Source organism: Lissotriton helveticus, chromosome 7 (assembly GCF_964261635.1).
Source record: "Lissotriton helveticus chromosome 7, aLisHel1.1, whole genome shotgun sequence".
NCBI lineage: Eukaryota > Metazoa > Chordata > Amphibia > Caudata > Salamandridae > Lissotriton > Lissotriton helveticus.
In genome coordinates this window covers 41,882,306-41,954,394 of record NC_136068.1, presented here as the reverse complement: position 1 = coordinate 41,954,394, position 72,089 = coordinate 41,882,306, and the positions used below count along the sequence as shown (strand labels likewise).

Below are 72,089 nucleotides of genomic sequence, written 5' to 3'. Positions count from 1 at the left end.
CGATTATGGAAATCTGCTATATCTGGGTGCCACGGGAAAAGTCATCAAACGCCTACAGGTGCTGCAGAATGCAGCAGCCCGCTTAGTATTGAGGCTCCCCAGGAGGTCTCCTTCCAAAACAGCGCTCCACGCACTTCATTGGCTCCCAGTTGCCAGCAGGGTGGAATTTAAATCTCTCTCCACATGCCATCGTATTCTGAATGGCAAAGCTCCTGCTTTGCTCAGAAGTCTGGTGACTGAGTACGAGCCAATACGCAACCTTCGCTCTTCTTGCACGGGTCTTCTGACGGTCCCAAGAGTAAGGAAAGCACGTATGGGAGGCAGATCTTTCAGATACTTGGCAGTCAAGCACTGGAATGCTCTACCCCTATATCTGCGCTTGGAACCGTCTGAATCCATTTTTAGGAAAAAACTGAAGACTCTTTTATTTAGCAGGTAGACGACTGGGAGGGTGGGCGGACTGTTTGCTCTCACTTATCACTGCGCGGGGACACGCCGGTGGGCGTACTTCCAGGCGCTTTACAAATGTCCAAAATGAAAATGAAATGAAATTTACAACTTAACGCCACTGTAGCGTCAATTTTTTGTATGTTATAGCGTTTTTTTTTTTGGTATTGCCCTATTTACAAGTTGCCGCTCACGGCAGTTAGCATCACTTTTCCAGCTTAAATGGGAATTTTCCAGACCGCAATTTCTGTTAACAGGACCTAACGAAAATGAGATGCAAGGTAGGCTTTCCCATGAAATACCTGCCGCTAACCACACTTTGTGATATTTACAATGAAATTCCCGTACGTCGATAACCCCCCAAAACTGCTGCTGAGTCCAGTTAGAGGCAGTTTTTTTAAGACCACAAAATAGCTGGTCTTAAGATTGGTGCAAACACTTGGGTCCACATATAAGATGTTTGAGTGCTGGACAGCCCTGCAAGGATTATTGCTGCACTGTCCTGCGCCAAACAAAAGGTCAGGGATGCACCCTATCAATAAGAGAGGGCACATTCCTGGGCCTCATTCATGAAGTGTTGAATCACTGCCACAAAAAAGTGTTGCAACAATTTTCACTGCGCCCTCCTTGTGACACCATGGATGCGCTGTATTTACTGTACAGCGCTACACACGTCCAAGTCTCTTCACCCCTCTCTTACACAACACACGTCCATGTCTCACTCTTCTCATTCACAACACTTTCCGGGCCTCTGCACCCCTCTCACGACACACGTCCATGTCTGCACCCCTCTCACGACACACGGTCATGTCTGCACCCCTCTCACGACACACGTCCATGTCTGCACCCCTCTCACGACACACGTCCATGTCTCTTCACCCCTCTCACGACACACGTCCATGTCTGCACCCCTCTCACGACACACGTCCATGTCTCTTCACCCCTCTCTTACACAACACACGTCCATGTCTAACTCTTCTCAGTCACAACACTTCCCGGGCCTCTGCACCCCTCTCACGACACACGTCCATGTCTCTTCACCCCTCTCTTACACAACACACATCCATGTCTGCGCCCCTCTCACGACACACGTCCAAGTCTCTTCACCCCTCTCTTATGTGGAAAAGTACATTTTGCCATGTTCTGTGTCCCTACGTGTTCCCCATGTTATGTCATATGTGCATGATCGATATGCATGTATTCCCTATGATCGATTAAAGACGCAATTACAGTTGTGTCCATCTCTAGTATGCCAGTTTCCAGTTTTCGTGAATACAACGAATATCAGGCCTATGTAAAGCTACGTTGCCACGTTTCACAGTGTGCACGTTAATTCATTGAAATATCCCCGTTTCTAGGCCTCAAAAGGGCCCGGACTCAGATTCAGCTCCTGTTTCCTGAACCCTCTCTGAGGAGCGATACAGCCCCCACCTGTATCCCTGACCCTTAGCTTACTTTCATGCCTCACAGTGCCCGGCTCGGCCTGGCTCTGCCTCCAGTCTGCCAAGAGTATGTTATGTTTCTAGTTATCAGTCCAGCCCTCCTTCTCTGCATTCCTAAGCTACTGAATCGCATCAATAGTTTCCGTCATGGTCTAGCCTTTATGTCTCCATGTAAGAGAAATACTGTATTAATATTCATAGAATATTCCCTGCACACGCACTACATATAGGATTATGTATGCACCAGTCTTAATGTCTGTTAGCCTTTGCTCTGCTAACTTTTGGATTCTATCAACATGTTCTCTAAACACTAGATACTAGATATGCTTAGGTACGTGTCGCTCTGACACTCCAGACTTTAGTCTCCTCTTCTAGCGCAGAAGCCATAGCCCCCCAGTTCTCCCTAGTAACACGTCATTGTCAGTTTGCGCGCACCACTAGGTTAGAGGTCCCAGCTGCTTAGGTAGCCCCCTCCATGTTTCCGCCCCGTTTATGACATATTCTGTTACGTTTACATCACATGTCTATGTATACGCCCTGTTTACGCCTTCTTGTTGCATCAGTCATGCCTTATCTTTCGCGACTGCTACAAATCCCGCCTACTGTTACGCCTACTGTATTGAATACCATGTATTTTGTTTAACTATATATATTAATGTTCTGTTATTAAAAGTTGTCGCCTGTCCCAGATCCTGCCCCCGGCAGCTGCCATCCCTGTTCCCGTACAGGCTGTCCTGTTCCTGTCCCTTTATGCTTATTAAAGCCTGTAAAACTTCAGCTACCTCGTATCTTGACTCTTATTTATTGAGCTAACCGTTTATTGTTTATTGTCAAAAATAGCACAGGTAATTAATTATTTATTTACCACATAATGGCGCCCGAATAGGGACTTGCCCTTTCCCCACGCGCCGGAGAAGCCACGCAGGCCCCCTGATCCTCTGCAGCCGTGACGGAACCATACCGTGCACGTGCAGATATTTCTGCTTCAAAGTATCCCTCAGGCCCACGGAGGAGACGGAGGTTGCGGTCCAGCATCCAGACGAGGCGGTGGAGGAACGCGGCGAGTCCCGACCAGAGCCCAAGCCGAGAGTCCAAGGTCCGAGGTATCCGGAGGCCCACCTGTAACTAAAGTCCGAAGTTCGTCCGTCCGTCGTCGTAGCAGGCCAGTCCAGTCCGAGGCTTTCCGTTCTTGCTGCCCGGTGAGTACCGTTGCTGGGGTAGTATCTAGACAGGGTCAATTGAATTGTCTCTGGTCCGTGGGTTTGGGTACGCAGATCCAACACGAAGTGTCCACTTAGGTGGATGCGGGTCCTGACGCGTCTCTTTAAGAGACCGGTAAGTTCGTACTGTTTCAGCAGTGCATCTAGTCCTTCTAGTCAGTTCGGTTCTCGAGAAAATTCATGTATTCTGTTTTCAGTATTTCAGGTAGTATTCTGTCCGAACCGTTATTCTTAAATGTTATTCCATGTGTTTTCAATGTCGTGGTATGAATGAATTGTTCTTTCAAGTTATTATTGTGTTCATTGTGTATTGTATTGTGTCCAGACTCCAGTCCAGTCATGCCTCTGTTCTCCAAGTTACGTCAGTTAAAAACTAGAAAAGGTCTGCTCGAAGAAGCAGTTCCTGTCCCGCCTAGGGACAGTCCAGGTCATTTTATGTATCAGAAGCATGGCATAAGTGCCATATTATATTTAGATTTATGGGTGGAATACACCAAACAATTAGAGGAAAAGTATAGATGGCCCGTATCAGGTACGTGGGATGCCGAGTGCATCATGCGAGTAGAAGAAGTATTATGGAAAAAGAAAGCCAGACAGTCCCAGAAAGATGCCATCGAGTTATGGCGCAAAGAATCTCATAAAAGAATAGAAAAAGAAATCAGAAAGTCAGAATTAAGTAGAGAATCCTTAGAAAGAGCCCAAGAAAGGGAATTAATCGAAGTAGGTGAACGAGTTAAAATCGAACAGTCAGACAGACAGAGAAATGCCCTCATTAAGGGTATGTATCCTCTTCTTGCCGAGGACTTGCCAAAAGCAACCCCGGAAGCACCATGTAATTTTCCGCCGCCATTAGTTCCGATTAAGCTACGTCACAAACCGACCGCAGCTGATATTTTCCTCTCGTCCTATTTGGACGACACAGTCCCAGAATATGCAAATCCTGCTCCGCCAGCTCCTGTAAATAATGTCATTCTTGCTCTTCCAGCCACCGGGGCACCTGTTACAGTACCTGTTACGGTACCCCCGGTCCAGCCCATAGTACAAGTTCCCGCTACATCAGTCACTCTACCAGCACGAAGAGTATCAGTCGACGATTCCAGTTTAGGGGCCGCGGGAGGAGGTCCTCCAGGTACCCCGCCGCCAAATAAACGTTTAGCGTTAGTCGAGTTACATGAACATGCGTTACAGCGTACGCCCAAACATCAGACCGTCGCAGACATCAGGCGAGCTCTTACCGAGTGCTGTTATGATCCAGTCCCTGGCGAGGATAGTATGGTTTTATATTCATTGCGTGTAAGACGGGTGACCGAGTATCTGGCCACCCTACCGAATATGAAAGAAGATTTAGACAGAATGTATCGTTTCATCCGTACAGGAGAAGATCCAGAAAGTGTCGGTGAAATTATGTCTTTAAGGAAAGCCGAGACCCAGCTCATGCTATTAAAGTTTCTAATTAATTGTTTAATAAGGGAACAAGATTATCCGACCAAAGACTCGACCGAAATGAAAGTTCTAACAAGGTGGAGTGATAATATAGCCGAGGGTAAACACAAGACAATCAGTAGTATAGAGAGTATGTACAAGAAAATACGTAAAGAAATAATAAGGTTACACGAACAACGCAAAGAAGCACTAGTAAGCGAGAAAGAAAGTAACTCTGATACTGAAGAAGTAGAAGACGAGAATACCGCCAGAATAGCGTATGTAGGTAAATCTAGATTTCCAGACCGACATTTACGCCTAGAACACAAGAAAGTCGTTCATCTTCCAGCACCAGAACAAGGTTCTCTAGAACAAGTATTTCAAGCTACCGATCACATTCTGAAATCACGAATCGGTTATAGTGAACTTAGTACCATGCATGAACAAGAACTAGCCCGATCAGCAGTCCGATGGATTACTGATTCTACCACTTTTCCAGACGAAATAGTGGCACAAATGTTTCTGAAACTGCCCCCAGCCGAGCAGCGACTGGTGGGTATGTATATGATCCAGCACCTCATTACATTGTATGAGGGTCAACATTCTGATCCAGGCCCGTTACATGATATCCTGAACGAGTTACTCCAGTATAAATGGAAAGGTTTAGGTACCGATTTAATTAGTGTCATTCTAGAACAGCGCCACAAATATAGAACGTTTCTGAACCCACATTTTGTTCACGTCTCACCTCCGGAAAGTAAACCGTTTTACATAGATAGACAGCATCCGTTACGAGAAGTACATCCAGTTAGGACAGCGGATGGTGAAATGCAACGAGTATTTGTTTACACTCCAGTCACAAAGATGGAACTCTTAGAGATGAAGAAGTTAATTCCCTGTCACGACAAAGATCCAGCAGGGTTCCATCGAGAATTAAAAGACATGCTCCGTATGGGAGAATACACGTATCCAGATATTATTAAAATGTTAAAGGTCCTGTTGCCCGCAGGGGTATATGAGAAACTCAAGGAAAAAGAATGGGAGGTGGGAGAGAAAAAGATCGATTGGGCAGTTCTAGAAGCTGAAGATAAGATACGAGTACCAGGTACCGGTCTTGGAGAGAAATGTAAAGAATTACCAGAGTTATTGATTCAGGTTTTGCCTAGGTTATTAGCCACGAAAAAGGAAGACTGGGATGCAATCTCTGCATGCAAACAGAAACAGGATGAAGATACTAGTGATTTTTATTCTAGATTCGAGAAATGCTTTATCATCAACAGTGGTTTGAAGACAGGTAGCGAGTCATACCCTCATCTTTTTGTTACTAAACTAGTCGAGAATTCAAGTCCACAAGTTAAAAATCGAGTTTTGAAAGTCGAAAGTACTTGGCAAGCTAGTACCCCGTCACAGATGCTCCAGATGCTCCAGTATCACCAGAATAGAATCAGGGAAGAGCAAGAACACGAGAGAAGACGTATGAAAGACACGAAAATGAAAGTACTAGTTGCACAATCTGTTCCACAAGACAGTCAGAAGAGGGGTCCGAATCAAGCCAGTCATCCTGCAGCTCCCGTTAAAGGGACATGCAATTATTGTAAACAGCCAGGTCATTTTATAAACGAGTGTGCAGTTCTGAAACACAACATAGCCACTGGTAAAACTAAAGAAAGACCACGCCCGCCTAGACAAGAACAAGTTTCACAGACTTCTCAGCCACAGAATGCACAACAGACAGTTCCAGCACCGCAGCCTATTGCTGCAACACAGCATGTTACACAGCAGATGTACCAGTATGCCCAGACAGAGTATCCAGAGTATCAACCGTATTCATGAAACAGCCTAGAGAGGGAGGTAGGCTTGCCTCTCATCGAGATACCTGTAGATCAAGAGGGTCCCTATGTACATAGTCAAGTATTAGGGAAAGACAGAAAGTTTCTGATTGATACAGGGGCAAGTAGGACTACTATCAGTCATGACGAGGTTCCAGGGGCTCCGCTCTCAGGCTCTAGAAATGTTTCCCTTGGATTTTCAGGAAAGCCTATTGTAAACGAGATATCAAAGCCAGTTACTCTAGAAGTTGGTCCATTGTCCCGAACTACTGATTTGTTACTTACGAAGTCATGTCCAGAAAATTTGTTAGGTATTAAAACATTGAAAGAATTAGGTGCAGTTATTTGCTGCTCTCCAAAAGGAATACGCTTGTTTTTGAGGGATTTCAAGGGTCACTATGTTTTACGTGATTTTGATCCGAGATTGTCCAATGTACCACCGCATTTATGGGCGCAAGGTCCAACTGATGTAGGTTTCATGCGAATCACACCCCATCGTGTGACCCTCAAGCAAGGTATAGTCTTGCCACGAATCAGACAGTACAGATTGCCACCTGAGGCTGTAGCAGCCTTATCCAAAATTATTAACGAGCTCATAGCTCAAGGAGTAGTTGTAGAAACTGACTCCAATGTATGTAATTCTCCTATCATTCCAGTCATGAAACGTACTGATCCAAATGCACCCCCAGTATATCGATTAGTGATTGACCTTCGAGAACTCAATAAATGTATCATACCCCAGTACCCAGTAGTCCCAGATATTTCATCTCTATTGACAGCTATTGATTCTGAAGCTATATTTTTTACAGTAATAGACCTCAAGAATGCATTTTTCAGTGTTCCGATTCACCCAGATAGCCAGTACCTTTTCGGTTTTTGTTTAAATGGAAGGAGCTATAAATTCACACGAGCTCCTCAAGGTTTCACAGAAAGTCCTAGCATTTACAGTCAAGCACTCAAAAGACAACTAGACAATATTCACATGCCAACTGGCACTGCCCTGCTCCAGTATGTCGATGATCTACTGATCACAGCCCGTTCTGAACGTGATTGCGAGCGAGCGTCACTTACAGTTCTGTATTTCCTAGCCGAGATGGGGCACAAGGTGTCCCCTTCAAAGCTCCAGTTCTGTGTCCAGCAAGTGATCTACTTAGGCCACTTGCTGTCCAAGTGGGGTAGGCAGTTGACACCCGATCGTATCCAGTTAATAGCGAGTCTTCCACAGCCCAAGACACAGAAGGAGGTACGTGCTTTTATCGGCCTTACTTCTTACTGCAGACAATGGATTCCTCAGTACGCATTTCTAGCAAAGCCACTGATACAGTTAACGACACAGGAGGCAGCCGGATCGACTGTTCTCCCTTGGACATCTGAACATACACTTAGTTTTAATGAATTAAAGAAAGCTTTATGCCAAGCACCTGTTCTAGCTATACCGAACTACAGTAAGCCTTTTACACTTTTTGTCACAGAACGTGATGGTACTGCATTATCTGTTCTTACACAAGATCAAGCCGGACAATACAAGCCTTGTGCTTATTTTTCGAGCACATTAGATCCAGTAGCCCAGGCTCTGCCTGCGTGCCTCAAGTCAGTTGCAGCCACAGCTCTAGCGATCAGACAAAGTGATTCCATAGTATTAGGACACTCCCTGACAGTACAAGTTCCACACTCCGTGGAAGTTCTTTTAAACCGAACACAGACTCAGCACTTGACAATTGCACGTTTAACAGGTTATGAACTGACACTGTTCCAGCCACACATAGAAATCAGACGCTGCAACGTTCTAAATCCTGCTACACTGTTACCGTCAGTTACTTCAAACCCTGCCACACATGACTGTGTGGAAGTCATTAACACTATGACTAAGCCAAGACAAGATCTGACAGACATTGCCTTACCTGATCCCGACCTGACACTTTATGTGGATGGTTCATGTATGAGAACTAGTACAGGGGAACTAGTAGCCGCGTATGCAGTGACTACTGACACTGAAGTTATTGAAACACACCGTATTGACACCCTGTCTGCTCAAGCAGCAGAGCTAGTTGCTCTGACCCAAGCCTGCATACGTGCCAAGAACCTGAAAGTAAACATATATACAGATTCACGTTACGCATTCGGAGTTGTACACGACTTCGGAGTGCTCTGGCAGGAGAGAGGTTTCATGACTTCTCATGGAACCAAGATTCAGCATGGTCTCCTCATTCAAGCTCTGTTAGATGCAATACATTTACCGACAGCTATCGCTATCATGAAGTGCAAAGCACATACGAAAGTTACTGACATTATTTCTCAAGGTAATGATCTAGCAGACCGAACAGCCAAGCTTACAGCTCAGACACCAGACATTCCAGTTAACAAGACACAGACATCCACTCCAGATCCGACTACTTGTATGACAGTTAAGGACCCTACACAAGATGTCATAGACATACAGTTACATGCTACTCCTGAAGAAATGAAGAAATGGTCCGAACAAGGAGGGGTCCAGACAGATCAGGGATGGTTGACGAAGGGAAAAGCCACATGGTTTCTCCCCGACTCTATGGTTCAAGTCATTATCAATACCGCACATAGTCCAGCACACCTAGGAGAAAAAGCTATGTTAGACAGTATCCAGAACCTTTGGTTCAACAAGCACTTACGAGCTGCAGCCAAGCAGAAAGTCCGTACTTGTATGATATGTTGCCAGTTCAATCCAGGCAAAAGTGTCCCGGTGGAACAAGGTGGATTCCAGCCCCACTGACCACCCTTTTGAAGTCCTCCAGATGGATTATATTCAGATGGAGCGATGTCGAGGTTTCAAGTATGTCCTTGTAGTTGTATGCGCTTTGTCCAGGTGGACAGAAGCATATCCAGTTCCAGATTACACCGCAGCGACCACTGCCAAGCAGTTGGTTCGTGAATTCTTCCCTCGTTATGGACTCCCTAGGGTCGTGTATTCTGATAACGGCCAGCCATTCTCATCTGAGTTAATGAAGCATGTTTCCCTCTTGTTAGGGTACCAGTGGAAGTTCCATTGTGTACGCCATCCAGAAGCAGCCGGTCTCGTAGAGAGACATAATCAAACCTTGAAAATCCGTATTGCCAAAACATGTCAAGAGAAAGGTGTAGACTGGTTAGTTGCCCTGCCAGTTGCATTGTTCTACATGCGCATGGTCGCACATTCCAGATCAGGTCTGTCCCCTTACGAGGTCGTATTCGGCCGCCCCCCGAACATGTGGGGTACACCTAGACCCCGCAGTATTACAGATGTTTCAAGTAATATGCTGACAGATTACCTAGCTTCCTTGATGTCTGCCCTACACTCTTGTCGTTCACAGGTTGCCGCTGCATTTCCAGACAATACTGAAGTCAAACCGCATGAGGTCCTTCCCAGGGATTTGGTTTTAATACGGAACTTTGATCGTTCAAGTCCGCTGGAGCCTCGCTGGAAAGAACCGAAACTAGTCCTTCTGACCACCCGTACGGCCGTGAAGTTGGAGGGCCGTAAGGGTTGGGTCCACCTGTCTCACGTCAAGAAATTTCATGGACTCCGTAATAAAACTTTTGCCAAGAACATTTCCAAGGATTGTTCCTTTTCTAAAGACTGCCTGAAACCAGACTCTAAATCAGACATTCATTCAAATCCAGAACTGAAAGTTCCTCTGTTAGAGAAAACTCCGCAGCAGGAGTATAAATCGAAACTCCGGTCTAGTAAAATAAGTCAGCCAGTTTAATTGTCTAAGTCCCCCTCGGGTGAAACGGTTAGACAGGTATCTGACATGTATGAGATAGACCCCCATAGTGAGAGAGTTAGTCAAAACTCTATTCGATGTATCGTTTTTCTAAGTTTTCTATTGTTTCTAAGTTTGATGGTTACTTGCACAAGTTATGCATTTCATTTATGTTTTCCGATTTCTCATGTAAATAAGTTTTCTAATGCTACAGTAGAGCACACGTTTAGTGATCTGCCTCCTCACGAGTTATCCTATCGTCTGGCTATGCGCAATAACACGTTTATACGAATGTTACATTATTCACACCAGACCAGCAATGCTACCAATTGTTGGGTGTGTGGTCGACTCCCCCCTTTTCAGACACCGAAGGGAGTTCTGCCACTCTTTCCTTATCCGTTTTCACATAATGGTTCGTGTGGAGCATGGTCCATGTTAACGTCATCCTCGAATGATATGTCCCTTCTGAATAGAACATGTTTTCCAGACAAGCAAGGTCTCTCCCATAGAACGGGGTTAGATCTAGAAAATGAAGTTTATAATTTGGGTAATTATTCTTCGAATTTTATGGTGCTGAATATTCAGTCTGATCCTATTCCAGACTTACCTGCTATTTCAGTACTACCAGTCAAAGGCGAATTATGTGTCAGAAATAATGGTTCCGTACATGTAGGACATAGTGATTGTACTACTACTGTCGAGTATAGTGACAGTGGGAAATCTATTTTCAAAGCTTCACGTCATTCTTATTTTGTTTGTGGTCAGACAGCATATGTTCGTCTGCCCCTCGATTGGGATGGAACATGTTACATTGCCTTCCTACTGCCACCAGTTTTCCTAGCCCCATCTGATTATCACAGAAACACACATCTGGTACACGTTAGACATAGAAGGGAGATCGAGTCCCCAATTGTCGATCAAACTGAAACTGCTCTAGAACAGTATACAGATTTCAATAGAGGTTTCTTTTTCTTTATAGGCCCTGTCCAGAATAGTAAGTCAATCCGTAGATTAACCAGAACCCTTGAAGCAGTAGTGAATGAGACTACTTCTGCTCTAGGTAACTTAACCGAAGAGCAATCTGCTATGAGATTTGTCGTGCTCCAGAATCGTCTCGTTCTTGACGTCATACTGGCCGATAGAGGAGGAGCATGTAGAGTCATCGGATCTAGCTGCTGCATTTTCATTCCTAATAACGCGCCGTCTGTTTATTCAGCTATAACCAGACTTCATAAAATTGCCCATCAGTTACACCAGAATCCAGGCACCTGGACATGGTCCGGTTGGTTTTGGAGTATCATATCTGCCTGGGGATGGAAAGTATTGTCATTTCTAGGTATTGCAGTAGCGATCATATTCAGTTGCTGCCTCTGTATACAATGTGGCCCTGCGATTTGCGGCATTTGTGCTACCTCTTGTATTCCTAGTCCCAAGTCCCGCTCTAAATCCCGTTCCAAGGCAATTCGAGACGAGCAAATGATGCTGTATGAAATGATAGATGGTATCATGAATATAGATGTTTCCTGATGGAAACGTAGTGACAAGGAGGGAATGTGGAAAAGTAAATTTTGCCATGTTCTGTGTCCCTACGTGTTCCCCATGTTATGTCATATGTGCATGATCGATATGCATGTATTCCCTATGATCGATTAAAGACGCAATTACAGTTGTGTCCATCTCTAGTATGCCAGTTTCCAGTTTTCGTGAATACAACGAATATCAGGCCTATGTAAAGCTACGTTGCCACGTTTCACAGTGTGCACGTTAATTCATTGAAATATCCCCGTTTCTAGGCCTCAAAAGGGCCCGGACTCAGATTCAGCTCCTGTTTCCTGAACCCTCTCTGAGGAGCGATACAGCCCCCACCTGTATCCCTGACCCTTAGCTTACTTTTATGCCTCACAGTGCCCGGCTCGGCCTGGCTCTGCCTCCAGTCTGCCAAGAGTATGTTATGTTTCTAGTTATCAGTCCAGCCCTCCTTCTCTGCATTCCTAAGCTACTGAATCGCATCAATAGTTTCCGTCATGGTCTAGCCTTTATGTCTCCATGTAAGAGAAATACTGTATTAATAATCATAGAATATTCCCTGCACACGCACTACATATAGGATTATGTATGCACCAGTCTTAATGTCTGTTAGCCTTTGCTCTGCTAACTTTTGGATTCTATCAACATGTTCTCTAAACACTAGATACTAGATATGCTTAGGTACGTGTCGCTCTGACACTCCAGACTTTAGTCTCCTCTTCTAGCGCAGAAGCCATAGCCCCCCAGTTCTCCCTAGTAACACGTCATTGTCAGTTTGCGCGCACCACTAGGTTAGAGGTCCCAGCTGCTTAGGTAGCCCCCTCCATGTTTCCGCCCCGTTTATGACATATTCTGTTACGTTTACATCACATGTCTATGTATACGCCCTGTTTACGCCTTCTTGTTGCATCAGTCATGCCTTATCTTTCGCGACTGCTACAAATCCCGCCTACTGTTACGCCTACTGTATTGAATACCATGTATTTTGTTTAACTATATATATTAATGTTCTGTTATTAAAAGTTGTCGCCTGTCCCAGATCCTGCCCCCGGCAGCTGCCATCCCTGTTCCCGTACAGGCTGTCCTGTTCCTGTCCCTTTATGCTTATTAAAGCCTGTAAAACTTCAGCTACCTCGTATCTTGACTCTTATTTATTGAGCTAACCGTTTATTGTTTATTGTCAAAAATAGCACAGGTAATTAATTATTTATTTACCACACTTACACAACACACATCCATGTCTGCACCCCTCTCACGACACACGTCCAAGTCTCTTCACCCCTCTCTTAGACAACACACGTCCATGTCTGCACCCATCTCATGACACACGTCCATGTCTGCACCCCTCTCACGACACACGTCCATGTCTGCACCCCTCTCACGACACACGTCCAAGTCTCTTCACCCCTCTCTTACACAACACACGTCCATGTCTGCACCCATCTCACGACACACGTCCATGTCTGCACCCATCTCATGACACACGTCCATGTCTGCACCCCTCTCACGACACACGTCCATGTCTGCACCCCTCTCACGACACACGTCCAAGTCTCTTCACCCCTCTCTTACACAACACACGTCCATGTCTGCACCCATCTCACGACACACGTCCATGTCTGCACCCATCTCATGACACACGTCCATGTCTGCACCCCTCTCATGACACACGTCCATGTCTCTGCACCCCTCTCACGACACACGTCCATGTCTCTTCACCCCTCTCTTACACAACACACGTCCATGTCTGCACCCATCTCACGACACACGTCCATGTCTGCACCCCTCTCACGACACACGTCCATGTCTGCACCCCTCTCACGACACACGTCCAAGTCTCTTCACCCCTCTCTTACACAACACACGTCCATGTCTGCACCCATCTCACGACACACGTCCATGTCTGCACCCATCTCATGACACACGTCCATGTCTGCACCCCTCTCATGACACACGTCCATGTCTCTGCACCCCTCTCATGACACACGTCCATGTCTCTTCACCCCTCTCTTACACAACACACGTCCATGTCTGCACCCATCTCATGACACACGTCCATGTCTGCACCCCTCTCATGACACACGTCCATGTCTGCACCCCTCTCATGACACACGTCCATGTCTGCACCCCTCTCACGACACACGTCCAAGTCTCTTCACCCCTCTCTTACACAACACACATCCATGTCTGCACCCCTCTCACGACACACGTCCAAGTCTCTTCACCCCTCTCTTACACAACACACGTCCATGTCTGCACCCATCTCACGACAAACGTCCATGTCTGCACCCCTCTCACGACACACGTCCATGTCTGCACCCCTCTCACGACACACGTCCAAGTCTCTTCACCCCTCTCTTACACAACACACGTCCATGTCTGCACCCATCTCACGACACACGTCCATGTCTGCACCCATCTCATGACACACGTCCATGTCTGCACCCCTCTCATGACACACGTCCATGTCTGCACCCCTCTCACGACACACGTCCAAGTCTCTTCACCCCTCTCTTACACAACACACGTCCATGTCTGCACCCATCTCACGACACATGTCCATGTCTGCACCCATCTCATGACACACGTCCATGTCTGCACCCCTCTCATGACACACGTCCATGTCTGCACCCCTCTCACGACACACATCCATGCCTGCACCCCTCTCACGACACACGTCCAAGTCTCTTCACCCCTCCCTTACACAACACACGTCCATGTCTGCACCCATCTCACGACACACGTCCATGTCTGCACCCCTCTCACGACACACGTCCATGTCTGCACCCCTCTCATGACACACATCCATGTCTGCACCCCTCTCACGACACATGTCCATGTCTGCACCCCTCTCACGACACATGTCCATGTCTGCACCCATCTCACGACACACGTCCATGTCTGCACCCCTCTCACGACACACGTCCATGTCTGCACCCCTCTCACGACACACGTCCATGTCTCTTCACCCCTCTCTTACACAACACACGTCCATGTCTCACTCTACTCAGTCACAACACTTCCCGGGCCTCTGCACCCCTCTCACGACACACGTCCATGTCTGCACCCCTCTCATGACACACGTCCAAGTCTCTTCACCCCTCTCTTACACAACACACGACCATGTCTGCACCCATCTCACGACACATGTCCATGTCTGCACCCCTCTCACGACACACGTCCAAGTCTCTTCACCCCTCTCTTACACAACACACGTCCATGTCTGCACCCATCTCACGACACACGTCCATGTCTGCACCCCTCTCACGACACACATCCATGTCTGCACCCCTCTCACGACACACGTCCAAGTCTCTTCACCCCTCTCTTACACAACACACGTCCATGTCTGCACCCATCTCACGACACACGTCCATGTCTGCACCCCTCTCACGACACACGTCCATGTCTGCACCCCTCTCACGACATACGTCCATGTCTGCACCCCTCTCACGACACATGTCCATGTCTGCACCCCTCTCACGACACATGTCCATGTCTGCACCCATCTCACGACACACGTCCATGTCTGCACCCCTCTCACGACACACGTCCATGTCTGCACCCCTCTCACGACACATGTCCATGTCTGCACCCCTCTCACGACACATGTCCATGTCTGCACCCATCTCACGACACACGTCCATGTCTGCACCCCTCTCACGACACACGTCCATGTCTGCACCCCTCTCACGACACACGTCCAAGTCTCTTCACCCCTCTCTTACACAACATACGTCCATGTCTCACTCTTCTCACTCACAACACTTTCCGGGCCTCTGCACCCCTCTCACGACACACGTCCATGTCTCACTCTTCTCAGTCACGACACGTTTCCATGCCACCGCACCCCTCTCATGACACACGTCGCGTCCATGTCTGCACCCCTCTCATGACACACGTCCATGTCTGCACCCCTCTCCTGACACACGTCCATGTCTGCACCCCTCTCACGACACACGTCCATGTCTCTTCACCCCTCTCACGACACACGTCCATGTCTGCACCCCTCTCATGACACACGTCCATGTCTGCACCCCTCTCATGACACACGTCCATGTCTGCACCCCTCTCACGACACACGTCCATGTCTCTTCACCCCTCTCACGACACACGTCCATGTCTGCACCCCTCTCATGACACACGTCCATGTCTGCACCCCTCTCATGACACACGTCCATGTCTGCACCCCTTTCACGACACACGTCCACATCTCTGCACCCCTCTCATGACACACGTCCATGTCTGCACCCCTCTCATGACACACGTCCATGTCTGCACCCCTCTCATGACACACGTCCATGTCTCTGCACCCCTCTCACGACACACGTCCATGTCTCTGCACCCCTCTCACGACACACGTCCATGTCTCTTCACCCCTCTCACGACACACATCCATGTCTGCACCCCTCTCACGACACATGTCCATGTCTGCACCCCTCTCATGACACACGTCCATGTCTGCATCCCTCTCATGACACACGTCCATGTCTGCACCACTCTCAAGACACACGTCCATGTCTGCACCCCTCTCACGACACACGTCCATGTCTGCAGCCCTCTCACGACACACGTCCATGTCTGCACCCCTCTCATGACACACGTCCATGTCTGCACCACTCTCTTGACACACGTAATGTCTGCACCACTCTCAAGACACACGTCCATGTCTGCACCCCTCTCACGACACACATCCATGTCTGCACCCCTCTCATGACACACGTCCATGTCTGCAACCCTCTCACGACAAACGTCCATGTCTCTGCACGCCACTCATGACACACGTCCATGTCTGCACCACTCTCAAGACACACGTCCATGTCTGCACCCCTCTCACGACACACGTCCATGTCTGCACCCCTCTCACGACACACGTCCATGTCTGCACCCCTCTCTTACACAACATACGTCCATGTCTCTTCACCCCTCTCTTACACAACACACGTCCATGTCTGCACCCATCTCACGACACACGTCCATGTCTGCACCCCTCTCATGACACACGTCCATGTCTGCACCCCTCTCATGACACACGTCCATGTCTCTTCACCCCTCTCATGACACACGTCCATGTCTGCACCCCTCTCATGACACACGTCCATGTCTCTTCACCCCTCTCATGACACACGTCCATGTCTGCACCCCTCTCATGACACCCGTCCATGTCTCTTCACCCCTCTCATGACACACGTCCATGTCTGCACCCCTCTCATGACACACGTCCATGTCTGCACCCCTTTCATGACACACGTCCATGTCTCTTCACCCCTCTCACGACACACGTCCATGTCTGCACCCCTCTCACGACACACGTCCATGTCTCTGCACACCTCTCATGACACACGTCCACGTCTGCACCACTCTCAAGACACACGTCCATGTCTGCCCCCCTCTCATGACACACGTCCATGTCTCTGCACCCCTCTCACGACACACGTCCATGTCGCTGCACCCCTCTCATGACACACGTCCATGTCTGCCCCACTCTCATGACACACGTCCATGTCTCTGCACCCCTCTCACGACACATGTCCATGTCTGCACCCCTCTCACGACACATGTCCATGTCTGCACCCCTCTCACGACACACGTCCAAGTCTCTGCACCCCTCTCATGACACACGTCCATGTCTCTTTACCCCTCTCACGACACACGTCCATGTCTCTGCACCCCTCTCACGACACACGTCCATGTCTGCACCCCTCTCACGACACATGTCCATGTCTGCACCCCTCTCACGACACATGTCCATGTCCGCACCTCTCTCACGACACACGTCCATGTCTGCACCCCTCTCACGACACACGTCCATGTCTGCACCCCTCTCACGACACATGTCCATGTCTGCACCCATCTCACGACACACGTCCAAGTCTGCACCCCTCTCATGACACACGTCCATGTCTGCACCCCTCTCACGACACACGTCCATGTCTGCACCACTCTCACGACACACGTCCATGTCTGCACCACTCTCAAGACACACGTCCATGTCTGCACCCCTCTCACGACACACGTCCATGTCTGCACCACTCTCAAGACACACGTCCATGTCTGCACCACTCTCACGACACACGTCCATGTCTGCACCCCTCTCACGACACACGTCCATGTCTGCACCCCTCTCACGACACATGTCCATGTCTGCACCCCTCTCATGACACACGTCCATGTCTGCACCCCTCTCACGACACATGTCCATGTCAGCACCCCTCTCATGACACACGTCCATGTCTGCACCCCTCTCACGACACATGTCCATGTCTGCACCCCTCTCACGACACATGTCCATGTCTGCACCCCTCTCATGACACACGTCCATGTCTGCACCCCTCTCACGACACATGTCCATGTCTGCACCCCTCTCACGACACACGGCCATGTCAGCACCCCTCTCATGACACACGTCCATGTCTGCACCCCTCTCACGACACATGTCCATGTCCGCACCTCTCTCACGACACACGTCCATGTCTGCACCCCTCTCACGACACACGTCCATGTCTGCACCCCTCTCACGACACATGTCCATGTCTCTGCACCTCTCTCACGACACACATCCATGTCTGCACCCCTCTCATGACACACGTCCATGTCTGCACCCCTCTCACGACACATGTCCATGTCCGCACCTCTCTCACGACACACGTCCATGTCTGCACCTCTCTCACGACACATGTCCATGTCTCTGCACCCCTCTCATGACACACGTCCATGTCGCTGCACCCCTCTCATGACACACGTCCATGTCTGCCCCACTCTCATGACACACGTCCATGTCTCTGCACCCCTCTCATGACACACGTCCATGTCTCTGCACCCCTCTCATGACACACGTCCATGTCGCTGCACCCCTCTCATGACACACGTCCATGTCTGCACCCCTCTCATGACACACGTCCATATCTGCACCCCTCTCACGACACACGGCCATGTCTGCACCCCTCTCATGACACACGTCCATATCTGCACCCCTCTCACGACACACGTCCATATCTGCACCCCTCTCACGACACACGTCCATGTCTGCACCACTCTCAAGACACACGTCCATGTCTGCACCCCTCTCACGACACACATCCATGTCTGCACCCCTCTCACGACACACGTCCATGTCTGCACCACTCTCAAGACACACATCCATGTCTGCACCCCTCTCACGACACATGTCCATGTCTGCACCCCTCTCACGACACACATCCATGTCTGCACCCCTCTCACGACACACATCCATGTCTGCACCCCTCTCACGACACATGTCCATGTCTGCACCCCTCTCATGACACACGTCCATGTCTGCACCCCTCTCACGACACACATCCATGTCTGCACCCCTCTCACGACACATGTCCATGTCTGCACCCCTCTCATGACACACATCCATGTCTGCACCCCTCTCACGACACACATCCATGTCTGCACCCCTCTCACGACACATGTCCATGTCTGCACCCCTCTCATGACACACGTCCATGTCTGCACCCCTCTCATGACACACGTCCATGTCTGCACCTCTCTCACGACACACGTCCATATCTGCACCCCTCTCATGACACACGTCCATGTCTGCACCCCTCTCACGACACACGTCCATGTCTGCACCTCTCTCACGACACATGTCCATGTCTGCACCCCTCTCACGACACATGTCCATGTCTGCACCCCTCTCACGACACACGTCCATGTCTGCACCCCTCTCATGACACACGTCCATATCTGCACCCCTCTCTGTGACGTCGATGTCTCACTGCGCACTGCTCAGTCACGACACAAGTTCTCAAAAACTCTTACGCGGCTCCTCCGCCTCCTCGAAGTCCATCAGATCTCCTCTTTAGTTGTGAGAATCCCCCCCCGGGCTCTCCCTCGCGACAGGGGCAGCACCCCACGAACTCATATCAGTGCCCCTCTCCCCCCTTCCCTTCCTGGAAGATATATCCCGCCGGCACCCAAAGTAGTTCCAGGAAACAGACGTAGGGCGAGTCCAGACCCGCCCTACACTAGCACCCCCCCCCCCCCACCCCCTGCAAGCTGCATGCCTCGGTGCAACACTCAGGGCGACCCGAGGCCCAGGCGACTGCAAAGCACCGGAAGTCTCACAACCAGGAACCAGGGAGTCCTGGGAACCCGCCCCTGAACTCTGGGTACGCTGGATGGGGTCAAAGGCAGCAGCAAAGGTCAAGGTGCAAGCCTGCATCCAGGAGTCATCCTCAAAGTCTCAGTGCCAATGGGGTTCAAACGTTCAACCTTCTCTGCTCTAGGTTCGCTTCGGGGGACACTGATTCTGCCTCGTCACGGCCCCTTTCCCCCTTCCAGTCCATGCTGAGTCATGTCCCCATATTTTGTCTTCCACTTTATTCATTGTCCATCATAAATTCCACTATATTTACTCGAAGTTATGGGCCCGATTCACAGAGCTAACTTAAGACAAAATCCTAAACTTACTACTTTTAGTATTCACAGAAGTTAGGATTTTGTCTTAAGTCTGTCTTAAGACAGACTTAAGACAAACTTAAGACAAGATCCTAACTTCTGTGAATACCAAAAGTAGTAAGTTTAGGATTTTGTCGTAAGTTAGTTTTGTGAATCGGGCCCAGAGTCTTTACACTAAGAGCCCATAAAAATAATTATTTTTGTGATGGCATTGTTGGCTTTCATTGCAGGTAAAGGCATGCCCAACAATGCCTCCGGGCCTGTGTGCTGAGTCAGCAGGCCTCATGGTCAAGGCAGCGGGTGGGTCTGACATGGTCCAGGGTGGGGCGCGCGAACGATGCATTCGTCACCTGTGCGTTCCATGACTCCTGTACACTTCTGCTTCTTTTGTTGGGGTGGAGATACGTTTTCAAATGCCAGGGTGTGTGGGCAAACACAAAAGACCACCTCCCAGGGCACACACACCACTTCCTGAATTGGTAGTGTTTGTCGAGCAGCGATAGTTTCGCGAGGGGTGATAGGCCGAGCTCTACCCACCTTTACAGAGGAAGGGAGGACTCTCGCCCACATACCAGCCTTGACTGGATATCTAGGACTTCTCGAAAGCTGGTCCCTCATTTCGGTTTCCCAGCTCGCCGGCGCAGGTCCAAGCGACACAACAGGTAAGACGCGAAGGGCTATTTTGTGGGCACAAGAACCTGCATATTGTGGCTACATATCTCTGAAGTATGGTGGTATTCAGTGGAAGACCCCCATATCACGTAACGGGGTCAAGTGCTGCTGAGGCCATATCGTGGAAGGGAGCTTGATGACTCAGGCGGGGGGGGTTCGTCTTTGGTAGACAACCAGGCCCCAATACCAAGGTTTGTACCATCCTTTGAGGTCAGAGCCAAAAATAGGAAATTAGTCGCTCTCTGAAACTAAAGACAATACAGGGGTCTGTAGGGCGGGTGACCAATGATTTGGACCCGGTAGAGTTGCTTCCACTCATGGTGGGGGTCTGTTGGAGAGGTGCCCCTTGACTTGGACCCAGTAGAGTTGTTTCTACTCATGGAGTCTGAAAGACAGGTGACCCTTGGCTTTGACCAACTACAGTTGCTTCCACTCATGGGGCCTGAAGGAGACCTGACCCTTGACTTGGACCCAGTAGAGATGCTTTCACTCATGGGGGCCTGAAGGAGAGGGTTCCAGTGCGTGACTTGGACCCAGTAGAGTTGCTTTCACTCATGGGGGTCATTAGGAGAAGCAACACTTGACTTGGACCCAGTAAAGCTGATTCCACCCATGGGAGTCTGTAGTTCAGGTGACCTTTGAGTTAGACCCAGTAGTAATGCTTCCACTTATGGGGGGCTGTAGGACAGGTGACCCTTGACTTCGACCCATTAGAGATGCTTCCACTCTCGGGGGTCTGTAAGAGAGGTGACTCTTGACTTGGACCTACTAGAGATGCTTCCACTCATGGGGGTCTGTAGGAGAGGTGACCTTTGACTTGGACCCAGTAGAGATGCTTCCACTCATGGGGGTCTGTAGGACAGGTGACCCTTGACTTGGACCCAGTAGAGATGCTTCCACTCATGGGGGTCTGTAGGAGAGGTGACCTTTGACTTGGACCCAATAGAGATGCTTCCACTCATGGGGGTCTGTAGGACAGGTGACCCTTGACTTGGACCCAGTAGAGATGCTTCCACTCAAGGGGGTCTGTAGGACAGGTGACCCTTGACTTGGACCCAGTAGAGTTGCTTCCACTCTAGGGGGTCTGTAAGAGAGGTGACTCTTGACTTGGACCTACTAGAGATGCTTCCACTCATGGGGGTCTGTAGGAGAGGTGACCTTTGAGTTTGACCCAGTAGAGTTGCTTCCACTCATGGGGGTCTGAAGGACAAGTGACCCTTGATAGGACCCAGTAGAGGTCCTTCCACTCATGAGGGTCTGTAGGACAGGTGACCCTTGACTTGGACCCAGTAGAGTTGCTTCCACTCATGGGGGGTCTGTAGGACATGTGACCCTTGATAGGACCCAGTAGAGGTCCTTCCACTCATGAGGGTCTGTAGGACAGGTGACCCTTGACTTGGACCCAGTAGAGTTGCTTCCACTCATGGGGGGTCTGTAGGACATGTGACCCTTGATAGGACCCAGTAGAGGTCCTTCCACTCAAGGGGGTCTGTAGGACATGTGACCCTTGACTTGTACCCAGTAGAGTTGCTTCCACTCATGGTGGTCTGTAGGACAGGTGACCCTTGACTTGGACCCAGTAGAGATGCTTCCACTCATGGGGGGTCTGTAGGACATGTGACCCTTGATAGGACCCAGTAGAGGTCCTTCCACTCAAGGGGGTCTGTAGGACATGTGACCCTTGACTTGGACCCAGTAGAGTTGCCTCCACTCTAGGGGGTCTGTAGGACATGTGACCCTTGACTTGGACCCAGTAGAGATGCTTCCAATCATGGGGGCCTGAAGGACAGGTGACCCTTGACTTGGACCCAGTAGAGTTTGCTTCCACTCATGGGGGGTCTGTAGGACATGTGACCCTTGACTTGGACCCAGTAGAGATGCTTCCACTCATGGGGGCCTGAAGGACAGGTGACCCTTGACTTGGACCCAGTAGAGTTTGCTTCCACTCATGGGGGGTCTGTAGGACATGTGACCCTTGACTTGGACCCAGGAGAGTTGCTTCCACTCATGGGGGTCTGTAGGAGAGGTATCCCTTGACTTGAACCCAGTAGAGATGCTTCCACTCATGAGGGTCTGAAGGACAGGTGACCCTTGACTTGGACCCATTAGAGTTGCTTCACTCATGGAGCTGAGGGCTGGCATGTAAAGCAGCCATTCTGTGGGCAGCACAGCACATGCCCTTTCCATCAAACCTAGCTTTGCAGTTAGATTTAAGATCCTGCTCCTACAAAGCCCCTTCCTCCCGCCTCAGGAGCCCCCGAGAGTCAGATGTGTCCTGTTTCTTTCACACCTCTCCATGGAGCAGTAGGAGGAGTGTATGTCCGACTGTGAGTGGCATCCACTCACCTCACCTTCTGCTTTTAACAACTTTGATTTTCCATTCGATGCAGGGAAACGCAGTGGCGGCTGGCACGGATCGGGGTGGCAGGGTGGGAAACGGGGTAAATAAAAAATGAATTGAACGTACCTCCTCTCCGCTTCCTCCTTGTGGCATCTCTCCTCCTCGTACCACCGGCTGGAACAGGAAGCTCCAAGATTCCCCTGAGTCAATCTCAATGCTATTACTTTATGTTTAAAAACATTGCTTTACATTAAAAAAAACAGAAATTCACTAAAAAAACAAAGGTCGAGACTACTTTTTGTCTTTTGGACTGACTGGGAGGGTGCGGTCATCCTTCCTCGGCTGCACCATCTGATAATGCGCGCCTCCTGGAAACTCTTTACAGACTACGTTGCTACATAGCATCATAGGTGTGCAGACGTATTGAACATGTTATAAATCTTTGATTTGAAGAAAAATTCTGTGTGCAGGTGACACAAGTTTTTTTGGCTCTGCAAAAAAGATTTCCAACAGTGCAAAGATTCTACATACTACATAACAAGTATTGTAAGCAGCCTTGGGTTATTAGACAGAATCATCTCAGCATGACAATTTGTACATAACATAGAAGACTCTATGCACCAGGGACTAATCTATGTACATGTGTTTGTTTTGTACCAGAAGTTGGGTTATTTGTAAAGTTTTCACCACAGTATGAAACCTGCAGCTAGGATGATCTTGAGCAGCTTCAGACCTTGGTCATTTTAAGAGAATAGTGTCTCTTTAGATACGTGTTGCGCAGAATGTACACTGTGCTTAGTAAATACGTTTTAATTCTCTGTAGTGTATTTCTCATGAGAGTTTCACTATCTGCAAACAGTGTGGTCCAGAGAAAACTCCATCCATAGAGTGAATACTGTTTAGAGTACCCACTTCTCTATTCGTATCATATCCACTACATTTCTCAATGTAGGTTCAGTGACTTCCAGGGGTTTGATACGGATAACAGCTGTCCGTAGTATGGCATTAGTTATGTAACAGGGCTTCAGTATCTGGAGGAACTTGTTTTCCCTGATCGGTTGTATACAGATGGAACACCGTGTACAGGAAAGGTGTCCCTTTCATCTGCGGTGTACAGTCAACATAAACTCGGTTACCCATGACGTGCAGAGGGTCAATGTTGTTCATAGCACAAGGTTGCTTCACCTATGGGGGTTGTATGTATGACGGCAGTAATGATGCTTCATAATATATGTCTCCAGAGACAGAGGAGGAGACTGTCCATCATGAATCTGGGCGCCGTCTTCTAACAGCCGTAATCAAAGGTAAGGATGGAACAGGAAGTGTAACTGCGAGTACACTCCGCTTCCCGACTGCTGAACTATATCGAAAGGGAGAGATCTCCCTGCAGCCTTTATTATTGTCTCTCACTGCCTACCGTAGGCAAAATCCTTTACGTTTACCAGTGGCATGCTCCATCATCGAGCTCTCACCCAGACACCTTCATGCATCTATGTGGGCTCAACCCATATAGTCAAGGGGGCTCTTAGTTTGTTTATGTGGAGGGGTCTATATTTAAAATTGCCTAAAGGTATCCTAAACAATATTTCAATGTATTCGGGGAATCCTTTGGCAAAGTTAAAAGAAGAAGAGTGCTGCCATTGAGAATGCAATGTACTCAGTCTACATGTTTCAGCCATGCAACTTGCCTTTATGGTCAGGTGGCTTTCTTCAGGACTTTATTACTTGAAAGATCCTTAAAGTTATCCTATTTTAGAATAGTAATAACCTATAGTGCAGTATATTTTGTGCTCATTTTGCCTCATTCATACAGCATGTCGTTCATATGAACCATACTGAGAAATGTTCTCAGTCATGCATCTGTTAGTTAATTTTCTAAAGGCCCCAGAGGGCATTAGAGGCAGGTGGACCTTGTGGTCACACCTTCATCAGAGGTTCATCGTCAGAGGTTCAGACCTGCAGAAAACCTACTTGGCTCCTGTGCTCTACATCTTGAAAGTTTGTAACTTTAATGGCAAAAAACGTGATCAATTTCTGAACAAAGAATGTTAAAACATCCATGTTAATGATTTAGGGCCATATGTAGGTAGCCAAATTGCGATCGCAAATGCAGAAAATTCGCAATTTGGGCAGTATGCTATCAGCCTGATTCATGTAGCCAATAGCGCTCGCAAAAGGGCCAGATTCTGAGAATCTGGCCCTTTGCGAGTGCGATTTTTGCATTTGGTATTCACAATCCCAAATGCAAAAATCGCTATGTAAGAATTCGCATATTTGCGAGGAATGGCATTTAAGGAATCTCTAATAGAGATTCCTCAAATGCTATTCATGACACAAAAAAAAATTGCGATTTTGCACTTTTGGGGCCGCTATTTACCGAGAGGTCAGACCTCTCGGTAAATAGCAAATACTCAGAGAAATGCTTTAAAAAGCATTTTTCTAAGTTGCATGTTGCACACACACATGTCCTTTGGACATGTGTGTGCGCACCACCTGTTCAAATGTGCATTTTAGGGGTGCTACAGGGTGTCCTTTGAACACCCCTGGCACCCTTAAAATCGCTATCTGATTTGCGAGTAGCAAATTGCTACTCGCAAATGAGGGATACTCCCCATTCATTCCTATGGGCCTCTTGGCCCATAGGAATGAATGGGGAGTAATTCCTTTTTTTGCGAGTAGCAAATTTCTACTCGCAAATAGAGAACATGTAGGAATCGCTATTGATTTAGCAATTCCTACATGAATGCCGTTTTGCGTGTCCTCAATAGCGAGTCGCTATGATTCGCTATTAGGGCCACGCAAAACGGCCCGTACATGAATCAGGCTGTATGTGGCACACAAAAACCCACATGCAAAATAAGGAATCGCAAAATTTGCGATTCCTTATTATGCGAATGCATTTAAGCAGCCAGGAGTGAGACATGTAGTGATGTGAAGCTGCCACCTCCCGAGCTGTGGCTCTGGCTGAGGCGGTTGCTTTGTGATCTCTCATCACTCAGTGTGACATCTGCACAAAAGCCAGGGTTGGTCCCTCCTGGTCCCACCCGTGGGAGCGATAACACTGTTTGGAGTTCATGGCGGAGCCGTGGAAACCCCAGGCGTGGGCGAGCAAACACGCCGAGCTTTGCATTAGAGAACAAGATGGAAAGAATTGATGTGTAGCGCTCAGGCAGCCAGTCGTGGCTTCAGTGAGCTCAGAGAGCGGTGAGAATGACACAGGACATGGAAGAGCCTCCATTAGGCAGTTTTGTTTTTTTGTGTCAAATCTTTTAGCCGGAAGCCCCCCTGTGGTCGATGCTTGAGGGGGGGCTTCGAGGACCCCGTGACTAAGCGAAATGTAGAGCAGAACAGCACACCTTGTTTACCTGCAGAATTCACACAGCTCTGAGTCAGAGATGGCCGCCAGATACCAGACCCAGTTAGACAGGCCTTTGGGCTGGAAAAATAGAGGGCTCAAAAAGGGAGCGGCCAATGTAATTAAGGGCGTGACTTGAACAAAAAATACATTTCTGTGATCCCGATAGCCTCCCAGCCAGATTGTGATTCCTCTCTAGGCTTTCTGTTATTGCATCCAGATAGCCTCGTCAGGGGTAGTAAGCGCTATATAAATGCAATTACAATACAATACAACTACTGGCATTCACCTAAAACGAGACAGGACTACTGGCTTTTGTCAATGATTGTCAGCTGTGAAATAAACATTACTGAGTGGCTCAGTCACTCCAGGTATGTTCACTCTATGTTAGACATGTCTGCCCTTTGTCTCTCCACATCTTGTCGATCTGCCTATCTTCTCACGCCTCATTTCTTTCCTCTTCATCGCCTTCTTTTCACTCTCTCCCGTATGTATTTCTTTGCACCTTCTTCACTTCAACAAAATGCACCCGCTCATTTGTATGCACTGTTTTTTTTTTACTTTTGCTTTGTCAATCTTTTGACATCTGTGCACCTCCTTCACACACCTTTGAACAGAATCACAATTGCATCTGGAATAACTGACCATTCCTCTGTGCATGCTTCAGAGAGGCCAAGGATTGGATGTTCATGTATTCTGAACAATTTTTTTGACCCAGTGACAGGCACTGTGAGAAACTCACACTGCCTCCAGCCTCACCTCCCACGCTCTCAATTGTGGCTCGGTATAAACACCTACAGGAGACTGTGGAAGGTGTGCAGCAAACAAAAGAGAGACAGGCAACGCAAAAAAATACAGAAACCCAAAACCCCAGAAATAACTAACATTGTTTGGGAATACAAGATAAAGTAAGACCTGAGATATACTAACAGGAACTAGGGGCCATATGTAGGTAAAACGTGTTTTGCGATTCTCAAATTGCGATTTTTAGGGAATCGCAATTAGAGAATTGCAAAATGCAATATAGGTAGGATTAGCAAAATATTTTTCGAATCCCACATACAGCCTGATTCATGTACAATCCGTTTTGCGTGGCCCTAATAGCGAATCATAGCGACTCGCTATTGAGGACACGCAAAACGGCATTCATGTAGGAATTGCTAATGAAATAGCGATTCCTACATGTTCTTTATTTGCGAGTAGCAATTTGCTACTCGCAAAAACTCCCCATTCATTCCTATGGGCCAAGAGGCCCATAGGAATGAATGGGGAGTATCCCTTATTTGCGAGTAGCAATTTGCTACTCGCAAATAAGATAGCGATTTTAAGGGTGCCAGGGGTGTCCAAAGGACGCCCTGTAGCACCCCTAAAATGCACATTTGAACAGGTGTTGCGCACACACATGTCCAAAGGACATGTGTGTGTGCAACATGCAACTTAGAAAAATGCTTTTAAAAGCATTTTTCTGAGTTTTTGCTATTTACCGACAGGTCTGACCTCTCGGTAAATAGCGGCCCAAAAAGTGCAAACTCGCTATTTCTTGATGTGTCATGAATAGCATTTGAGGAATCTCTATTAGAGATTCCTTAAATGCCATTCCTCGCAAATATGCGAATTCTTAAATAGCGATTTTTGCATTTGGGATTGTGAATACCAAATGCAAAAATCGCACTCGCAAAGGGCCAGATTCTCAGAATCTGGCCCTTTTGCGAGCGCTATTGCCTACATGAATCAGGCTGATATTCCTTATTTGGGAAGCGCAAATTGAGATTCGCAAATAAGGAATACCATTCATTCCTATGGGCTAGAAGGCCCGTAGGAATGAACTGGAAGACATTCTCAATTTGCGATTCTCAATTAGAGAATCGCAAATTGAGAATGCAATTTCAGGGTGGCAGGGGTGTCAATAGGACACCTTTTTGCACCCCTGAAATAAACGTGTGCACATGTGGCGCACATACATGCACCGCCAGTGCACCTGAGTCATACCTCCCAAGATGCTGCCCTGACTCAGGCCCAGCTCTGCCATCCTAGGTCTACAGCTAACCTGATGTCCCAGTGCCGAGAGCCCGGCCCAGAGCTCTGCCAGTGCACCTCAACCCTACCTACTATCTCTGTGCTATTCCAATGTCGACAACCAGGCCCACAGCTCCACAGCGCCTTGAAAGTACCGGAACCGACCTACAGCGCCCCTGCTCTGCTGAGAGCCAGCCAAGCAGCAGCTGGACTCTATCTCAAACTGAACCTTGACCCCTGCTCTCCTCGCTCTGGGTCACCAAGCCTGTGTCTTCCCTGCCCTCTGCTTCCAGTCTTAGCATTGGCTGGGTGGCTGTGAGTAGAATCTCACTGCAGCGGGTGAAGCTCCCCAAACACCAGCGGTGGAACCTGGGAGTCAGGGTGGCAGTGGGTGGTGGAGCCAACATGAGCCACAGAGGTGGAGCCGGAATCCCCTGGCCCTGGAGTCTGTGGTCGTGGTCCCATCCTTCCTTTACCATGTGTATGTGTGTCCTAGAGGCGAGAGGGCACTTGCTGCTGGTTTCTTGAGCGGTGTCGCCGACTGATGTCTCCGTAAATTTGATAATCTACGCTTCTTAAGTAACTTGATTGTCTTCCCATACGGAAAAGATATTGGTTCAAGGCGCTTTGCCACAGCGCCCTCTTTCAGGCGCAGCGTATCAACGATGGCCCATATGTATCAAGTGTTCAAGCAACACAACACAGCAGGACACCTGCTGCGCTGCGTGAAAGGACACCTGCTGCGCTGCGTGAAAGGGCACCTGCTGCGCTGCGTGAAAGGACACCTGCTGCGCTGCGTGAAAGGACACCTGCTGCGCTGCGTGAAAGGACACCTGCTGCGCTGCGTGAAAGGACACCTGCTGCGCTGCGTGAAAGGACACCTGCTGCGCTGCGTGAAAGGACACCTGCTGCGCTGCGTGAAAGGACACCTGCTGCGCTGCGTGAAAGGACACCTGCTGCGCTGCGTGAAAGGACACCTGCTGCGCTGCGTGAAAGGGCACCTGCTGCGCTGCGTGAAAGGACACCTGCTGCGCTGCGTGAAAGGACACCTGCTGCGCTGCGTGAAAGGACACCTGCTGCGCCCCGTGAAAGGACACCTGCTGCGATGCGTGAAAGGACACCTGCTGCGCTGCGTGAAAGGACACCTGCTGCGCTGCGTGAAAGGGCAGAAAGGTTCTGTAATTAGCATTATACGGCGTATTCCTGTACTTTCCCAGTGTTGGCGCACTTCTGGCTATCTAGTGCCAACACAGGCCCCCTGGTGCCATGGTGCAAGGGTGCCTGCATTAGAAGCAGGAGGGACACCTTCCTGCACAAACACAACCCCCTGAGGCGTTTCCTCTTTCTATGCCTGCTGCAGAATGCTGCACACACAGAAAGAGGAATAAAGGAGGAACAATTCGATATCTCTCCTTGCTGCGCCTCAGCTGGGGAGGCACAGCATTTTGATGTATTCCCAGGTCTTCCACTAATGGTAAATCTTGGAGCACGTCAAAGTCCATGGGGGCATCTGTGGGAACACCCACGCTCCACAGATGGAGCGCCTCGCTGCCGCAGGATGCCCCAAGGGAGCAATTTGTGCTGCGTTGCGTTAATCTAGATATATCAAGTCATGCGGGGCAACGCAAGGTGGCCTTCCTTGGCATGGAAAGTCTCACCTAGGTCTTGCTTTGCCCTTGCGTGGCGCAAGGGCGACACACAATGTTGATAAATATGGACCAGTATCTCCAATCTGTTTTTTAAGTGCCTCCCCCCTTAGATTGCTACACCCCGCTTCTCTCAGTTCGGTGGTGGGGCCCAAGTTTCGTGAGGTAAGACTGGTGAAGGGAGTGCAAAGGCCGTCCATGGGTTTAAAAACGAGCGCTAGGAGATTACACACTGATCCATAGTGCATTTGAAGCGCCCACCTCCTTTCCTCCAAGCACTAAAGTGCTGATGAGCACGTGTTCTGCACTTTGCACTGAACAGATGTAGTTGTGGGCCTGATGAAGGCCCAAAGGCTCTCTTCGTTGCCGAAACGCATTTTCAGATTGTGACCAAGCGGAGGCATGGGCAAGACGTGGAGTGGGTCGTGGCCTATGGTTGAGATGCACTAGATGGGGGTCTTTGGCCATCAGTGGGGGGAGGGGTCTGTACTGTCTACGGGTGGGGGGGACGTCAGCTGGGCCACAAGGGACGCCAAATTCAGCTCAAGCAAAAATGTTCAGGTAAGGTTGACACTGCAGAGGCCACTATTAGAATGGGGCCATGTGGGGGTGTACTGAGGATGGAGTGGGAGGGTGGTAGGACGCAAGGCATCATTCTTTAATCATGTATTGAAGGAGGCACGGGAAACTAGGGGGGCACCGGGTATATATAGTTTTATAGTAATATTAGTAGAAAAATAAGTTATCAAAGCTTAAAATCATATATATTTTTACGGTTCCAAAAAAAAAAAAAAAAACAAGAAAGAACATTTTAAAAAAAAGAGAAAAAATACAGCATCAATTTGAATTCATCTACATAAATCTTGAAATTCTGTTGAAATGCAATTGCCAGTTTGGGAATGGACAATCAGTCTGGATACAGAAAAGACTGAACACGTTTAGCTTCATTCTTTATTTCACATCCACCTCCATGTTTGGCCAATGCATGTTCCCGAACTCTTGTAATCCTTTGCACTAGAACGTTAAAGGACATAAACATACCAGTTTAAAACGCAGCATAGGCAAGTTCCACGTGCTATTCCCCAAACACTTCTGGTTGCCATTATTTCTGTGTCCTCAGAGTTATCAGGACCCGGTAACTGTAATTCCAGAATGGGAAAATAACACAGCGGCGGTTTCTTCGTGAGGGCGAGGGGGCATCGCCCCCCAGCCCACTGCAGAATCACTAAACGTGAAAAACTAAACATTGGCATAGCCAATAGGCCTCGCCTTTGGGACCTTATAAGCTTTTAGCCGCGCAGCACTCTATCCTGGGTGCTGTGCCCCCAGGGTTTGAATAGCTATACAATTACTATACACTGGGTCATGTAGTCTGATTTAGGAATACACACAGAGCCAGCAAATAGAAAGGCCAAAAATGTGATTGAGGTTGCTGGCCTACCCTTGGCCTATTTTCTCCATAATAGTGAAAATGCCTTCACTCATTGCCTGTAGCAATTCTGCAGCCAGGGTGTTTTCCCGCACAATTATAAATGTGCTTTATTTGCCACATAAACCATCATCTGCAGATTTTGATAAGAAATGTTTTGTTTCTAGTGCAAACATAGTGTTTCCGCACAGTGGAAGGCCCTTCAGAAAGGTTTACTGCTCACCTTTCCCGAGCATGTTAATGTACTTGGGTGTTAAAGTGGTACTAATTAGGTGAAAGCTTTACTCAGAAAGTGTTAACATATGCAAACATAATAAAATAACTAAGTAATACTAACGAAATCCGAGGAATGGTTTGCTTTTCTTGCTGCATAATATAGTCAACCCTCCCGCATAATGTGGTCATCTCCTGCTGCATAATTCCAAAGCTCCTGCCTGTAGCCTAGGATATCCCACTGGAACTAACAACTGAACAAAACAAGCATTTGCAATGCAATAGGTCTCGCATTTGTGAGAGTTTGAGCTATTGGCATTGTAAATGACAACTCCTTTTATTTATGTGTTTTGTAAACTTGCAAACGGTGTGAGCACTTTGTACCTATAAAAGCAAGCCTGGCAGTAAGAGGCACAGTTACTGCCAGCCTTGCTTCTCGTAAGCAAGGACTATGAACACCGCTTGCACATTTTCAAAACGCATAAATAGAAAGCATTGTCATTTACAATCATGATACGATAAATAGTATCCAGAGTAATTCAAGACCTCAAACAGGAGCTCGGGTAGTGATGACCAGCCTATTGAAGAATGGAAGATTATGCAACGCTTAAATAAACAATACAGCATATGCAGACTGTGAAATGTCACAGGCAGAAACACCAAGGAGAAGAGGTCTGCGGCGCACCCTCGTATACAAAAAAAAGAGACACAGGAGCCAAACACCATCGAAAGTGAAAAAGGCAGACTGGGAAAGCTTGCATTCAATAATAGCAGTGCACGATCTGCTTAAATAAAGCTGACACTACTCTTCCAAATAAAAACGGAAGAACTGCACAGCAAAAACAAACAAGAATGAAACTAACCGGACTCCGGAGGTTTGGGGGGAGGTGGGGCCTTGCTGCTCCGGGGTTTTTCACTGCTCAGTGCGATGCCTCGCTCCTACCTCAGACGCAGCTTCCCCCTGACGGTCTCGGACCTGTCCCCAGTGGCCGGCTGTGGAATTGCAGCCCCTGCGCCAGCAGCAGCAGCACGCATTCGGAGCCAGGAAGGGAGCACGCGCACGCTGACAATCTGCGCGTTCACAGACCACAGTCTGCGCGTGGCCCGGTCTGTACTCCCTTGCAAGCCGTCACGGTGACAATACATTTTGCTGGTGGGAGCGCTTCGCGCTCCAACACCAGCGAGCCCTAAAAAGAGTGATGGAGAACCATACTTCCCTGAAGTCATGCTCGCTTTTTTCCACCATCTAGCTTTATCCAACAGGACAGGGAGCAGAAGGCCTTGCCCGAGTGCATGAATGTGTAAAACAATGGTAGGTATATTACAATACCAAGGAAATAAAGGTTTCACTACACTGTTTGAGAAACAGTATTGAGTTTAAATTGTGTGCACATTTGCTGCTGGGATGTCGTCAAGGGCGTCCAGACGTCTTCAGAAATAAAACTGGAAACGAAGAGAGAAAAATAATAGAAAAGCCTGGACAAGTCGAGGTGCTTGAGAAAACATTAAAGCTCTGGCCACTGCGCCGCAGGGGATTCGGTGTTCAGCACCTCAAAAACATTCAAGGATCAAAAGAAAGTAACAGGAACGACTATTGTTCCTGGATAAAAGCTTTCTGTAGACACTTTTAGAAAAAAATCATTTATCCATAGCATGGTGCGTGGCAGCTTAACTCGGCAGGAGATATACCCATGCAGAGACTGAACCTGCCGGGACAGGAAAATGGTTGTGGATTCCTCCGCACATACTCACCGAGAGTATTTTTGTTAAAAGAGTAAAATAAGTAGAAGCTTGGTGTATTTATATTTCCAGCGAAATGGTGCAATGCACTTCTCGGGACAAATTGTGTGCATCAAAATAGCAAAAGGATAAAAAATAATCAACAAGCATTTGCAATGCAATCGGTCTCTCCTTTGCGACCGTATACGTATTTAGCTATGCAGCACATTAGCCTGGGTGCCGAAACATCTACCGTTCTTTAACATGGAGGTAAAATAACCACCAAACTGCATGACACGCCAGGTATGGGAACGCATGGAGAGAAGCATTGCCTTTCAGCAAGAAATGGTATAGTTCATAACTGTGTTTTTCAAATAAAATCAGGGCCTTCGGTGGTCATATCACTGAAAATACAAGATTTGAAAAAAATATTAATGTCTAAGGGTGCACGTGGAAGACAATTTGTATGGACTGGAATCTAGAGAATGCTAAAGTGATTCTGGTATTTTACTGACCTCTGCTGGTCGTTTTCCATCAAGACAATTAAATAGAGGCAGTTGCCAGAAAAATAAAAAAAAGAAAGTCCCTTAGCAGAAAGCAATTCTTTTATTTTACTGACCTCTACTGATTGTTTTCTATCATGACAGTTAAATAGAGGCAGTTGAACGAGGAGAACGCAATTCTGGTATTTTACTGACCTCTACTGGGCATTTTCTTTCAAGACAGTTAAATAGAGGCAGTTGAACAGAACAAAGTCCTTTAGGGGAAGAAGACAAGTCCTAGGGCTGATCTCCGGAGCCCACAAAGTGCATACACATATAAGTATATACTAAAGTATATACAAGAGGTCTCGAATGCTCGACCTAAAAAGTATCCCCAGTTCGAAAGATCAATGAGCCACATAATTTCTGTGACCTGTGCCTCTGCCGCGCTTACCAGTGTTGGTAAATAAATGGGGAGCCCAGGGGCCTGGCCACGTCACTTGGACCCTGAAACTAAAATGCTTGTCTGCAAGACAGTAAGGACCAGAGAACATAACGCGAGCGGGGATGGTTCTTGCTAACTTTATTATACATCCATATGTGCAGCAGAACAAGAAAATCGTTGATCTGGGAATGATTTCACATCTGTGGTGGATTGTCACACGTTTTTTGAGGTCATGACGCCCCTTACCTGATGAAGTGCACTGATGCCATAAATGTTGGTGTTGTTTAGTAGGTCGCTCTCGCTTTTGCCCAGCAGCATGGCTTCAGCGTCTTCCAGGTAGCCAGCTGCGCAAGCTGGCAGGAATTTGTTAGCCCCATGAAGCAAACGGCCTGGGACTTAATATGGAGAACGGGAGGGGTGTGGGAACAAAGTTAACATGGACAACTAGAGGGGGCGGGAACAAAGTTAACACGGACAACAGGAGGGGGGCTGGAAAAGAGTTAACACTGACAACAGGTGTGGGACTAAAGGCATCACAATCTTTGACGGGAGGGGGGCATCAACACATATGACCTCCTTGATAGCAGCACTGCTTGGAACAGGAAAGCAGAGGCAAAAGAAAACAAGCATTTGCAATGCAACACAGATGGATAGCAGCAGTGCTCGGAACAGGAAAGCAGAGGCAAAAGAAAACAAGCAAGTGCAATGCAATAGGACTCACATTTATGCTAGACCTATTGCATTGGAAACAGGAGTGCGGGCGAGCGAGAAGGCACGAACGGGTGTGTGGGCGGGGTATGGGGGTCGAGAAGTCACGGACTGCGGGAGGGTGGGAGGCACGGGCAGAAAATAGTTCTCGAAGTAAAGGGGCCAAATGGAAGGATACAAATGACGATATGGCCGTCATGAGGACGGACTAACAAGCCTAAAACCAATCGGAAGGCAGCATTTAGGACCTAAGTCAATGAAAAAGATGGGCGGAAAGTGTGCAAAGCTTCCACACCTTACTGAATAGTGCATGCCTCGCAAAGCGAGCAGTGCATGCACACTGCCGCTATAGGCTCGACCTAAAAATGGTAATATAATGATTTAATTGCCATTTGTTTTCTCCATGTTTAGCTCGGAGCAGCCTCCAGTCGGGGTAAATGGGAGCGCATGTCCTTCTCTGCTGCCGATTCTCAACATAGAGGGCTGGAGTCGCAAGATGGACCCTCTAAAGTACGCATGTCAGTTTATCTGTCTCTCTTGAGGCGGCCAAAGTGACATGGGCACTTTGCAGCTCTCCACTTAGCTGTCTTAGACAGCTTGGTTGAGACCAAGCACAGGCCTGAAGGAGCGTCCAGCCAGGCCGCTCCATCCAATCCCGGTGCTCCTCTCATGCTTTTCAGAGTAGCGCCAAGATTAGTAAGTGGGATTTCCTGTAGGCTGGAGCCCAAAGAGCAGAGAGAGGAGGACCGAGAAGGACGTTGGCTGTTCAGCAGCCAAGGTAAGTGACTTTATTCTTTATTATCTGCCACTCACCTTGCCTGCATGCAGGACCAACCCCACTTAGTTTCCCACACACCCCACCAGTGCATATACGTGCCAGCCACGCCTGTCTGAATTCCTTAATTTATATAACTTCATGTAAAATGCATATGAGGGTTTTCAAAGCTACGCAATCCAGAAATTACTACACCACGGTCAGCTTTTCAGCTGAGGATTTGAAGCCTGCTTTTTAGAGCAAACTCTCTGTTACCAGACAGTATAATAGACAAGAGAGGCTTCTGCATCATTGGCCAGCCAGCAGAGATTAGTTTACATCACTTGAATGTCCGACTAGGAGTTGCTAGCCTATTTACAACCATTAGAATCTGGATGCTCCTACCAAGAGAATATTTTGGTAGCTGCATAGACGTTAAAAGAGATCGGTGACATGGAAGTGATCATGAGCCATAGGCATTCAAGATGAAGGCACCTTTATAGGCGTCGTCTGATGCGGACGCAGTAGCAAGTCACCCATGACGAGGTGTAGGACGCTCGCTCTCTATATAGTGCACTAAAATGAAGTACACTGAGCAAAGCGTCCAGAGAATCCCTAAATGGTACAAAGAGTTAAAAGCAGATATTTCTAATGCTCTTTTTGTGGTAGTGCGGGCGAGCAGTTAGGCTTATCAGAGGGTACTGGTAAGCATTTGTTGAAGTCCACAGAGGCAAGAAATGAGACACACACTCAAGAATAAATCCAAGACCGATTTATAAAAATAATGTTGATTTTTATGTATTTTTTAGGACCAAGAACACAGTTCTAAGGTAAGTACTTTTGGAGTTATTATTTTCAAAAGTTCGAAAAAAAGATCACTTTTGTGCACAATTACACACTATAAGAAACAATGGGGAAAACACAGAAGTATGCATATGAAATCAGGCAATACTTTCATAAAGTTCACCTTCTTGTTTACGGTCGATGTTGGGACCAGGTCCAAAGTTTCAGCAGGAGAAGTTCGGAAGCGTCCTGGATCGGCCAGGAGGAGAGTGCTGAGGGTGTTGGAAGCTGGCTCTTAAAGAAGAAGGGGACCTCTTGAAAACACACTGCAAAGGAGGACTTACAGGTAGGTCCGGTGGGGCTTCTTCAAGGGAGGAGGTCGCAAGGGCTTGGGGACCATCGGAGCACAGCTGGTCAGTCGGTGCAGAGGCTCGGTGCAGCGCGAACAGGCCAGCCAGGTGTCATGCCTCTTGAGGTCCTCGCGGTCAGGAGCAGGCAACTCAGAGAGGTGATCTAGGGGTAGCTGGACCACTCAGGAAGTGGGTCTCAGGAGATTCAATGTCCCTTGACAGGTGTTTGCTTCTGGTGCTTTGGGAGTCCGGTGTGGACTCTTCTTCTTGGTGTTTGCCATTGGGGGTCTGGTACCCCAAGTATTGGTAGCCCCTCCCGGCTCCGGTAGGTCATGGTGTCTCCAAACTTGGTGAGGAGACAGATTTTACCCTCCGGAACTATTGTACCTTTTCATGCTTCAATGATGCACCATGGTTGTCGGGGAGCAGTAAGTTGACAAACTGGACTTTCTTAGGATCTATGTCTGCGGAGTGCAGGAGAGTGATACCTTGACTCCAAGGGAGCTTCTTGGCAATATCTTTAAGGCTGGACATGCTCTGCAGCACTTGGAGTCCTTTCAGGGTCACGGTGGCATGGCACGCAGCAAATGTCGAATCCATGGAGCAGCAGGCAGGGTTTGGCACCTTTTTCTTCCGAAGCAGGGCTTCAGTTCTTGAGCAGTGGGTCTTCTTTGTCCTGGTCTTCTCTGTCCATTGTACTGATGCTCAGGTCTCGGGGCGCCACCTAAATATGGAATGTAGGGGTGCTACAAGGGAAGAGAGGTAGTAGCCAATGGACTTTCTACCTTTAAGGTGTCTACACCCTCTAGTGACCACTTCAAGTGGGAAGGGGCACTAACCTAGCCTTGTTTTTCCACCATCCCCAAATAGTGGAATTTCAGGAGAGGGGTTCAGATCATCTGCCACACCCTAGGGGTGGTGCAGACTAAGTGGGGACCCTATTCCTAATCTAAATAATGTTCCCACCTTTCCTCCTCCCAAAAGTGGAGCAGGAAAGGGGTCTTGGCTTCCTCCACTATCTGGAGGTTCTTGGAATGGATTTCAAAGGCGGCATTGCCTTTGAGGCTTCCGCCCAGAGCAGGCTTTGTCCTCTAAGGGCGTTGACTCTCACTCCATGAGGTCAGAAACATGTCTGGCGATGGCAGACTGGCAAAAAGAAGTCAGAGACCTCACCAGTGCGTGGTAGGTTTTATAGGGACCCTCTAAAAGGGTCTCCTGTGTGACTCTAAGAATACATCCAACCCTACACTGGAAGCAGAGAGGATTTATTAAGACAAGACTCTGATGTGCACAGGGGAAGGTCTGTTCCCCTCCCTTCAGTTCCTCCAGTGTGTCTGCTCCCACTCCAGCCCTCAGGAATGTCAGCAATCCACACTACTTAATTTGTAAAAAAAATAAGCACCAGGGCCCTCGGCAGGAGGCCACCACATCTTGTTCCACCGATTTCCCGGCCAGCCCTGCCAATGGCAGTATTTACACAACTAATAAGATCACACTGCTAGAAGGGCAACAATTCAGACTGTTTTAGACCCCCAAATCTATAAGAATGACTTGGGGAGCAGGTATTAGTTGTTTCAAATGTATATTAAATTAAAAAACAACTGTTGTTCTGCTCAACTCTAAATTGCACAAGGAGCGCCCCCATGTGGCAGCTGTCATAAGTGCTGGTGCTGTCAATGAAGTGCCGGTGCCGAGCACTGGAAGCCACCCGCTCAAATTAAGCACTGAATCCCCATCTCCTGTCAGGGGAGTGGAAGGGAGCGGTGTTGGAGTCATCAACTCAAACTAGCCTTTGCAGGCCGTGGGTTTCTAAAATGGAACCAGCAGGCCTCCATGTCATGTACCATCCACAGGAACACATACATCACAGAGCACACGTGTAAGCATCACATGCTGAATGGCAGTGCATACATACATCAAGTAGGCCAAGGGAGAGTTACATAAACAGCTGTAGAACTACAGGCTTGACAAGATGTCATGAGTGATGTCACTGACCATGTCATGAGTGATGTAATATGTGACGTCATCAGCAGTGCATTGCAGCCGCGCGAGTTATAGTTAGCTGAACTAACTATAACGGTGGAACTTCAATGGTTTTGTACGAGTGAAATGTCCAACTAACTATAACGCCCCTGAAACCTATGGTTTTTTCAGTGAATTTCTAAGGTTTTTAAATGCTAATTTCTAACTATAACGCCCCTGAAATCTATGGTTTTTTCAGTGAATTTCTAAGGTTTTTTAAATGCTAATTCCTAACTCTAACGTGCCTGAAACCATTGTTTTTTTCTGTGAATATATATATACATACAAACACACACACATAAGCTACAATCATGAACAGAAGTAACCAGGTATGTAAGAACAATGTACACACACACAGGTAGAGGCGCTATTGCTATATCCACAATGCCTAGAAGCTCTTACTTTCATGGTCTGCGCTGTAACCATTTACACCTCTGCTGCTTGGAACGTGTGCCTTTCTACGGCCCACATGCCCCACCCTTGCCCCACTCCTCCCTCGCCCCTCCTCCTACCCTCTCACACACAGCAGATAGGGCTGGAGGCTGAGCGGACCCACATCCTTCTCCTTCCATGTTTAATCTCAGGGCTGGGACTCACCCCTGACCTACCCAGCTATAGAAATGGTTGTGCTGGAATGAGGCCCAGTTTCGGTGACTGTCAAGACGGATTGACGTGAATTGCCCCGCCCCTTCGCTCTCAACAAGCCCTGGCCGAGGAGCCAGTGGTTAATTTGAACCGGTGTTTGCCCGTGGTGGGCAGGGACACCTTGTTGGGGGGCAGGACTTATTTTTTAACATAAGACTTTGACCCAGAGAAAAAAGGGAGCGGGAAGGAGGAAAGGGAAAGAGGCAGAAGATGGGAAAAGTGATAGAAAAAGAAGGGAGGGACGCGAAAGTTAGGGTGACCAGGCGTCCTGGATTTGCCCGGACAGTCCCTGGTTTTCACCAGCTGTCCTGGCAGATTTCGGAAATTTTGGTTCATGTCCTGGTTTTTAGAGGGGGTCGACTGAAACCAGTGAGCAGTATTTATTGTGTGTTCTAAAGTTGTACTAGTTATCAGCTGTAATAAGTAAGCAATTTTACCCTTTTGCCGTGGCCGCGATTTCGCGGCAATGCGGCACTTCCGCAAAACGGGCGGGGATGCGTCGGCCATTGCACGTGTGCAACACTACGAAGGTAGTGCTCGTGACGTCCAACGGCAGCACTTAACGGGTTAATTAACAGGTATGATGCTGGTTTTAGAAATAACATGGTATTTATTTTCTCAGTTCTTCTTCTGTGTTCCTATGTTGATAAAAGTTGTTATTCTGCGCAGCATCGTTGATGTGAAATTGTAGTCCTTCTTCTATTTTTGCAAAATGTCTCAGTTTTTTGTTCTCAAGATCTGGTCACCCTAGAGAAAGTGAGAGGGAGGTATTAGTTGTTTTGAATGTATATTAAAAAAATAAACAACCATTGTTCTGCTCAACTCTAAATTACACAAGGAGCGCCCCCATGTGGCAGCTGTCATAAGTGCTGGTGCTGTCAATGAAGTGCCGGTGCCGAGCACCGGAAGCCACCAGCTCAAATTAAGCACTGAATTCACATCTCCTGTCTGGGGAGTGGAAGGGAGTGGTGTTGGAGTCATCAAGCCTTGGGCTTCTAAAATGGAACCCACAGGCCTCCATGTCATGTACCATCCACAGGCACACATGCATCACAGAGCACACGTGTAAGCATCACATGCTGCATGGCAGTACATACAGACATCATGTAGGCCAAGGGAGAGTTACGTAAACAGCTGCAAACCTTTACATGAGTAGGCCGGTAGGCACTACTTCTGTGACACAAGTAAGGCACAACAGATTCCATTAAAACACAAAACGGGTCTGCTGCTTTCACCTCGCTTGTGCCACTCTTGGCAGGGGCTATAGCCCTTTACCACTCCAAGGGTAACGCTGGGCGCGCCTCCCTGATCTGACAGGAAGAGAAAGAAAGAGGGGGGGAGGAGGGAAGAGAGAGAGAGGGGCGGAGAGAGGAGAAATAGAGAGGGAAGTAGGGAAGAGAAAAAGGAAGGTGAAGAGAAAGAGGGAAGAAGGGAAGTGTAAGCGAGAGGGTGGGCGGGAAGAGAACAAGAGCATGAAGGAGGGAAGAGACACAGAGGGTGAAGGGGTAAGAGAAAGAGAAAGATCCAGTGAAGGCAGGAAGGGAGAGAAAACGGATCCGTGCCAAAGAGAGGACACAGGGAGTTAAAAGAACCTACCGGAGTGACATAAAGAAAAGGTGTTGGATGGTGGGAGACAGAGGCATGGGGTGGAATCGAATCAATACTAAGCAAAGAGGTGTTGGGTGACGCAGCCAAAATAATTTTAAAAAGGGGGTGGTGATGGACAGAGTATCTGAGTTAATCGGAACACTCCTACCCAGTCAAAAGATCAGGGCTTGATCCATCACCGTTTTTTAGCTCACTGCACCATCCCAGTTCAGAACCTGGCTATATGCAAATTGGTCTGTCCCTGGCCCAGTGCATCATGGGAACAGGGCAGACCAAACTACCAAGCCAATTCTTCACTGGAAAGGAAACAAGCTTCCGGGGACCGGTTTCTGGCATTACAGCCGTCTTCGGCCCGGCTTGCTTGAATCCTGATGGTGCAGTGAGCAAGGGACTGACATCTGAGCATACCCTTCCACACTTATGGTGGCCAAAATAATTTCAAAAAGGGGGTGGTGATGGACAGAGTATCTGAGTTAATCAGAACACTCCTACCCAGTCAACAGATCAGGGCTTGATCCATCACCGTTTTTTAGCTCACTGCACCATCCCAGTTCAGAACCTGGCTACATGCAGGTGACGCAGCATCTGCCAGAGACACCTGCGGGTGCCACAGAAAAACTCTGGACCTCAAAGCTTATTTATGAATTTATTTCTAATAATTCATCACTGGGTTTTGCTCGAGTCCTCCTCTAAACAGTTCGACTCCAGTTCCACGTTTACAGATGGTGCCATTTTATCCAGGTGCAGTAAGGGTGCTCTCATTCTATCCTAAAAAGAACAATGGCTCCAGCGTGCAGTGCAGGAGGGCGCTTGTATTACGGTTAATAAGGTAGTACCGATACCTAAACGCATGTTGCGTAAAAAATGAGGGCCTTCTTTCTCAATGCGTTGTGTTGCCCTTGGCCCTCGTATCGATTCGAGGCACTTATGCAACCCAACTTCTAAGTGCGATTTATCAAGCCACGCAAGGCCACCTTTCAAGGCCCGGAGCGGCTTTATAAATCCAGAGTAACGCAACGCAGCGCAAATCACTATCATACATTACTCTGCCCCCGGGAGGTGCTCCAGGGGTAATACTTGGGTGTTCCATGCAATGCCCATGGAGTTTGGCGCATTCCCAGATCTACAGGAGAGATGTAAGAGGAGAAACATCTTTATTTCTCCTCGTTTTTCCCTCTTTCTATGTATGCTGTAGCAGAGTGGGACGGGTATGCTCAGACGTGAGTGGAGTCAAGCTATCCAGGCTGATGAAGGCTGATAGCCAGAAACCGGTCCTTGGATGCTTGATTCCGGTCTGGGAAAGACATGGCTTGGTAGTTCGGACTGGACTGTTCCCATGAGGCACAGGGTCAGAGCTGATTTGCATATAGCCAGTGTCTGACCCAGGGTGGTGTGGAGTGCAAAAAAACGATGGATTTAGGCCCAGATCCTTGTACTGGGGTGAATGTATGACATTGTTCTACATTCTGTCCATCAACTGTGTTTTTTGCAATTTTCACCCCGAGTGGGCTGGGTATGCTCAGACGTGAGTCCCAGGCTCTCCACACCACTGGAGTCAAGCTATCCAGGCTGATAAAGGCTGATAGCCAGAAACCGGTCCTTGGATGCTTGATTCCGGTCTGGGAAAGACATGGCTTGGTAGTTCGGACTGGACTGTTCCCATGAGGCACAGGGTCAGAGCTGATTTGCATATAGCCAGTGTCTAACCCAGGGTGGTGTGGAGTGCAAAAAAACGATGGATTTAGGCCCAGATTCTTGTACTGGGGTGAATGTATGACATTGTTCTACATTCTGTCCATCAACTGTGTTTTTTGCAATTTTCACCCCGAGTGGGCTGGGTATGCTCAGACGTGAGTCCCAGGCTCTCCACACCACTGGAGTCAAGCTATCCAGGCTGATGAAGGCTGATAGCCAGAAACCGGTCCTTGGATGCTTGATTCCGGTCTGGGAAAGACATGGCTTGGTAGTTCGGACTGGACTGTTCCCATGAGGCACAGGGTCAGAGCTGATTTGCATATAGCCAGTGTCTAACCCAGGGTGGTGTGGAGTGCAAAAAAACGATGGATTTAGGCTCAGATCTCTGTACTGGGGTGAATGTATGACATTGTTCTGCATTCTGTCCATCAATTGTTCTTTTTGCAGCAGATTCTGCAGCACACAAAGTAAGAGGAAAAAACCTCAGGGGACTGTTTTTGGGCAGGAAGGTGCGCCTTCCTGCTCAAAAACAATCCTGTTTAGAAAGCAGGCCCCCCTGCACCATGGTGCAAAGGGCCAGCTTTGGTGCCAAGCAACACATTGTGCGCCAGCGCTGGGCAAAGACAGGCATGTGCCATATTATGTTAAATACAGCGCATTCCTACACTTTCCCTATCACGCAGCAAAACGCAGCAAGGTGGCTTGCTGCCCTGCATGACTGCTTTGATAAATGTGCCCCCCTTAGCTTCCAACATGTAAATAGAAGGCTGGTGTTGTGCCCAGGTTAACTGAGGGCCCGGCACAGCGCTCTGTGTGTGTCATGTAGGGCATAAGTTAGAAGTCTGGCAGGGCTGCCTCAGCCCTTCATACTTCAGAGGTGCATTATATGAGTACACGTCAACGGAGCAGCAGCACCTATTGATAAACCAAAACAAAATAATTAGCTAATGACTATGTAATCTGTTGTTGCACTCATAAATATATCTTACAGAAACATTTACAAATGCAAGTCTGTGCAACATAATAACCTTGAAGTGTGATTGTTTTTAAACATAAACAGACACAAGAACAAACACCCACCTCTGGCTTTATGGCCTTCTTTAGTTTAACGTTTTGATTTATGGCATAGAGTGGATTTTACAATCTCTACCAAGTTAACGACAAATGCCCATTTGGGGCCAGATGTATCAATATTGGGAATATTGATCACCTAATTGCGATTCTCTGTAAATCGCAATTAGGAAATCGTTATTCCTAAAGTATGACACTCCAAGAATTTCATTTAGCGATTCTTAGTGGGTTGCAAATCGACCTACCTCATGAATAATAATGGGGTAGGTCGCAATTTGCAGCCTATTAGAAACTACGGAGATGTTGTCCTGCTGGGGTCAGCCGACCACCACGTCAGTGATTGCTTTTAAATAAAGCAGTGTTTTTTTAAAATGCAACCCTTTTTCCTTAAAGAAAATCGAGCTGTTTGAGACTGGTAAAACACAAGATACCTATGGCCCTTAGAGTTCCCTGGATGTCAGACATTCGTCTAGTGTAGGTTCTTCCACATGCACCACCTGTTCCACCCAGGGGCGTAACACAGGCCCCTGCAGCCCACGCGGTGTGGGGGGTCCCCTAGCTCCAAGTGGCCCCCTCGGCACTAAACTCTGGCCGGGAGAGCTCCTGATTGAGCCCGGAAGCGTTCCCCCTAAGTACCGTGCAAGGAGGACCCCTCACTTTTCATTACGCCAGTGATTCCACCAAGGTCTGGATTTGATGCCACCTCACATGGTGGTGAAGAAGCATTCACATCTAGAAGACTGTCCTTCCACAGCCAGGCAGAGCTTTCGTCCTCACAACTCACTCTAGAAAGTGTGGCTACTCCGTTACAACGGTCACAGATATCCCATCCACCAAAATATAAATCCAATAGGGTATAATGGGTGTAGGAAGGGGGAGTCTCTGGTTGGCGCAGTGCAGCACTGGCGACAAGCAGGGACTCTCTCTTCCTCGTCAGGGCTAAGGGTTACCTTCAAGAACAACCTCTGCTTACCCTCTAGGTAGTGTGGCGCAAGCAGTCTAGGCTAATCTCTGGGGCACATAGGGTTAAACATTTGCAATATTATACCATCACCACCAACCCACCACGCAATGACACCAAACTGTATTTGTAAAAATATATTCTCTTTATATAAATTTCTTCACGCAGGCTTGTAAATACAGTCTTGGTTACTTTGAAATTGCAAGGTTCCAGTTACTCTTACTAGTGTCACAGTTCTTTGGTAAAGGCAATCTTTTGGGCCTTCTGCCCAGGTTTGGAAAGGTGCAATGTCTTATGGCGCCTCAATGCGCTTCCCGCTGTCTCCGCTCGCTTTCTCGGAGAAAATCGGGCCCGGCCTCCCAAAGCTCACGCTTCCCGCGTGAGCCGTGAAAGGCACGGCCGGGTCCGCTCTGGAAATGAGTCACCCTACGGGGCTCGACTCGAGGAGAGGGGGCCGCGGGCCACAGGGAGCGTCAGGCGGGGCCTCGGGGGCCAGGAGCAGAGCGAGCCTCTGTCTCAGGGGCGGCTCGCGCTGTGAAGCAGACAGCAGCTGCGAGGCTCCCGGGGCGCCCGAGGTCTCACAGCGCGGTGCGAGCTCAAGTTGCAGGACGCTCGCACCGCGAAGGGCAAAGACACAGTACCTTTGAAATCTTGTGGAGCGGACGGCTGGAAGGGGGGGGCCTGTCCCACGTCGCGTTGCTTCTCTGGGGTCACGGCGAGCTGCGGCTCTCAGCTGGGCAGGTCATGGGTCACCCGGGGCGCGATGCTTGGTGGCGGCAGGGTCCTTCTGTTGGGGTTCGCTCCGACCCTGAAGGCGGCGGCTGTGCGGTGGCGGCAAGAGGCAGTACGGTCCCCAAGTGCGGGACGTACCCAGCCAAAGTGCCGGTTGCAGCTGTGCGCTCGCAGCTGAGCTGTCGGGCAGGATGCCGACCAGAGGGGGGTTATCACAGGGCGGCAGTCTGTCTTTGCAGAGGGGTTGACGGCGCGAGGCGCGGTCAACTTGGGCGCTTGGACCGGACGGGTCCTCCTTCACGTTGCTCTCAGGGCTCCCAGGCAGAGGCAGTCACGGTGCTTGGGCCAGCGGCGGCTGGGCCTCACGTTGCTCTTGCTGTCGCTTTGGGCCCCTGTCACGGTGCTTGGGGGGATATCGATGCCCTGGATCACGGGGAGCGTGGCAGGGATGCACAACGCTCCCAGACTCCTCAGTCAGCGCTGCAGCGATAAGCAGCACACACAGTAGCTTTCTTCAGGGGGATAGCGCCCACTGTTCCTGGGGCGCTGGTCAGGGGGCAAGATCACAGGCAAGCCCTTAGAGATCTTTCAGCAGAGTTTGGCACAAAGTTCAATAAAGCAAAAGTCTCTTGTAGTCTTTTCTTTCCTCTCCTTCTGCAGCAAGGCACCAGACACAGGCCAGAGACAGCACTCCTCCTTGTAGTCTTCTTCCAGGTCCTTCTCTTCGGGCAGAGTTTCTTCTGTAGCACAAACAGGATCTAATTTACAAGGAGCAGGGCTCCTACTTTTATACCCAGTTTCTTTTGTTCTAGCAGGCCAGGGGGGCCTCTGCATAACTGCATAACTGCTCCAGTCTCTGAGCACTTGTTGTGGGTACTTCTGGCTTCTGCATGCAGTGTGAGGGCAGGCACATCAGCCGCTCCCCAGGGGGGCGGAGCCGGCGTTGTGAGGACAGGGGCAGCCTGAGCACTTTGTTGACAAGCTTCGGTCCTTCCTGGGCCAGGTGCAGGCTGAGTCATCAGTCGCTCCCCAGGAGGGCGGAGCCAGCATTGTGGAGGCAGAGCACAGCCTGATGCAACATTCAGGGGAAACTCCCACCACCCACTAAGGTGTCATCATGCTATTCACTACCTGTCAACTCCCAGCCCTGTCACTCACACACACCAGACAGTCAGATCCACATCCAAGCAGAGGTGGGCTGAAATGGTTAGGCCAGCAAATGCTAACTTTCCATCACCACCCCCTTTTGTATCGCTTTGGCCGCCATAAGTGTGGCAGGGTATGCTCAGACGTGAGTCCCTTGCTCACTTTGCCACTGGATTCAAGCAAGCCGGGCTGAAGACGGCTGGAATGCCAGAAACCGGTCCTCGGAAGCTTGTTTCCGGTCCAGGGAAGGCATGGCTTGGCAGTTCGGGCTGGACTGTTCCCACGAGGCACAGGGTCAGACTGATTTGCATATAGCCATGTCTGAACTGGGGTGGCAGAGTGGGCTAAAGAACGGTGATGGATCAAACCCAGATCTTTTGACTGGGTGTGAGTGTTTGATTGGTTCTGATACTCCGTCCATCACCACCCCCTTTTGTATCGCTTTGGCCGCCATAAGTGTGGCAGGGTATGCTCAGACGTGAGTCCCTTGCTCACTTTGCCACTGGATTCAAGCAAGCCGGGCTGAAGACGGCTGGAATGCCAGAAACCGGTCCTCGGAAGCTTGTTTCCGGTCCAGGGAAGGCATGGCTTGGCAGTTCGGGCTGGACTGTTCCCACGAGGCACAGGGTCAGACTGATTTGCATATAGCCATGTCTGAACTGGGGTGGCAGAGTGGGCTAAAGAACGGTGATGGATCAAACCCAGATCTTTTGACTGGGTGTGAGTGTTTGATTGGTTCTGATACTCCGTCCATCACCACCCCCTTTTGTATCGCTTTGGCCGCCATAAGTGTGGCAGGGTATGCTCAGACGTGAGTCCCTTGCTCACTTTGCCACTGGATTCAAGCAAGCCGGGCTGAAGACGGCTGGAATGCCAGAAACCGGTCCTCGGAAGCTTGTTTCCGGTCCAGGGAAGGCATGGCTTGGCAGTTCGGGCTGGACTGTTCCCACGAGGCACAGGGTCAGACTGATTTGCATATAGCCATGTCTGAACTGGGGTGGCAGAGTGGGCTAAAGAACGGTGATGGATCAAACCCAGATCTTTTGACTGGGTGTGAGTGTTTGATTGGTTCTGATACTCCGTCCATCACCACCCCCTTTTGTATAACTTTCTAAAAGTAGCATTTGCAAACCCAGTATAATAAAATAAACTTTACTAAAAGAAGTATTTTATTATTCTGAGTTCAGGCATACTAAACATTAATTTCTACCATGTTCCCTGAGCCTGCTGGGATTATAGAGTGTAATAATTCCAGCAGCCCATCTGGCCTAAAGGGAACTGGTAGCCTTGCAATAGTGAAAAACGAATTTGGCAGTAATTCACTATTAGAACATGCCACACACATCAGGGCATGTCCTACCTTACACTTACAATGCACCCTGCCCTCAGGCCTACCATAGGGGTGACTAATATGAAGTTAAGGGAAGGTTTAGGGGCTGGCAAGTAGGTGTACTGGCCCAGCCAGCATGACAGTACCAGACTGAACGCAGGTTCTGCAATGGCAGACCCTAGACACATTTTAAGGCTGCTTCTGTGGGTGGCGCAACCAGCGCTGCAGGCCCACTAGCAGTATTGGCATTCACAAGCCCTGGCACTCCTGGTGCACTTTACTGGGGACTAACAGTAAATCCAATGAACCAATCATGGACATCAATCACATGTACACTTTTCAACAGGGAGAGCATATGCACTTTAGCACTGGTCAGCAGTGGTAAAGTGCCCAGAGTCATTAAACCAACAAAAACAGGTCAGAGAGAGTATTGGAGGAAGGCAAAAAGTTTAGGGATGACCCTGCCAAGAGGCCCAGGTCCAACAATGGGATTTATATTCCGGCAGACAGGGCATCCGTCACCGTTAGGATGGAGTAGCCTGTCCACCTGGATCTAAATGAGGCCCTGAGTCTCGTCTCCTTAAAATGCTGGGGTCCAAGGTAGACGGGCTACGGTGACGCTGGCAACATGACCCTCTTTGGAAACACCTTTCCAATATTCAAAATTACTGCCTCGCTAAAATGCACTGGTGGTTTTGTTTCTGCCGGAGATTTCACCTCTAAAGTAGCTCTCCCCATTGTAGGGACAGCACTGAAGGTCATGGAACCTACACAGATAAAGTGGCACATACCCCCCTTCGGCGATTAGTGAGCTATACAAATCAATATATAACAAGATAACACTGTAAATATTGGCCACAATAATATACGAAAAATCCAACTTTAAATCGCTCTATTTGTATTACCACTGCCGAGAAACTACCACAAAGATACACTATTAGAACATTGGAATGTTGGGAGCTCCATTGAAAACAATGGAGTGCTCCCGGCTTCTATGGCCGGTAAAAGCCCGCAGAGCAACATTCCAATGTTTTACAAAGGCCTATCAGAGATCAAGGGGATTTCAATCCCCTCGAGCTTCGAGAGGCCTTTATTTTATTTGTTAGAACATTCTGCCCTCTAGTGGAAGAATGTTCTAATAGACCTTTGTAGCATGGCAATACAGGCTATTAAAGTCACGTTTCCTTTTTAAAGTCCGTCGCCTTCGGCTCGGGCCTTTAACGCAGGAGCAGGCCTTTAATAGCCTGTATAGCCCGCTACGGCAGGCTATAAGGATATATTATAGTGCAAGACTTTGAAAGAAAAACTGCCACAAAGAAAGGTTTTTACAGATGAATAATGTTACACAGAAAATGAATTAGATAAACTAATATAGAGAAACAATGCTACAAAGAAAATAATTTACAGAGAATGGACATTACAAAGAAAATATGTTTTAAGGTAACATTATCCCAGATAAGAAGCATTACAAAAGGTATTTAATGCGAGATTAGTTACAGAAAACAAAGATCACAGTGAAGAGGTTAAAGGTGCTACAGAGGGACAGGTTGAAGAGCGCAAGAGATGTAGTTATAGTTAGTTTCACTGTCAGTGCATGATACTAGTTTAGACTGGGGTCTGGGTAGGGATCAGGCTCAGGGGGGTGTTTCAGTATACAGTTTGGTTTAGATGAAAGAACAGTGTTATTGAGAGGGTTAAGGTGCACTTTGGGGAAAGTGAGTGAAATACATTTTTCACGAAAAAAGACAATTTTTGCATCAAAAACTGTTTAAAATTGGTTTTAGTGTTTGTCAAAAGTCCTTTGTTGAATTGCTCTCTAACACTCTCACTGCAAAAACGTTTCTCTGTAAAGGGTTCTATTTAATGGTGTATACATCCTGTAAATATAATGTGAGCATTTTACCAGAAACAAACAAGTACACATGCACGTTGAATTGAGGGTTTTCTTCCGAGTGTCTCTCTGGAACCCTTGAGTAAAGCCTCCACTCCTGGGTGTCTCTCTTGATCTTGAGCCCTTGGGTAGAGCCTCCTCTCCTGAGTGTCCCTCTGGAGCTCTTGGGTGGAGCCTCCACTCCAGAGTGTCTCTCTGGAGCTCTTGGGTGGAGCCTCCACTCCTGAGTGTCGCTCTGGAGCTCTTGGGTGGAGCCTCCACTCTTGAGTGTGTCCCTGGAGCCCTTGGGTGGAGCCTCCACTCCTGAGTGTCGCTCTGGAGCTCTTGGGTGGAGCCTCCACTCTTGAGTGTGTCCCTGGAGCCCTTGGGTGGAGCCTCCACTCCTGAGTGTCGCTCTGGAGCTCTTGGTTGGAGCCTCCACTCTTGAGTGTGTCCCTGGAGCCCTTGGGTGGAGCCTCCACTCCTGAGTGTCGCTCTGGAGCTCTTGGGTGGAGCCTCCACTCTTGAGTGTGTCCCTGGAGCTCTTGGGTGGAGCCTCCACTCCTGAGTGTCGCTCTGGAGCTCTTGGGTGGAGCCTCCACTCCAGAGTGTCTCTCTGGAGCCCTTGGGTGGAGCCTCCACTTCTGAGTGTCGCTCTGGAGCTCTTGGGTGGAGCCTCCACTCTTGAGTGTGTCCCTGGAGCCCTTGGGTGGAGCCTCCACTCCTGAGTGTCGCTCTGGAGCTCTTGGGTGGAGCCTCCACCCCTGAGTGTCTACCTGGAGCTCTTGAGTGGAGCCTCCACTCCTGAGTGTCTCTCTGGAGCCCTTGGGTGGAGCCTCCACTCCTGAGTGTCTCTCTGGAGCCCGTGGGTGCAGACTCCACTCCTGAGTGTCTCTCTGGAGCCCTTCGGTGGAGCCTCCACTCCTGAGTGTCCCTCTGGAGCCCTTGGGTGGAGCCTCCACTCCTGAGTGTCGCTCTGGAGCTCTTGGGTGGAGCCTCCACCCCTGAGTGTCTACCTGGAGCTCTTGAGTGGAGCCTCCACTCCTGAGTGTCTCTCTGGAGCCCTTGGGTGGAGCCTCCACTCCTGAGTGTCTCTCTGGAGCCCGTGGGTGCGGACTCCACTCCTGAGTGTCTCTCTGGAGCCCTTGGGTGGAGCCTCCACTCCAGAGTGTCTCTCTGGAGCTCTTGGGTGGAGCCTCCACTCCTGAGTGTCGCTCTGGAGCTCTTGGGTGGAGCCTCCACTCTTGAGTGTGTCCCTGGAGCTCTTGGGTGGAGCCTCCACTCCTGAGTGTCGCTCTGGAGCTCTTGGGTGGAGCCTCCACTCCAGAGTGTCTCTCTGGAGCCCTTGGGTGGAGCCTCCACTCCTGAGTGTCGCTCTGGAGCTCTTGGGTGGAGCCGCCACTCCCGAGCGTCTCTCTGGAGCCCTTGGGTGGCGCCTCCACTCCTGAGTGTGTCCCTGGAGCTCTTGAGTAAAGCCTCCACTCCTGAGTGTCTCTCTGGAGCCCTCGGGTGGAGCCTCCACTCCTGAGTGTTTCTCTGAAGCCCTTGGGTGGAGCCTCCACTCATGAGTGTCTCTCTGGAGCTCTTGAGTGGAGCCTCCACTCCTGAGTGTCTCTCTGAAGCCCTTGGGTGGAGCCTCCACTCATGAGTGTCGCTCTGGAGCTCTTGGGTGGCGCCTCCTCTCCTGAGTGTCTCTCTGGAGCCCTTGGGTGGAGCCTTCACTCCTGAGTGTCTCTCTGGAGCCCTTGAGTAAAGCCTCCACTCCTGAGTGTCTCTCTGGAGCCCTCGGGTGGAGCCTCCACTCCTGAGTGTTTCTCTGAAGCCCTTGGGTGGAGCCTCCACTCATGAGTGTCTCTCTGGAGCTCTTGAGTGGAGCCTCCACTCCTGAGTGTCTCTCTGAAGCCCTTGGGTGGAGCCTCCACTCATGAGTGTCTCTCTGGAGCTCTTGAGTGGAGCCTCCACTCCTGAGTGTCTCTCTGGAGCCCTTGGGTGGTGCCTCCTCTCCTGAGTGTCTCTCTGGAGTCCTTGAGTAAAGCCTCCACTTCTGAGTGTCTCTCTGGAGCCCTTGGGTGGAGCCTCCTCTCCTGAGTGTCTCTCTGGGCCCTCGGGTGGAGCCTCCACTCCTGAGTGTCTCTCTGGAGCCCTTGGGTGGAGCCTCCACTCATGAGTGTCTCTCTGGAGCCCGTGGGTGGATCCTCCTCTCCGGAGTGCCTCTCTGAAGCTCTTGGGTGGCGCCTCCTTTCCTGAGTGTCTCCCTGGAGCCTTTGGGTGGTGCCTCCTCTCCTGAGTGTCTCTCAGGAGCCCTCGGGTGGAGCCTCCACTCCTGAGTGTCTCTCTGAAGCTCTTGGGTGGAGCCTCCACTCCTGAGTGTCGCTCTGGAGCTCTTGGGTGGAGCCTCCACTCCTGAGTATCTCTCTGGAGCCCTTGGGTGGCGCCTCCACTCCTAAGTGTCTCTCTGGAGCCCTCGGGCGGAGCCTCCTCTCCGGAGTGTCTCTCTGGAGCCCTTGGGTGGCGCCTCCACTCCTGAGTGTCGCTCTGGAGCTCTTGGGTGGAGGCTCCACTCCTGGGTGTCTCTCTGGAGCCCTTGGGTGGCGCCTCCACTCCTGAGTGTCGCTCTGGAGCTCTTGGGTGGAGCCTCCACTCCTGGGTGTCTCTCTGGAGCTCTTGGGTGGCACCTTCACTCCTGAGTGTCTCTCTAGAGCTCTTAGGTGGAGCCTCCACTCCTGAGTGTCTCTCTGGAGCCCTTGAGTGGAGCCTCCACACCTGAGTGTCCCTCTGGAGCTCTTGGGTGGAGCCTCCACTCCTGAGTGTCCCTCTGGAGCCCTTGGGTGGAGCCTCCACTCCTGAGTGTCTTTCTGAAGTTCTTGAGTAAAGCCTCCTCTCCTGAGTGTCTCTCTGAAGCCCTTGGGTGGAGCCTCCACTCCTGAGTGTCTCCCTGGAGCCCTTGGGTGGAGCCTCCACTCCTGAGTGTCTCTCTGGAGCCCTTGGGTGGAGCCTCCACTCCTGAGTGTCTCCCTGGAGCCCTTGGGTGCAGACTCCACTCCTGAGTGTCTCCCTGGAGCCCTTGGGTGGCGCCTCCTCTCTCGAGTGTCTCTCTGAAGCCCTTGGGTGGAGCCTCCACTCCTGAGTGTCTCTCTGGAACCCTCGGGTGGAGCCTCCTCTCCTGAGTGTCTCTCTGGAGCCCTTGGGTGGAGCCTCCACTCCTGAGTGTCTCTCTGGAACCCTCGGGTGGAGCCTCCTCTCCTGAGTGTCTCTCAGGAGCCCTTGGATGGAGCCTCCACTCCTGAGTGTCTCTCAGGAGCCCTCGGGTGGAGCCTCCTCTCCGGAGTGTCTCTCAGGAGCCCTTGGATGGAGCCTCCACTCCTGAGTGTCTCCCTGGAGCCCTTGGGTGGAGCCTCCACTCCTGAGTGTCTCTCTGGAACCCTCGGGTGGAGCCTCCACTCCTGAGTGTCTCTCTGAAGCTCTTGGGTGGGGCCTCCACTCCTGAGTGTCTCTCAGGAGCCCTCGGGTGGAGCCTCCTCTCCTGAGTGTCTCTCAGGAGCCCTTGGTTGGAGCCTCCACTCCTGAGTGTCTCTCTGGAGCCCTTGGATGGAGCCTCCACTCCTGAGTGTCTCTCTGGAGCCCTTGGGTGGAGCCTCCTCTCCTGAGTGTCTCTCTGGAGCCCTTGGGTGGAGCCTCCTCTCCTGAGTGTCTCTCTGGAGCCCTTGGTTGGAGCCTCCACTCCTGAGTGTCTCTCTGGAGCCCTTGGGTGGCGCCTCCACTCCTGAGTGTCTCTCTGGAGCCCTTGGGTGGCGCCTCCACTCCTGAGTGTCGCTCTGGAGCTCTTGGGTGGAGCCTCCACTCCTGGGTGTCTCTCTGGAGCCCTTGGGTGGCGCCTCCACTCCTGAGTGTCGCTCTGGAGCTCTTGGGTGGAGCCTCCACTCCTGGGTGTCTCTCTGGAGCTCTTGGGTGGAGCCTCCTCTCCTGAGTGTCTCTCTGGAGCCCTCGGGTGGAGCCTCCACTCCTGAGTGTCTCTCTGGAGCCCTTGGGTGGAGCCTCCACTCCTGAGTGTCTCTCTGGAGCCCTTGAGTAAAGCCTCCACTCCTGAGTGTCTCTCAGGAGCCCTTGGGTGGAGCCTCCTCTCCTGAGTGTCTCTCTGGGCCCTCGGGTGGAGCCTCCACTCCTGAGTGTCTCTCTGAAGCCCTTGGGTGGAGCCTCCACTCCTGAGTGTCTCTCTGGAACCCTCGGATGGAGCCTCCTCTCCTGAGTGTCTCTCTGGAGCCCTTGGGTGGAGCCTCCACTCCTGAGTGTCTTTCTGAAGTTCTTGAGTAAAGCCTCCTCTCCTGAGTGTCTCTCAGGAGCCCTTGGGTGGAGCCTCCACTCCTGGGTGTCTCCCTGGAGCCCTTGGGTGGAGCCTCCTCTCCTGAGTGTCTCTCTGGAGCCCTTGGGTGGAGCCTCCTCTCCTGAGTGTCTCTCTGGAGCCCTTGGGTGGAGCCTCCACTCCTGAGTGTCTCTCTGAAGCCCTCGGGTGGAGCCTCCTCTCCCGAGTGTCTCTCTGAAGCCCTTGGGTGGAGCCTCCTCTCCTGAGTGTCTCTCTGAAGCCCTTGGGGGGAGCCTCCACTCCTGAGTGTCTCTCTGGAACCCTCGGGTGGAGCCTCCTCTCCTGAGTGTCTCTCTGGATTCCTTGGGTGGAGCCTCCACTCCTGAGTGTCTCTCTGAAGCTCTTAGGTGGAGCCTCCACTCCTGAGTGTCTCTCTGAAGCTCTTGGGTGGAGCCTCCACTCCTGAGTGTCTCTCTGAAGCTCTTGGGTGGAGCCTCCACTCCTGAGTGTCTCTCTGGAGCCCTTGGTTGGAGCCTCCACTCCTGAGTGTCTCTCTGGAGCCCTTGGGTGGCGCCTCCACTCCTGAGTGTCTCTCTGAAGCTCTTGGGTGGAGCCTCCACTCCTGAGTGTCTCTCTGAAGCTCTTAGGTGCAGCCTCCACTCCTGAGTGTCTCTCTGAAGCTCTTGGGTGGAGCCTCCACTTCTGAGTGTCTCTCAGGAGCCCTCGGGTGGAGCCTCCACTCCTGAGTGTCTCCCTGGAGCCCTTGAGTAAAGCCTCCACTCCTGAGTGTCTCTCTGGAGCCCTTGGGTGGAGCCTCCTCTCCTGAGTGTCTCTCTGGAGCCCTTGGGTGGAGCCTCCACTCCTGAGTGTCTTTCTGGAGCCCTCGGGCGGAGCCTCGACTCCTGAGTGTCTCTCTGAAGTCCTTGAGTAAAGCCTCCACTCTTGAGTGTCTCTCTGGAGCCCTTGGGTGGAGCCTCCTCTCCTGAGTGTCTCTCTGGAGCCCTTGGGTGGAGCCTCTTCTCCCGAGTGTCTTTCTGGAGCCCTCGGGCGGAGCCTCCACTCCTGAGTGTCTCTCTGGAGCCCTTGGGTAGAGCCTCCTCTCCTGAGTGTCTCTCTGGGCCCTCGGGTGGAGCCTCCTCTCCTGAGTGTCTTTCTGGAGCCCTCGGGCGGAGCCTCCTCTCCGGAGTGTCTCTCTGGGGCCCTCGGGTGGAGCCTCCTCTCCCGAGTGTCTCTCAGGAGCCCTCGGGTGGAGCCTCCTCTCCGGAGTGTCTCTCTGGGGCCCTCGGGTGGAGCCTCATCTCCAGAGTATCTCATGTGGGCACTTGAGTGGAGCCTCCCCTCCTTGGAGTCTTTCTGGAGTCCTTTGTTTGAGCTTTCTCGCCTCAGTGTCTCTTGGGATCCCTTGGGTGGATCTTCCTCTCCTCAGTGTTTCTTGGGAGACTTTGGGTGGAGCCTCCTTTCCTGAGTGTCTCTCTTGAGCTCTTGAGTGGTGCCGCCTCCCCTGACATCTGGAATCCTTCTATGCCAATCACTTCTCCCATCACTCACCATCTCCTCTCTCCCAACAGGTGAATCATGACGTACCAGGAGACCATCATGTCTCAGCCCCAGATCACCGTCACCAGCTACTCAGTTTCCAGCCAAACCAGCTGGGGCACCGACCTCTGTGACTGCTGCTCAGACATGGAAGTGTGTAAGTGGCGACGACTGATCTCTTCTTTTACAATCACTGGGACCGTTCTTCACAATCTATCTGCTGCTTAACCTAGGATTATGGTGACAACTGCCTCCAAGGACTCTTCATCAATCACAAGATCATCATAGGTGGTGCTTAAAAGGACCGATTGTTTGATAAGTCCCTTTCACTTTAGAGTGACCAAGTGGTTTCACTCCACCTATACACTGTAATGTTTCGAACCATCAAACTTTGTTTGCCTAATATTTTCAGAATGTATGTGAAATAATTTGTTAAGTTGCAGATGTTTTTACTGTGGCAAATTTGCATTAGAAAAGTGTGCATATATCACTGAAGTTTGTTTTAGCTAAATAATTACACCCTGAAGAAAAATGAGATTTTGCTTTGATCATGCTCTGGAATTAAACCTTGTCAAACCTTAGTTAGCAATTTTAACTTTTTTTTTAAGTCCCAAATATTTGTAAAACTTAAAAAAGCAAAAAAACAAATTCATACAGCTATATGATTAAAAACTCCATAAACCGTTTTAGTACATGTTATTATATGGCATTGTTTGCTAAATACGCCCACTTGTTTTAGCATTTAACTTTTACAGAAGAAACATTCTGCTAACTCTTTGTTTACCAAGGAATTCACTCAAATTAGAGTTTGCATTAGGAACAGTTTAAAAAAATATTTTGTACACCATGAAACTTCATGAAAACAGTGCTGAACATTCTGCACCTTTCAATCTCCACACTATGGGCCAGATGTAGGTAAATCAGAAATACCGATTTCTTAAAAGCGAATTTTACAGATTCGCTATTAAGAAATCAATATTTTCTATGTAGGTAAAGATTCGGTAAAAAATACCGAATCCTTAATATTCCTTATTACCGAATAGGGAATTGAGATTCGGTAATAAGGAATACCTCCCCATTCATTTCTATGGGCTTGGAGGCCCATAGGAATGAATGTGAAGACATTCAGTATTAGCGATTCGGTATTACCGAATCGGTAATACCGGGTGGTATTTCAAAGGTGCCAGGGTGTCCAAAGGACACCCTCTTGCACCTTTGAAATGTGCGTCTGTGCACATGTGGCGCACATACATGCCCTAAGAGCATGGATGTGTGCCACATGGCACTGTTAAAAAAGCAAAAAAGTGATTTTTTAAAGGAAATCGGTAATTACAATTACCACCAGCTTGAAGTTGGTGGTAATTACCGATTTCTCAAGGCTCAAAAGCACTCTTTAATGTGCTTCCTACATTGCATTTAAGGAATTGGTATTATCGATTCCTTAAATGCAAGAGCAATAAGGAATCGGTATAAAGGAATCGGTATTTACCGATTCCTTATTTACCGATTCCTTACCTACATTAGGAATGGCTAAATACCTGTCTGAAATGCTGAAATTTACCGAATTTCGGCGTTACCGACCGGTATTTAGCCACCTACATATGGCCCTATATTCCTTTTCCAGTGTACCCAAAACTGTAGTCACATGACATTTGTGGACGGGATAAAGCACCTGAACGTCCAGTGATTTGGGATGGACTCAGTCACAAGTCAGGCAATGCCTTTAAATGGCCAAAAGAGCTGGGCTGCAATCAGTCATGTCTGGCCACCTCCTTGTCCGTCTTCCTCGCCACAGTCCTAACAATCTGCACAAAACTAGTTTTTTCGGCTTGATAAGACATATTTAAACTTAAAGCAATAGCACCTCCTTGCAGATTACCAGGAAATACTATCTCATAAAAGGTGGCACCAATAAACCTACTCCTCCCCCACTCCCCTAACGAAGCCTAAAAATGACCCTGTAAAACAATAAAGCTCTCATCCCTCCAAACGTACATGTATCCAAACATCACCACGTATAGTCTAACTTGTTAGAAGCAAACAGACAAAACGACCGACCAAGGTCTAGCACAACCAATACACAAGTACCAGAATGGATTTACAAAATTGGTGCGACACACTTCCCACACCTGTAGTTCCAATGTGCAACTTTGGACAAAATGTTCATGGAAAAATGGAAGGCGCACTCGTTGTAATCAAACACAGGGTCAGACTGATTTGCATATGGCCATGTCTGAACTGGGGTGGCAGAGTGGGCTAAAGAACGGTGATGGATCAAACCCAGATCTTTTGACTGGGTGTGAGTGTTTGATTGGTTCAGATGCTCCGTCCATCACCACCACCCCCTTTTGCACCGCGACTCTCCTTCTGAGTCTCAACAAACCAACTTTCCCTAAAATCTTGTCATCCTGTCTTTAAAAAAAGGCCAACCCGAAAAGCCTGGTCTGTAGGCCATCTCACCTCCATTTCAGCAGAATCCAGCTGTACCCCAGGAAAGTCATCACCTCGCTTGGCACTCCCATCTTACCTGGGGCTCAAGGCACCCCAAGATCCTGCATTAGTGCCATACACCTGTCAAACAAATGTGCACGCTGAGCTGACAATGTGGGCCCAATAATAAAGAAATCGCCCAAATCATGGGTCCTGCAGAGCATCCCTGTAACAAATAATAAACAAGCTCTGCACAAAGATGCTAAAAGCCTCAAACAGGGCACAAGCAATAGAGCATCCCATAGGCAACGCCTTATCCACAAAAGTGCAAGCTCCAAATTGAACTCCCGACTACTCAAATCCTGCGGGAAGTACTGGCAATAGTCTGAATGGAGACTCATTATCGCATATTGCTGTTAGTGCTCCTGATCCAAATTGGTTTATCAATACAATAGATGTATCCACAGTTAGATGGTGCACCCTGTTCCAGTCCTCAGGAGTGTAGTCTTTTATGCATTGCCCCTTTGCCCAAGATAAATGTTTGCTCGCCTCAATTCCACCTGCTCCTTCTTAGACACTACCCCAAAAGGTGAAACATCAAATTATTGAAAGGCCAGTTCAAAAAAGGACCTTTCATCTTCCCTTCTTGTACCTGCTCCATCAATTTTCACTCCTTCATCGAACGCAGATTCTCCACCCATCACCTTTCCCTTCAGCCGTCATTACCCAGCTTGAAACCACACTCAAAACCTTTAATTAAGGGAAACATCCTTTACAACGAAACTTTTACCACGGAGTACATTGACAACGCAGGAATTACAATGCAAGTCGTTACAACGACTTGCGCTGGAGGGCGCTGTAGGATAGGGAATAGTTTAATTTACTATCCAAAACCTTCCCTACTATCCACGGGGACTGGAGTTGGAATAGTAAATTAAACGATTCGCTATCCAGCGACCCCCAACACAAGTCATTGTAACGACTTGCGTTGTAAAACCTGCGCTGTAAAGGCATGCGTGGAAAAAGCATGCATTGTAATGACATACATCCTTGAATTAACAGTGCCCTCACCCTAGTCTCCCCACACACTGAAGCCCTTTAAGGCAGACTGTCCAACTTAACTGTCTCACTAGCCTTTTCCTAAGGTGCACTGGCCTCTTCGGCCCCTTCCTGTCACTGCTAGGCGGCCAGCTGCCCTATTGACTTCCCTGCATCCCCAAGAGACCCTTGTCTGTGGTCTGCACTACACAACTGTCTGCGTCCCAATGCATTTGAAGCATCACGTCCACACAGAAGCAGTGGCATAGCAAGGTCAGGTGGTACCCGGTGCGGAAAATTTCTTGTCCCCCCCACATCGAAATTATTAAAGAAAGGAGGAAAAATAAGATACTTACAGTTGCAAGTGTAATTTTTTATTATAAAATACATATGTTTGCCATTTTGTCACTCCCCTCCCTCAGTTATGACACCCGGGGCGGCCCACGCCCACCGCACACCCCTTCCTACCCCACTGCACAGAACTCCCAATAGGAGATACATTTATTGTACTCCCAACAGGCCCATAGCTCCTCCATGCCCTTGTCCAACCACAACCAGCCCTCTCTGGGTGGGACGCCGCCTAAATTGCATATAAATCAAGGGCCAGTCACTGTCTGTATACACTGTTGGAGCCGGTGTCATCATCTGCAAAAACAATTTGTTGTCCAATTGACCCTCTGAAACAGTAAGGGCCTCATTTATGAGAAGTGTCGCATCGCTGCGTGAAAGCAGCGATGCGTGACTTCTCAGTGCGCCCTCCTTGCTACATGATTGATGCGTCATATTTACAGTATGACGCATCATGTCGCAAGGAGTTACAGATAGGTCAGTATTTCTGACGTATCTGTATGGCGCATAAAGTGACGTTTGCTGGAGTGTGTCACAAAAGTGACGCAACTCCGGCAAGCCCCATGTGAAAGAGCCTGCATCGGTCTTACGCTTGCTGTGAGGCAGGCGTAAGATATTGACGCATTTGCATCCTAGAAGTGGCGCAGTGAAATCTTATAGATTTCACTGCGTCACTTCTATGACCCTTTCTTGTGTCAGAACGCCCCCCGCATACATTATAGCTGGTGCATGTATAATGTGGCGCAGGGGTTTACAAAGTGCTGCATCTACCTAGATGCGTCACTTTGTAAATATGGTGCAACAAGGCACATTTTTACGCCGCTGGTGCGTCACAAAAAGTGAGGCACCGGCGGTGTAAAAGAGCCGCAGGGCCTCATAAATAAGGCCCTAAGTCTCTAACTACCAAAGGCCCCTTAACCAAAAACCTACAACTCCCTAATTCAATAGAACCAAGGAGGGGTCAGTACTAACTGCCCTCTCTATTGAAGTCCCTGGCCCCACCTCTCTGATCTTACCACCAATGACATGCCCCATAGTCACTGGACCACACCACCTGCCCCAAAAGCACGGGGGTAGAGCTCAAATTCACCCACTGCTCCCACACCGCATAGGGATTCTTCACACTCTGACTGCTTTGTGTAGTTGTCAGTGGATATTCAATCTGCAATGCAGGGATTGGGGATTAGCAGATGGTTTCAGTTTGTAAGGCTCGCTGTTCATTTTTTTCCTGGGACTTGCGTCATTTGCCAGGGTTTTGACATTTGTTTTGTCTCTGTTTCAGGCCTCTGTGGCACTTTCTGCCCCTGCATCCTGGCCTGCAGGGTGGCTGGGGACTTTGGTGAATGCTGCTGCCTGCCCTACTTGCCCGGGACCCTGATTGCCTTACGCACTGGTATCCGTGAGCGCTATCGCGTTGAGGTTTGAAAACTGCCTTAATTTGGGGTGTTAAGGTTGACAGAGGCTTGTGGGAGACTAAAATGTGATTTGTTGATCAACTTTCAGTCCTCTGTACCTCTGCGCAGGGATGCATGGGCACGTCATATCAGGTTTGAGATGCCCCCTGTATTCCATCGCGGCTTCTGAGGAAATTATTTTTTTAGCTGTCAAGGATTTTCAATTCTATTAAGGACACAGAAGCAAGGATTATTGTTCTCTTTGGGCCCGATTCACAGAACTAACTTAAGACAAAATCCTAAACTTACTACCGTTTTGGTATTCACAGAAGGCACTTACACATTTTGGTATTCACAGAAGGCACTTACTCATTTCGGTATTCACAGAAGTTAGGAGTCCTAACTTTACTACTCCTAAACTGAGAAAAATCCTAACTTTAAGACTTTCGGTATTCACAAAAGGCATTTAGGAGTCCTAAAGTTAGGAGTCCTATCTTTACTACTCCTAAACTGAGAAAAATCCTAACTTTAATACTTTCGGTATTCACAAAAGGCATTTAGGAGTCCTAAAGTTAGGAGTCCTATCTTTACTACTCCTAAACTGAGAAAAATCCTAACTTTAATACTTTCGGTATTCACAAAAGGCATTTAGTAGTCCTAAAGTTAGGAGTCCTAACTTTACTACTCCTAAACTGAGAAAAATCCTAACTTTAAGACTTTCGGTATTCACAAAAGGCATTTAGGAGTCCTAAAGTTAGGAGTCCTATCTTTACTAGTCCTAAACTGAGAAAAATCCTAACTTTAAGACTTTCGGTATTCACAGAAGACATTTAGGAGTCCTAAAGTTGAGAGTCCTAACTTTACTACTCCTAAACTGAGAAAACTCCTAACTTTAAGACTTTTGGTATTCACAAAAGGCATTTAGGAGTCCTAAAGTTAGGAGTCCTATCTTTACTACTCCTAAACTGAGAAAAATCCTAACTTTAAGACTTTCGGTATTCACAAAAGGCATTTAGGAGTCCGACAGTTAGGAGTCCTAACTTCTGTGAATACCAAAATGAGTAAGTGCCTTCTATGAATACCAAAATGAGTAAGTGCCTTCTGTGAATACCAAAATGAGTAAGTGCCTTCTGTGAATACCAAAATGAGTAAGTGCCTTCTGTGAATACCAAAATGGTAGTAAGTTTAGGATTTTTTCTTAAGTTAGTTCTGTGAATCGGGCCCTTTCTTTTGATACACCATGACAGCAGCCAATCAAAACAGTTTAAAACAAACAATTACATCTCCCATATTAAACCCACATATGCCATATTCCAATCCACCAATCACCATGAAACCAGCCAACCAGCTGAGACAGACACCATCTTGCTGCCTCATTCTTTGCAAATCCTCAATCTTTAAGGCAAATTTAATATGTAACTTCAACTCTGTCCGGAAAAAAAAACTTGTCTCAGGATTCAATCCTGCCTCTGCTTACTTTCTCGAGGACAGCTATGTTACTATATGAAAATAAATGCAATCTTCAGATTTCCTGTCGATTCTGTTCGGTCCCGTCTTCTGGACACTTGGAGCTTCAGGCGTCTTTGCTAGTATGTCTCCATATTAAATTTTACTTCTGTTCATTCACTGAAATAGAAACATCAGAAGTGACCTATGTCTCTTTCTTTTTCACTACACAAAAAAGGGCATTCAACAAAGACATTCCATTGAAAAAAAGCAGATGTGAAAATGGCATTTACAATGTTGACCATAAGCAATGTGTGAGAGATTCTTTGCCTCCATGTCCTTAATAGAACTGTAAATTCTTGAAGCGATAGCTAGAATTCTTTTTCATTCTATATCAGGACTGGAGGCTCAGATTATGCTTGCTCAAAGCTGACCCACAACACCACAAACAATATGTTTACAATGAAACATTTAAAAAGTTGAATCAGAGGACCAATCAGTGATCTTCATAATGTCTTCGAATCGAGTGCCTAACATATATGCTTTTGCGGCCCCGGCACCTCTCGCTGAACGCAATCCAAGTTTTGTGACATCAATGCCAGCTTCTGACATAAGCCATTTTACCCATCTGGCTAGAGTTGACATCACTGGTTTATAAGGTTTCAGAGGAGTACTAAGTAACTTGAGTCTTTGATAAAACCCCCTGGTGCAATCCTCTTATGCTTTTAAATAGTAAACCACACACAATTTAGGATTACCGGGGTTTACGTTCCACCTGAAATAGCTGATCTGAATTTGTTTACTGGTCTGAAAGCAAGCCCATCAACAGCCAACTGAGACAAACAGTTGACAACCATATGCAAGTCTGCCCCCAAGGAAACCACACTTTCTTGCACCAACACACCCATCTTTTCCAGGATGCAGAATATCGCTTCTGGGTGTTACTAGGGCAATGCCTGTTAAATCTAGAACACAGTCTGTTGTGAAACTCTAGGCATCTGCAAAAGGCTACTGAAACCTCGGGACGATTAGCCTCATCTGGCCCTTCAGTATCAAAAGATGTGCTTGACCCGTTGGGTGCTGCAGAAGCTCGGGAAATAACAATGGATTAAACCCGTATCTGTGACTGGGGGTGAATGTTTGCTAATGTTCAACACTCCGTCCATCATCTTTTTGTGTTGCAAGTTCACTCAAAGTGGGAAGGGTATGGCCAGATGGGGGTCCCTTGTTCACTTTGCCACTGGATTCAAGCTAGCCTTGTTGATGAAGGGTGGTACCCTGAAACCGGTCCCAGGATGCTTGTTTCCGGTTCAGGGAAGACCTGGCTTGGCAGTTCGGGATGGAAAGTTTCATCATGTGAAGCCAAGGCCAAGGCAGAGCTGGAGACTAAGGAAAGTTTCATCATGTGAAGCCGAGGCCAAGGCCAAGGCAGAGCTGGAGACTAAGGAAAGTTTCATCATGTGAAGCCGAGGCCAAGGCCAAGGCAGAGCTGGAGACTAAGGAATGTTTCATCATGTGAGGCCAGGAGCCTAGGCAGAGCTGGAGACTACAGAAGGTTAATGGTGGCAACTGGCAGTTAAATAAGATCCCTAGATTGGAGTCTTGCTTCTTGAAAAGGTCCATGGGTTTAGTCCTCCATCCAAATGTGTTTTGAGAATTTGGGATAAAACAGGCCTTGAGGGAAAGGGAGCACTTGAAATTGTGGGTTGTTGGCAAAGCTACCCAGACTGGTGCAAATCTCTTCCAATCCGGAGAGTGTACTGTCCTGGACTTTCTTCTGCCTTCTCAAACTTGTTCAGAGCAGAGAAGGACCTGCCATGACATGGTCATGGAGTGTTGTGGGGCCTGTGTCATACATGGCTTGTCTCAGGCAGGGCTTCTGTCGCTGAACAGCATCCAGGCCCAGCGAGGGCCAGGGACCTAGGGTACCTGCCGGTGGCCAGGTGCCCTGGGCCTGGTGGGACATGGTGGTTCAGTGGACTAATGCGTCCACTGCAGGGGCCTGTGTTCGACCTCATGGTCACAGGTTCGAATCCCGGCGGGTCCACTCAGCCTTTCATCCATCTGAGGTCGATAAAATGAGTACCATTGAGTTGGGTAACAACAAACATTTGTTATTCAGCTCCAAGATACCCGTAGTGGTGAACGTGCGCTTTACAAATACACATGTTATGTTATGTTATCTGCCATGAGACATCAAAGGTGTCTCAGGATCAGAACCCCAGGGACAGCAGCACACATATGGTCATCTCCTCGGCGATGACGAAGACAACCAGAAGGGACACCTTTATTCTGAGCAGGAACTGACCGTCTCCTCTGCAGGACACTGTTTATCCTGCACATGTCCTCCCAGTCATGAAACACATGTGTAACATGCCACACACACAGGATACACACCATAGGGGATGGTAACTAACCTGTTATGGGGGACTGGAGGGATTTAACAGGGGAGGGCCAGGATGTCTTCCGGATTTGTGTATGTGCATGTATGAATGTATAGATTTGAATGCGTGCAGCGTAGGCCCTGCTGGAAAGTCTCAAAGCAATTCACGTGTACAGAGGACAGTTCCAGGTTAACGCAGTGGAAGGGTGTGATTCTGTTTGAGTGACGTCCAATGGTGGGCTCCAGCTGGCCACCTCTCCTCCAGGGCACCAGGCGGAAATGCCAGTGCCCTAAAATCTATAGAGAGGCCACCTAGTGTGCAGCCTTTGGAGAGGTTGGAATGATGGCAGGAGCCCCCGCGTTCTGGGGTGAGGGTGCATGTTGGGTATGAATATAGGGCAATCCCAGCATGATGTGTGTGGGGTTGTATAATAAAGAGCAATCAACATTTGCAGGCATTGAGGTGTGATGTGTGAAGCCTACAGAGTTTGATGTGTGAAGGCGAGTTCATGCCTGGTGGCACAAGTGTGTGATGTATGACACCTAGTCCCTTCCTGCTGTAACCAGAGGTTGTTGTGCGAAATCAAGTCCAATGCGGTGGCACCAGAGTTTGATGTGTGACATCTATAACCAGAGTTTGATTTGTGAAGTCTAGCCAAGCATCTGCACTGTTGTTTGATTTGTATAATGTAGTTCAAGTGAAGCTGAAATAGAGTTTGAGGTTGGGCGCCCATTGAGTTTTATGTGTGAAATTTAATCCATGCCTTGCGGCACAAGAGATTAAATTGTGAAGTGAATTCCAAGCGTAGTGGACCCAGCGTTTGACACATGAAGTCCAGTCTTTGTCTGGTGGCACCAGAGTTTGATGTGTGAAGTCCAGTGTTAGTCTGGTGGCACTAGAGGTTCATGTGTGAAGTCCAGTCTTTGTCTGGTGGCACCAGAGTTTGATGTGTGAAGTCCAGTGTTAGTCTGGTGGCACTAGAGGTTCATGTGTGAAGTCCAGTCTTTGTCTGGTGGCACCAGAGTTTGATGTGTGAAGTCCAGTGTTAGTCTGGTGGCACTAGAGGTTCATGTGTGAAGTCCAGTCTTTGTCTGGTGGCACCAGAGTTTGATGTGTGAAGTCCAGTGTTAGTCTGGTGGCACTAGAGGTTCATGTGTGAAGTCCAGTCTTTGTCTGGTGGCACCAGAGTTTGGTTTGTGAAGTCCAGTCTTTGTCTGGTGGCACCAGAGTTTGATGTGTGAAGTCCAGTGTTAGTCTGGTGGCACTAGAGGTTCATGTGTGAAGTCCAGTCTTTGTCTGGTGGCACCAGAGTTTGATGTGTGAAGTCCAGTGTTAGTCTGGTGGCACTAGAGGTTCATGTGTGAAGTCCAGTCTTTGTCTGGTGGCACCAGAGTTTGGTTTGTGAAGTCCAGTCTTTGTCTGGTGGCACCAGAGTTTGATGTGTGAAGTCCAGTGTTAGTCTGGTGGCACCAGAGTTTGGTTTGTGAAGTCCAGTCTTTGTCTGGTGGCACCAGAGTTTGATGTGTGAAGTCCAGTGTTAGTCTGGTGGCACTAGAGGTTCATGTGTGAAGTCCAGTCTTTGTCTGGTGGCACCAGAGTTTGGTTTGTGAAGTCCAGTCTTTGTCTGGTGGCACTAGAGGTTCATGTGTGAAGTCCAGTCTTTGTCTGGTGGCACCAGAGTTTGATGTGTGAAGTCCAGTGTTAGTCTGGTGGCACTAGAGGTTCATGTGTGAAGTCCAGTCTTTGTCTGGTGGCACCAGAGTTTGGTTTGTGAAGTCCAGTCTTTGTCTGGTGGCACTAGAGGTTCATGTGTGAAGTCCAGTCTTTGTCTGGTGGCACCAGAGTTTGGTTTGTGAAGTCCAGTCTTTGTCTGGTGGCACCAGAGTTTGATGTGTGAAGTCCAGTGTTAGTCTGGTGGCACCAGAGTTTGGTTTGTGAAGTCCAGTCTTTGTCTGGTGGCACCAGAGTTTGATGTGTGAAGTCCAGTGTTAGTCTGGTGGCACCAGAGTTTGGTTTGTGAAGTCCAGACTTGGTCTAGTTAGAGGTTGACATGTGAAGGCCACCAGAGGTTGATGTATGGAGTCCAAGCTTGGTCTGCTGGCATCAGAGTTTAATGTATGGAGTCCGAGCTTGGTCTGGTGGCACCAGAGGTTGATGTATGGAGTCCAAGCTTGGTCTGGTGGCACCAGAGTTTGAGGTTAAGGCTTTCCATTGCTGCGCGCTGCGCTGTGGCATCTAGGCGCTGTGTTAAATTTTAAAATTCCCCGTTTTTTGTCTTTTTATTTAAATTTATTTTAAACACTTCCCCTGCTTTTAATATCACCGTCACTTACTTGCACCATAATCTGTGCCCTTCACCGCGGCTTCAGCGGGTCCTTCCTAGCGCATTTCGCGCTTTCTGGGAGTGTCGGCGCCATCTTGGGGGTAGGTAGGGGACGCTGACAGGACGCCAGGCGAGGTAGCGCTCTAACAGTCAGGTTGACTGGCTAGAGCCCTATATTGGCTCAACATGCTGGCGCGCAGCGTGTGCGCGTGGCGGGTGTGCCGCAGTAACGCCGGAGTCACGCCAGAGTCCAGCCCGTCTGCGCGCTAAGGACGGGCTGGATGGCTAGGGGACTGGACATATTGATGGTGAGTACTTAGGGATTAGTTACTCTTGGCAGGATTTTACCACCCTTAAGCCCTCTAAGCTGCCTTGCCATCATAGGCACGCCCCGGAGGCGTTTCATACCTCCCCCGGCTGCAACTGTTTTCGGTCCTGTTTTAGGGTGTCGGCCCCTGCTGCTGTTGCTACACCTAGAGGTCCGAGTCCTAAATCAGGAATTAGCAGGAAGACCGATAAGGGGTTTCTTGTAAATGCGAGGTCACTAATTAAGAACAATCTCGCATTTAAGGACTTCGTATCGGCCAGAAAGCCTGCCTGGGTCTTTATTACGGAAACGTGGGCTAAAGACTCCTCTGGACCTGATCTGGTTGAGGCGGTTCCAGAGGGGTATACGCTGGTGAGGGAGGACAGAGTGGGACGTAGGGGGGGAGGGCTAGGCATTCTTTATAGAGACGGCCTTTCCTGACATATTATCCCACTATCTGAACCCCAGGATACATTTCAGGCTCATCAGTTTTCCATTAATGGATCTTATGGGGTTCCGTTTACTGGCTTCCTCATATATAGACCACCGGGGACCAGAACAGATTTTGGCTATCACATGCTCAATATTTTAGAGCCATATTTTGGATGTGAACACTTCACTGTTCTGGGGGACCTTAATTTCCATTTGGGAAATTTGGAGTCAAATGAAACTCTATCCCTACTGGATATTTTCTCTGGCGGTGGGATGAAACAGCTAGTTAGGGGTCCCACCCATCAGGCGGGCCATACAATGGATGGGATCTTTTCTAATGACCCCCGGCTGACCATAGAGACTCCCATCCCTCTCTCTTGGTCGGACCATTATGCGATCCCTATAGAACTAATGATCGATACCGCTAAGAGCAAGGGGAACGAGACAAGCAAAATGGAATTGAGACGTAATCTCAAAAACATAACCAATGACGCGCTCGCCCCTAGAATGCCCAGTCGGGCGATCTCCCCAGAGGAGGATGTTAGCGCTGCAGTAGTACGGATGGAGAGTGCCATCAAATTAGCGATCGACGATTTGGCTCCTGCCTTGCTGCGTTATTCCGTGAGGAAAAGTCCATCAGCTCCATGGTTCTCAGAATCATTAAGACTTCTTAGGCAGGGAGTACGGAGACAGGAACGTCTCTGGAGGACAAGTTGGGACTTGCGGGAGAGGGACAGTCATAAAACCCTCCTAAGGAACTATAAGATGGAGGTGATAAAAATTAAGCAAGAGTATTTTACCTCTCTTACCTCCTCACTCTCTTCGCCGAAAGAGCTGTTCAAGATTGTAGACACGCTTACATCATTGAAGGTGCCGGATCCCGTTATCAGCTCACAGCAGCTCTGTAATGATGTTGCACAATTTTTTCAATCTAAAATTGTGGACATATATTCGGCATTAGAGTTTCAGAGGGCGGCATTACCTACTTCTGCCTGCTTACTTGGTCCATCGCTAACACCATCCGAGGAGGTGCTTTCAGGGTGTCTGTCCAGCTTCCCACCCCTTTCCCTCCAGGAACTTGAAGCCCTCATGATCAAGACTCGATCGGGGTCTCCGCTAGACCCGTGCCCCCTGAAAATCCTTAAACAGTGTAAGGAGGTTCTCTTGCCCCCATTATTAGAGATCATGAACAGGGCAATGAGGGATGGGATTTTCCCATCACAATGGAAAAAAGCGGTGGTTAAACCATTGTTAAAAAAGCCTACTCTAGACCCGGGGGTTCTCAAAAACTTCTGCCCCATTTCGCTGATCCCAGCACCTGCAAAGATGCTGGAAACCCATCTTAACCAGCATCTTGCAGCCTTTCTGGAAACCTCTAGCCTTCTGGATCACTCGCAGCATGGATTTTGCAGAGAACATAGCACGGAGTCGGCCCTTAGAATTGTGCTTGATAACATCCGCACAAGAGTAGATAAGGGTCAGACCACTCTCCTTATCCTGCTAGATCTTACTGCTGCGTTTGATACCCTGTCTCCCTCTGTGTTAACATCTCGACTGAGGGAGATAGGGGTGGAGGGGCCCGCACTTAGATTGCTGGCCTCCTTTCTCGACCAGAGGGAACAGAGAGTTAAGCTGGGGGACTTCCTATCTCCATCCCTTCCTGTGCATTGTGGGGTCCCTCAGGGGTCGGCATTAAGTCCATCCCTTTTCAACATCTATGTGACCCCACTTGCCAGGCTTATCAGATCTTATGGGATGGAGGTAGTCTCCTATGCCGACGATACCCAGATATTGATGTCTCTCGCCCAACCTACCAGCTCTGCTGCCTCCAATTTTAGGCACTGTATGGAGGCAGTTGCTCAATGGATGATTAGCAATTCATTGAAGCTTAATGGCGAAAAGACTGAAATTCTGGTGTTCGGAGGAAAGGGGGACTTTTGGTCGGCAGAATGGTGGCCTACATCGTTGGGCGTGTGTCCGACACCCACTACCCTGGCCAGGAACTTAGGAGTCATGATTGACCCTACCCTGGGGATGGGTCAGCAAGTAAAGAGGACCATTTCCACATGCTGGGGCATAATAAACATCCTGCGGAAGATCAAACATTACCTGTCCCCTCAAGCCAGAAAGCAAATTGTAATTGCATTAATTGGTTCAAGGCAGGATTATTGTAATGCCTTATATTTAGGCATCAACAAGGGGCTGTTAATGCGACTTCAAATGGTGCAGAATGCCGCCGCCAAGTTTGTATTGGATCTACCTAAGCGGGCTTCTGCCTCGGCTGCCAGAAAGTCACTGCACTGGCTTCCAATTGAGGCCAGGATCTCTTTTAAGTCCCTCTGTCTGATCTATGGGGCTTTGGCTACAAATAGATCCGGAGGCCTTAGAGACCTGTTGGCTCCTTACACCCCTTCCAGAACCCTGCGTTCCGCTAATAAATCTTTACTCTCAGTCCCCCGTGTCCATAGAGCCAAGTGGGGTGGCAGAGCTTTTTCAACGCTGGCTCCAAAGATGTGGAATACTCTGCCGATTGAGATTAAATCCCTCTCTTCCAAGCAAGCCTTTAGGAGGGCTCTTAAGACGTGGCTATTTGCCAAGGCCTACCCTTAGTTCTGGATTTGCCTTTTTATGATTTTCTTTTGTTAGGCGCCTTGATGCCTTTGGGTTTTAGTCGCACGTTTATAAATTTTATTTCATTCATTATTTCATGTTTGGAGTCTAGTATGGGTCAGGTGGCACCAGAGGTTGATGTGTGAAGTCCAGTCTTGGTCTGTTGGCCGCAGAGTTTGTTGTGTGATGTCCAGTTTAGTTCTGGTGGCACCAGAGTTTGATGTGTGAAGTCCAGTCTTGTTCTGGTGGCACTAGAGGTTGATGTGTGAAGTCCAGTCTTGGTCTGGTGGCACCAGAGGTTGATGTATGAAGTTCAGTTTTGTTCTGGTGGCCCCAGAGGTTGATGTGTGATGTCCAGTCTTGTTCTGGTGGCACCAGAGGTTGATTTGTGAAGTCTAGTCTTGGTCTGGTGGCCCCAGAGGTTGATGTGTGAAGTCCAGTCTTGGTCTGTTGGCCCCAGAGTTTGTTGTCTGATGTCCAGGCTTGTTCTGGTTGCATTAGAGTTTGATGTATGAAGTTCAGTTTTGTTCTGGTGGCACCAGAGGTTGATGTGTGAAGTCTTATGAGACGTTTGCTGTTCCAGGTGTTTCTTCATCTTGTTCACTCCCTGTCCTCCTCTTTTCAGGGCTCCATCTGCTGTGACTGGGTTGTCATGGCCTGTGTGCCCCTCTGTGGTCTGTGCCAGATGGCCCGCGAGCTGAAGACCAGACGCTGAAGAAGCCAAATTAAAACTAGCCCAAGCAGAGAAGCGGCCTTCCGGCACCACGAGTGCTCTTTCATGCTTTGTGTTTTTTTTGTCTATTATGGATTCACATTTCTGGCCTCAGCTGAGGATTCAGGGTAGGGGCCATTTCCTGGACTGCTGTGTGCAATGTGAACATCACTTCTCCTTGTAGTGCAAGAGATAGCAATGGTTGAGAAAGACGTCTTCACTTAAATTCCACCGTCTTCCAAATGTGGGGTTGAGAGAGAAAATCTCTTCCAGCAGTTCTAGCACCAGGCATTGGGATGCAATGTTTTTTATTATGAGGCCTAGAACCTCTCTGAGCCTGGCTCAGTATCACCAGAACCAGAACAAGAATAAGATAACACTAGAGGAAATATGGCTATAAAGTGTGAGGGAAAGACACAGTGAGGTCCCTAACACTGGCTGCTTACACCTCTCAGACACTGACAGGGAGTGAAGGTGGTGTGCTCTCCACACCCCAATGCTGATTGGCTGCAACAATATTGACACCTTTCAAAAGTCAAAATAAACATATACAATTCTTAAGAGTGATTCTTGTGTGGGATTCTATTCTGGAAGTTTCCATTGTGTACAAGTATGGTGCTTCAGAAATACACACACATTCAGCGGATCCCGCAGCATCGCCAGATAACTCTTTACCTCAGAAAAGGATTCCACCGGTCTTGGGTATTCATGGTCAGTCTTGTGTTTTCTTCCTGAGCATGAGTTACCCGGGTGGAGCAGGGACCACCTCCTGTATCTCCCTATTGCAACCATAATTGCTG

The 72,089-nt window shown here is 48.9% G+C and overlaps 1 protein-coding gene across 1 annotated transcript; it reads left to right on the top strand.

The window, feature by feature from the left end:
- The first annotated feature begins 20,572 nt into the window (after positions 1-20,572).
- On the top strand, positions 20,573-71,850 carry LOC144767980 (cornifelin homolog). Its single transcript, XM_078651344.1, has 4 exons — positions 20,573-20,698; positions 55,898-56,022; positions 60,964-61,100; positions 71,203-71,850. Exons 2-4 carry the CDS (start codon positions 55,905-55,907, stop codon positions 71,290-71,292), a joined length of 345 nt encoding a protein of 114 aa, XP_078507470.1. The 5' UTR covers positions 20,573-20,698; positions 55,898-55,904; the 3' UTR covers positions 71,293-71,850.
- The last annotated feature ends 239 nt before the right edge of the window (positions 71,851-72,089 follow it).

Coding starts and splice junctions, on each gene's coding strand:
- LOC144767980 (XM_078651344.1), top strand. CDS start 55,905: ATGACGTACCAGGAGACCATCATGTCTCAGCCCCAGATCACCGTCACC. Junction 56,023..60,963: donor CTGCTCAGACATGGAAGTGT/GTAAGTGGCGAC, acceptor TCTCTGTTTCAG/GCCTCTGTGGCACTTTCTGC. Junction 61,101..71,202: donor GTGAGCGCTATCGCGTTGAG/GTTTGAAAACTG, acceptor TCCTCTTTTCAG/GGCTCCATCTGCTGTGACTG.